The 72,089-nt window shown below is 36.8% G+C and overlaps 2 protein-coding genes across 4 annotated transcripts in view; one reads left to right on the forward strand and one right to left on the reverse strand.

Annotated features, from left to right (window-relative positions):
- Positions 1–6,841, reverse strand: part of LOC148941352 (zinc finger MYND domain-containing protein 19-like) — an 84,831-nt gene extending 77,990 nt beyond the window's left edge. Inside the window, exon 1 of the mRNA XM_089103853.1 lies at positions 6,749–6,841. Within this exon, the coding sequence (XP_088959979.1) occupies positions 6,749–6,835 (87 nt within the window). The 5' untranslated portion in view covers positions 6,836–6,841. The remainder of the gene's footprint in view (positions 1–6,748) is intronic.
- Positions 6,842–12,703: 5,862 nt separating this feature from the next.
- LOC148941353 (uncharacterized) lies at positions 12,704–47,560 on the forward strand. 3 transcript variants are annotated; one of them, XM_089103821.1, is made up of 4 exons: positions 12,704–12,922; positions 37,031–37,160; positions 44,769–45,050; positions 47,348–47,560. In XM_089103821.1, the coding sequence occupies exons 2-4, from the start codon at positions 37,085–37,087 to the stop codon at positions 47,542–47,544; spliced, it is 555 nt and encodes a 184-aa protein (XP_088959947.1). In that variant the 5' UTR covers positions 12,704–12,922; positions 37,031–37,084; the 3' UTR covers positions 47,545–47,560. The 3 variants fall into 3 exon arrangements, with proteins under 3 accessions (XP_088959947.1, XP_088959948.1, XP_088959949.1); XM_089103822.1 differs by having other exon boundaries at positions 12,711–12,862; XM_089103823.1 differs by lacking the exon at positions 12,704–12,922 and adding an exon at positions 30,582–30,630.
- Positions 47,561–72,089: the final 24,529 nt, after the last annotated feature.

Genomic DNA, 72,089 nt, shown 5'->3' on the forward strand with positions numbered 1-72,089 from the left:
GTCTTCAATATGTTTCACTAATGCACTTAAAGCACATTGAAGTCTATTCACATGTGTTATATCAACTTTAGCAGTGAAACATAATTGATCCTCCATTTTAAATTTTCTCAAGGATATCACATATCTTGCATATACTGCACCTCATTCCAGACAAAGCCGTGATCCTTTCGTGATTTCCACCGCAATGCTTGGTGCTCTTGTATTATTATCATCAACTCCACTATCAACTTCTAATAGGGTAAACATTCCACTCATCAACACACACAAATATATATCCAAATGAGTAAAGTCAAAACTGTTCTTCTCACTCCTTTGAATTCTATTCACAGACTAATAAAACTCTAGCAAAAATCCTTTTCTTTATATTCCCTCCGCCGCTAATATGTAACAAGCCCTCTGATTGGCTGAGAAGGAAACACGTGATCTAACTGTTTCCGGGAAACTCATAACATTGAACAATTTTATCCACAACAACAAATACTATTTCTGGACACCATGACATTTGACTCGAACAACAATAAGAAGGAAGTGTCATTGACCTGCCCCCATTAGACTCAATAATCCATGAACAGGACAAAGTTTCTGTTTTTCCATTCTCACTGACAAAAACCATAAAAACATCAAATAAATCGATCAAGACACATAACCATCCAAGAAAACAGACATAAATGTGAGAAAATTCCTGTTTTTACAAGTGATAAAATTACTGTTTTTTAATTCTCAGTGAGAAAACCATAAACCAGACATTAATTGCTGTTGACATCCATAAGTGTGACATAGTTACTGTTTTATCATTCACACTGACAAAAACCATTAAATATACATGAAAATCATCAAATAGATCAACCAACACACATAACCATCCAATAAAATAAACATAAATATGAGAAAAATCCTGTTTTTTCATTCACATTGACAAAAACCATAAACCACGTGGTTCTCGTGCTCATATATGGTGTTAAAAAAAGTTGTAGGTGGCAGCAGGGGTGGGCAATTGGACCTCCTGATAGGGTTCTACTGTCATTTTCAATCCCCCCCCTCACCCTCGTAAAGGCACATTTTTTGACTTTTCGTTTATTATGAGTAAAATTGCTATCTGAAAACTTCGATCCGATACCATAGATAAAAACTGGAGTGTCAGGATAAACAAAGGCACGGAAGGAAAGCTGGTTACCCTCCAATTACTTTCATCCTCAAATAGTATACTAGAACCATCAATTTCCAGTCGATAGAGCCCCCTCAGAAGTTCCTTTGACCAGAATTTCTATAAAAAAGCTTTCATACAGTCTCTGTTGAAAGGGAAGACTGGTCCCAATAATATTAATTGATGTTCAAAAAAAATGATTTTAATGCTATTCAATTGACACTTCATATCAAAATATTTTAAGTCTAGTCTTTTCTTTCGACGTAATACCTTAAATTAGGTATTTTCTTCAAGATCACACTGCCTTTCTATGACCAACAAGTAAACGTTCAAACGGGGAAAAGTCCATTTATGAGCTGATGACGATCGCTGTAGCTATATGTGGTCGAAATATCCAGACTTTTGTATGTTTCACTGTCTCATAAAGGGACTTATCCCCAATTGAACGTTTATTTGTATTTTTTCTTTTCTTCACGCTTCCACAAAACATAGCCTATGTGTAGGCTAAAGAAGAAGAAAAAGGCAGAAGTACCAATTATGAAATTCGGAAGTTAGTAAACCGGTCTTATTTTGAGTCCTAGACATCTGTCGCGCGATTGCAAAAAGTTACTACGGCTCGGTGAATTCAATATCTAGCATCTGTTAAAATTTAATTTTCAAGTAGTTGATGCATTTCATACATTTATCATTTCATAAAACTAATTTTCATAATATAAGTATGTCGCATTTTCTGAAGTGGAAGTACCGTTTTGATTTTCATTCAAGAATTACTTAAATAAATACCGAAAAAACAGTTAGTTTTATCGGTACTTTCCAGTTATATGGGCCTTTCTAAAAAGTCAAGTCTGGTTAATGCTAATGAAATAAAATAAAACAGGATGAATATATAACAGATTATAAACAAATTTGGGCTATATATTTGCACATTAGGGGGGGGGGGTTAAAGCATAGCATATATTAAAAACGTAACCTAACCTAGGTACCTTTTCCCCCACGAAACCCCAAAAAACAACAGTTTAAATATCGTATACCCAATGAAAACCACGCTATGCATAGCATTACTCTATAGAGGTGTCGTGAATTAACCCGTCAAAAAAGAGTTTTTCGTTACTGGTTTCCTTGCAAAGGCCCATATAATGGAAAGTACCGTTTTATCTTAATGAGGGCATTCTCTAATTATTATTTGAAAAGCATTATCCAGGAATTCAAGATTTTACCTTGAGGATGGGGGGGTCACTAAAATTCCAGTAACACAGTAAAAATACGAAATTCATAAAATCCTGGGGATGGGAGCTAGGTCCCTGTAGCATTCCTGTCTAATGGTCGGGATAGTGTCATTAGAAATTAGCCCCAAGGCCGTACCCAAGATTTTTTTTTCGGAGAGGGTTTTACTCCAAAAAAAATTTCGTGGGGGGGGGGGGTCAAACCGTCCATTTTTGTTACGTTTTTACGAGTCAGACAAGAATTTCGGGGGGGGGTGAAACCGGGTAACCCCCTCCCCCCTAGATACGGCCCTGATTAGCCCCATAAAAATACAATTAACATGCATGTCTGCTTTATTGGCCTTTCCTGGTAGTTGCCCTCAGAAAGCAGCAGCGGTGCCCATTGGGGGCGGGGGTGCCTCCTAGACCCCCCACCCGAGATTTCAAAAAATACCTACAGGCACATAATTTCATACAGTTTGTCACCCTAAATTTTCGTAAATTGACGCCAAATCAGCCCATAACATACAAATCTTGAACTAAGATAATTTAGTAGTTGTTCTTAAAGCGTTGCAAAAAAAAAGTCAAACTCCGAGCGTAAAGAACGGGGGGTTGAGGAGGGGCAGCCTCCCTCGTATACGGAAAAATATGTTCCTTTTAAGTTTCAATGTCGCCTTTTACTTTATTACGAAAAACCTATTTTTTTCTATTTAATACTTCCCAAAGAGCGTGTCAAACGACAGGCTTAGAAAAAGAAAACCACAGCGTATACTCTTTCGTGAGGAGCTCTCCCCTCAACCGTGACTTGGTTCCTCCTTCGCCTAGAGGTACAGTTTGGTACTTTTGTCTTATAACCACCACACTCAAGATTTTATATCGCGAACATAGACACAATAACCGGTTTTCATGGTCTTTATACCAGATAATATTAGCTTCGGCTCAGTGGGAAACTACATTATAGCTATATTTTAATTAAATATTCAGTTGGCATTTTGGTTAGGTTAGGTTAGTTTAGGGTACGTATTTAATATAATGCAGTCAGGGCGGCCCCCCTTCCATAATTCTTTGTTGTAGTTTTCATAATTTTGCTCATAAAGTATTATATTTTCATCATATTTTGTTTTATTTTATTAGCATTAACCAAACTTCACTTCTCGACAGAACTTGAGTGTGGTGGCTATAAGACACAAGTACCCGTTTAAAACAGAATGTGTAGTCTTCTGCCCCCCTTCAAAAAGTTAAAAAACTTTTAATGAAAGTTTGAACTCAGTCCCTTAGCCAAAACATTATATGTTATATTATATTAAACTATTAACTATATTATATTATATCAAACATTGTAGGTACTTGTGCATTATAACTTAACCAGCGCAATACACGAAAGAAGTCAGGTTTGGTTAATGCAAATGAAATAAAATAGGTTGGGAATATAATAGTTTAGAAATAAATTTGGGCTATATATTTGCAAATTAGGGGGCGGGGGGTAAAGCATAGCATATATTAAATACCTAACCTAGGTACCTCCCCCCTAAACCCCCGAAAACAGTCGTTTAAATATTGTAAACTCAATGAGAAACCACGCTTTGCAATTCATTTATCTCTTGCAAAAAGCCGTTTGAGGGGTTCGTGTCTGGTTTCCTTGTACAGTCTATAGCGCTGGTTTAGTTATAACACACAAGTACCACATTATATTCTTCACCACTTTTATGAAAGCTGTCGGCTGTATTATGAGAAATACTCGCTTGGCTTCAGATGCCCTTTGTATAACGTTACAAGATTGTCTTCGGACCTAAAAATTGACGATCGGTTGGTGATTAGACATAACCGGTAGTCTAATAGCAAAATTGGTATCAGGTTTTTGCAACAACAAAAAATTACAGCACTGAGCTGTTAAATAAGGATAAGTAAAAAGTAGTAAAATAGTACTCAAAATAGCATAATGACTTAAATTCGAACTGAACTGTCATTAATTTTATAGTTGTTGAGAATTAACTGTGCAGCAATTGACTTATTATCTTTACTGTAGTTTATATACTACTGTCGTCCATGGTTTTAATTATGAAAATTTTAGTACAACGAACTTTTGATGACTAATTGTTTTATTCTAAGAAAAAAGGTCTTATTTTCTACGCCAAAATATCTTGATTAGAGCATATAACTTATATTATTATATTTCAGCGAAAAAAAAAACAACAGCGCACAAACTAGTAATCTTTTATATTCATCACAAGCGAACATGGAGGGGAAGGGTCTCATTTGTTAACCCGATTACACCATTACAATCTTAGTTTACTTTGGCGTTTAGAGGCAAAAGAACAATCGAAACAATTGAGGCAAGTTTCGTCTCGTAGAAAGCATCCTAATATACCATCTTGGAAATACTAATCTTCTGAGTTCTGAAAAGCTCCAAGACGACCCAGCACAAGAGAAAAATAACTTATTTACAAGAAGCTCGACAACCGGGGCGTAATTTACAAGGGGGCTGGGGGGGGGCCAACCGCCCCCCCAGATCCAAATTTTTCTCCCAGCTGGAATTTAGTTTCTACAAAAAAAAATCTTGTCAAAACTAAGATAAGCCTGCATAATCCAAGTATCCAGAGAAACAGGTCAGTTTTCTTTAGCAAATCTTTAGTTTTCACTGTCATTTTCACTTGATGTGGGAAAATTGGCCCAACTCCCCTCCCCGTAGGATTTTCACGAAATTACGCCACTGCTCGACAAGGGATAAACACTTTCACAGAGAGTGCGATATTCTCCGCTAGTGAATAAGGGTAAAATTCTACTGTATCTGCTTCTCAGTTTTCATGCATTTCATATATGTACTAGCCTGTATTCTCTTTTTTTGTTACATTCCACAAGTGTTATTTTTGCATATAATGTGGGTTAAAAATAAATCATCATTACTATACTAGTGAATAGCCTATGACAGCAAGTGGATTTAGTAAAAAAAAATCAGGGAAAGAAAAAAACGTAAACAAAACCAGCAGATTGCGTTAAAAACAACTAAGATATTTTGAAAATATCTGAAAATCCGGAGATTTTTGCAGAGGCCAACCTAAGACTGCCACCCCCCCCCACCCCATTTTTATGGATTATACACTGCATGGTAATAAGACTGTACTACGAGTACTACCAATCCTATCTCTGCTTTATGTTTTCACTTTCATCGTAGCTAAATTATACGGCCCATTGCAAATCTACCATGAACTTTACCCCCCCCCCCACCCCCTAATGCGCAAATACATACCCTGAATTGTCGACGGCAAAGTTTCGAATCGCAAATTCAGCGCTATTTTTGTCGACGGCATTTGAAAAACTTGAAACGGTAGGAAAACGGTTTGAATTGAAAATCAATATTTTGTAGGTTAGGTTATAGCTTCTTTGTGTGGTTACAAAAATGAAAAACCTTTGGGGTCCCTTTAGGGGCTCAAGATGCATTGGTAAAGTTCTACAAAATCATATTATTGAGTTAGGACTAAAGTGAATACACCGTTCGATGCCTTTTTTATGCTGATTACGAATATAATAAGCATTTCTATCGGAAATGAATTTCAGCCCCCCCCTCCCTATATAGGCTATACCTAACCTAACCCTCCCTGACCTAACCTAACCCTGAATTGGCATATATAAGGGGGGGGGCATTCGATGCCATAAAAAAAGGCATCGAATGGTTTATTCACTTTAGTCCTAACTCAATAATATGATTTCGTAGAACTTTATCAATGCCTTTTCTTATGCTTTTTATAAATTTAATACGCATGTACCTCAGAAATGGTTCTCAGCCCCCCTACCTCTATCGGCGATCACTAACCTAACCCTGAAGGGCACTATATAGGGGGGGGGCTGAATCACATTTCCGACATGAAAGCTTATTATATTTATTATCAGCATAAAAAAAAGGCGGCAAAAGGGGAATTAAGTTTTTTACTAAAACAGTAATATGATTTCGTATAACTTTACCGATGCATTTAGCTCCAGAAGCGATTATTGAATTATGAAAGAGCATAAAAAAGGCATTAAATGATGTTCTCACTTTCATCCTAGCCAGATTATTGCGCCACCTTGAAATTTACCCAATTACTCCCTGTCTCATTGCAAATTACGCCCCTGTTGTTTCCTTCTCAACACCGCCAATTCTGGGCTTACGCCTATACCCATTTTTAGCCAATAACTTCACGAAATGAATAGGATTTTTTTTTTCTTTGCAAAAACATAACCGGGACCCCATTCCGGTTAATTCAGACTAGTTGTTTAGGACATTAAAAGTTTGCATTCATGACAGGTCTCTATACCTATCTAAAACATCTGACAAAGAAACTTTACCCGTATTTTTAGTTTTCAATTCGCTGGTTTTAAGTAGATCAATATCCCCATAAGCTAGAAATTTACCGTAAACCCTTACCTTCCCAGCGGCTCTCCCGAGTCTTACAATTCCAAGTTTCACTGAGCTACTACTTCTCTCTTTTTTACTTTCCTCGACGATTTTCATGTTTGTCCTAACAGAGACAAATCAATACTGCAGAATTATTTTGATAATTTAGTTCATTAGATTCAGTAAACGCGCTCACAGACATTTGCTTCAGCACGCTGCGCAGCTGTACGCAACAGACAGGTGTTGCTAACTTTTTTTTTAATCTTTTGTCTCTGGTTGAAGGGTACAATCACGTATAAATAATAATTAGATTGATAATTTTCAATTAGCTGGTACCCACGCGAGAAGTCAAGTTTGGTTAATACTAATGAAACAAAACAAAATATGATGAAAATATAATAGTTTAGAAACAAATTTGGGCTGTATATTTGCACATTAGGGGGGGGGGGGTAAAGCATAGCTTATATTAAATGCGTAACGTAACCTGACCTAGGTACCTTTTCCCCCCTAAACCCCAAAAAACAATACTTAAAATATTGTAAACGCAATGACGAACCACGGCTTGCGATCCAATTCTCTATTGACAGATACCCGTTTGACTAGCTTCCTTCAGCATCTTCCCTATACAATATATCTCGTGGGTACCAGCTAATTTAAAAGTATCATTACATGATAAGTAATCAAATAAATAAGTACACGTGGAGACTATATATTAGAAAACCTGGAGGTGCTTAACAAGGATTTTCTTTAGTAAGCCTAAAATGATATTTTTCAAGTGTTGAGGATCATAGGCAGTGCAGTGGCGTTGCCTAAGTAGATAAACTTAAGCCTAAAGCAAGGGGTGACAACTTTTTGCCACCTGGACTACACCACAGAACGCCAATGTAGAGTAGAAGTTCCACCACGCTTGGCACGGGCCACCACTAAGCTGTCGATAAATTAAAATTTTAATATGAGCTTACGGTTAAAACGTCATTTATAGAATATACATAGACAGGAGACAAAAACTAGTTAGTTTATCCCCCACTCCTAAAAAGCTAAATTATACTTTCCCTTTCTCAACCCTCCCTTCTTTTTTTCTCAACCGGGCCTGAAAGTTTCAATTCCATCCCCCAAGCACAAGCTGTTCCCGATATATATTAATTAAAAAAAACAAGTTTTTTTAACTGAAAGTAAGGAGCGACGTTAAAACTTAAAACGAACAGAAATTACTCCGTATATGAAAGGGGCTGTCCCCTCCTCAATGCCTCGCTCTTTCCGCTAAAGTTTTTTATTGTTTTAAAAAATAAAGTTGTGAGACAGAGTCAAACTTTGGCGCAAAGAGCGAGGCGTTGAGGAGGGGACAATCCCTCTCATATACGGAATAATTTCTGTTCGTTTTAAGTTTTAATGTCGTTCCTTACTTTCAGTTTAAAAAAAAACTAGTATTTTTATTTAATTTCTGAACGTTTTTGAATTAATGCAGCTTTGATTTTGGCTCACCGTACATGAATAATTAAAACGAAATTTGCATATTAATTTTACTTTTTTTTTCGGCTAAATGGCTTTCTCGAAATTTTGATCTGACATAACTTACGAATTAACTTACGTAGCGAACTTCTATATTCGTAAATTTTTATTACGTATATTAGGGGATTCGCCACCTAGTCAATACCTCTCTCTTTACGCTAAAGTTCAAATTTTGTTCCAGTTCTTTAAAAATGACCCATTAATCAAAAAGGCCGTTAATTAGAATAAATAGCTCTGATAAAAGTACAAAAAAAACTTTAGCCTAAAGAGCAAGATAATGACTAGGGGGCGAACCCAATCATTTCTGAACGTTTTAATGTCGCTCCTTAATTTCAGTTAAAAAAAACTTGTCTTTTTTAGTTAATTTCTGAACGTTTTTGAATTAATGCAGCTTTGATTTTGGCTTACCGTACATGAATAATTAAAACGAAATTCGCATTTTCCTTTTTTTTGGCTAATTGGCTGTCTCGAAATTTTGTTCTGACGTAACTTACGAATTCACTTACGTGACAAATTTCTATATTAGTATTTTTTTATTGGGTACATTAGGGAGTTCGCTCCCTAGTCAATACCTCGCTCTTTACGCTAAAGTTCAAATTTTGGTTCGAATCACAAACCCCTGAATCACAAAGGCCGGTTAATTAGAATAGATAGCTCTTTTGAAAGTACTAAAAAAAAATTGCGTAAAGAGCGAGGTATTAACTAGGGGGCGGACCCCCTCATATACGTAATAATTTTTGTTCGTTTTAAGTTTTAATGCTGCTTCTTACTTTCAGTTGAAAAAAAAACTTGCTTTTTTATTTAGTTTCTAATCGTTTTTTAAATAATGCTGGGAAATATGGCACCCCCTTCATAGAAATGTCCCTTCCTCCAAGGAAATATCCTCCATGGAAAGATCCTCCCCCGCAACCCCTACTCTGACCCCGACCCCCCACTAGAAAAAAAATTCCTCCTGAAAACGCCTGTATACTTCCCAATAACCAATACTATATGTAAACAATGGGCAAAGTTTATAACTTGCAGCCCTTCCCCGAAAACAGTGTTGGATTGAGTCATCCTCAAAGACATATTAATTACAATTTCGACTATGCTGAATATAATGGTTATCTCAAAATTTTGATTGGGTGACTTCGGGAAAAAAAATGAGCGTGGGAGGGGGCCAAGTTGCCCAATTTTTTGGTCACTTAAGAAAGGCACTAGATATTTTAATTTCCGTTCGAATGAGCCCTCTCACGATATTCTAGGACTACCGGATCGATACGATCACCCCTGGGAAAATAAAAAAAAAACAAAAAAACAACACGAACAAATAAACACGCATCCGTGATCTTTCTTCTGGCAAAAAATACAAAATTCCACATTTTTGCAGATAGGAGCTTGAAACCTCTATAGTAGGGTTCTCTGATACGCTGAATATGATGGTGTCATTTTCATTAAAGTTATGTATTTGAAATCAGCATTCTATATTTGAAATCAGTATAAAAATCTGATTCTTTTGATGTATCTATTGATATTAGAATTCCGTTTTTTAGAGTTTCGGTTACTATTGAGCTGGGTCGCTCCTTACTTACAGTTCGTTACCACCAACTGTTTGATTACAGACATGCTACATTTATTCAAGTACGCTTGTGCCTTCCAGAGTACAGTTTTTTATCTAGCGAACGATCCGTAAGAGCTCACTCGAGATGCAACTGATGACGAACAAACATTTTTTTTTTGCTTTGAGATCATTCAAAGACAGGGTTGCCAACTGGACGCATTTTATGTCCTATGGACACATTCCCATATGCCGGGACACAATGATATAATGGGGCGAAAAAGTGACACATTTTAGAAAGGGAATTTCAGTGACGTAGATTTATTTTCTTGCCCAACTGACCGCTTATAAACTTTGATTTATAGATGAGCTAAATTTTGACATGTGTTTGAAGGAAACAGGTATGGCTGAAAAGTAAATACTTAGCCCAGCTCTAAACTTTTTCAGCAGATTGACAGATGGAACAGAATTAGATCTGATGATGAAAACTGCTGTGCTATACCCAACAAGACACGATTGTATAAGCCAAAAAGATCCTGTAAAGTGAGCTTATTATACAATTTTTATCTTTTTGAGGTTTTTTTTTATTACTGCCCCCTATTGCTGTGTTAGGTCTGTTGTTCTTTGTGCTGATGTTCTTTTGTTTGTGTAGTAGAAGGTTTATTTTGTTTGTGTGTGTGTTTCGCTTCTTTTTTTTGTTCGCTTTAACGCTCCGTCCTTTCTATGGTGTTCTGTATGGATTTTCAAGTAAATAAATCTACTGGGATTTTCACTAATACTTATATATAAGCTTTTCCAGGGGTATCCTCCCCCTGGAAATATATATGTTGGAATTTTCTGTGGAGAAATGATCAGGAGATTCTCTTGAAGGGGGATTTTTCTGGGGGGGGGGGGATTTCCAGGGGGAATCAGCCTAGAATATTTTCAGATGTCCCCACACAGTGTCATGATATAAACGCTAAAGTTTCAACTTAACACCCCTAATTCCTTCCTAAGATACTCTAGATACCCATTTTAGTGACTTGGACGCATATAGTTTCTTTTCATTTAACTCATCTTCCCTAGAAGTTTCAATTGCTCTCGGATGTTCCTAAGATATTGCAGATACTCTAGTTTGACATCCTGGATGCACATACTGTGTTTTGATTTAGCTCAATAACCCCTCAATATTCCCTGCAAGTTTCATTTATAACCCTTAGCCGTTGTTGGGATATTGGAGGTACGCCACTTTGATAATCTGGTTGCATATAATGTCTTTGGATTTAGTTCAACATCCCACCCCCTTTTCTATTTGAACCTATATATGAAAAATCACAATTTGCATAATCTAAAGCCTCGAAATTCTGGATGCACATACTGTGTCTAAATTTAGTTTAATATCTTTTCAACATTCTCTGCAAGTTTCAAATTAAGACCCTTAGCCTTTACTGAGATAATGCAGACATGCCATTCCGACAATCTGGTTGTACATAGTGTTTTTAGATTTAGTTCAATATTCCCTGAAAGTTTCAATTTAATACCATCAGCGTTCGTGAGATATCGTAGGTGCTCATCTTTTGTATTTTGATGCATATAGTTTCTTTTGATACAGTTCAACATCACGCCCCCTTTTCTATTTTGAAACCCATATTTACAAATCTGCAACTTGTAAAATTTAAAGCCCTTGTCCCATATGCTTCGGGGGATCAAATTATCCCCAGAGACAAACTTATTGGAAATTCTGACTAATTTGAGAAAAATGGATATCTCATAATTTTTATCAGATGAATTTGGGAGTTAATACTTGTAGCTAAAAAGGTGGGGAATGGGACTGGTTAATTTCAATTACTTTTCAATTGCTAGTAGAATGGGTCCACTTTGAAGTTTCTAAGATTAAGCCTTCCGTACGAAGAGGACCTCGTTAAAAGAAAAAAGATATTCATGAAAGCCGTATCGCTCTTAATTTAGGCAGCGCTAGTGCACAGCCTTTGACAAAGAAACCTTGAAGACAATAAGAACATTGCCCAAAGACCGTGATCAGGACTTATGCAGAATTGCGTTCTGTCCCCATTTAAATGGATCATTTTGATTGACTTCGTCCTAAGAAGCACAGCAAATGCAATGGAAAAACACGCCCGCAGAATAATCACCCCCGACGGATAATTCCCCACACGAGAACTTGAGCAGCCTAAAAGAAAGTAAAAAATAGGTACCTCAAAATATCGATCAGATGTCCTAAGGGGCAACAAAAGGACCAGCTATCAAAAAAAGTTTTAGGACAGTGGCTGGTTTGTCTCCAATCGCTTTTGACTTATGTATATAAAAAAAAAAAAAAAAAAAAAAAAAAATAGAACTCTCAATTTCTGATCGATCAAATGTCCATGGCGAAAAGCAATAGAATGGAGAACTTTGATTAGAAGGACGTTGGAGGTTCACTTTGCAATCAGCCTGGATAAAATTCAGACGATAAAATGGAAAAACATGAACTAGAAGTTTCACGCTATGAAAATGGCTACTTTCAAATAAAACCTGAAAGTTTGAAGATACTTTTCAGCATGAAAAGTATTAGGTACAAGACAAAAAAGGGATTGGACCTTGACTTGTAGGGAAAGTTAAGGGTATCTGGTTGATTAGCCAATAGACTAATTTTAAATTAATCTCTTGTATAAAATGACTTAGAATAAACGCCAATAATCAGTTTTGAGAGCAGTTTCACAAAATCTTATAGGACTCATCCGCTAAAAGAATTAAGGAGGTTTCGGGTCACGAAAAGTTAAGTTGAAAAAGTAAAGAATAGATTCTTTTTTTTCAGGTTATAGAGTTGCTAGAACCTTGGGTAGCTTTATTTGGGCCTCATTCTAAAATCGTTGCTAGCTGTCAGCGAAACCTACTTTTTAGATTTGTCTCGAAATTTGGCATCCCTGATTTTAAAGGCGTTTGTTTTTAAAAGTACGGCGAAGTGTTATAATAGTTGTGGCACAATTTTTGTAAATATAGCATAACCCAGGCATACAGGCTACTCACAATCTTTTTTGCACTCAAATTCCAAATCCTTCCTAATGAACGGATTTTAGCTGTACAAATTTTGGGAATCTGATTGTCTGGGGAGCTCTATAAAAGCAAGTTCAACTTCAGTATCCCTAAGTCATAACTAGCCTAGTTATGAAGCTGCCAATATGGTAAATTTTTAGAATAGTAGCTCTTTAGGAGGAGACATGCTAGAGTTAAATTAGCGTAGAGACACTTTTGGATTAGCCTAGTAAAAATAAGGGTTACCTACACATGACAATATAGAAATTTTTTTCTTTATATCTGAGCAATAGGATATTTTCATTTACTCTTATATAGAATGAAGTATAAAGTCAAACAGAAGACAATATCATGCTTTCTCCTATTATGTAGAATAATATAAAGTCATACAGATGACTTTATGCCTCATTCTTTTATAGGCTAGAGCAAACATAACTAAAGTCATGCAGATGTATGTATATATATATATATATATATATATATATATATATATATATATATATATATATATATATAAATATACAGAAGACATTATACTACACAACTTATATATGAAAAAAACAAGAAGAAGTCATACAGATGACTTTATGCCTCATTCTTTTATTGAGCAAACATAAATAAAGTCATACCAATGACTTTTTATACCTCCTGTTATTATGGAGCTAACATAAATAAAGTATTACAGATGACTTTTTATACCTCACTCCAATATTAATGTATGACCAAGCCAAGTCATAAGGAGTCATGTTAAGAAAACAATTCTTACCTCATAATATGCAAAACTATCCTAGTTAACATAATTTCCAGGGGTGGGCACCTTTATCTTTGCTATTGTTGCTATTTTTGCTATTGTACAACTTTTTTGATCAGAATTGTGAAAAACAAACATATTTCACTGCATTTATCTGTTTTCAAATAGTTTATATGAAAGTTAAACACCATTACTGGCATCTACCCATATATATATATATATATATATATATATATATATATATATATATATATATATATATATATATATATATATATATATATATATATATATATATATATATATATATATATATATATATATATATATATATATATATATATATATACATATATATACATATATATAGCCCCATATAAAATGGGGCTGGGGATATTTTGTTGTAAATGTGAACAAAACCATAAAGATGAAATTATTTTTAGGGTGAGCAACATTTGACTATTAAAGTCATTGGTTCTTTATGCTCTAAGCAACAAATATTGTCATTTACTCTTATATAGAAAGCACTATAAAGTCAAACAAAACTCATTGTTGTGTTTCCTTTGAATATGGAGATTGATATAAAGTCTTCTGTATGACTTTAAACATTAAATTATTATAGAGGACTATGAATAAAGTTATACAGAAGACTTTTTAGTCTTCTGTATAAAGATGAAATTATTTTTAGGGTGATTAACATTTGACTATTAAAGTCATTGGTTCTTTATACTCTAAGCAGCAAATATTGTCATTTACTCTTATATAGAAAGCACTATAAAGTCAAACAAAACACATTATTGTGTTTCCTTTGAATATGGAGATTGATATAAAGTCTTCTGTATGACTTTTTAAACATTAAATTATTATAGAGAACTATGAATAAAGTTATTCAGAAGACTTTTTAGTTGTCTTATTTAATATTAATATAAATTTCATTTTTCACTATTTTCAATGCATAGTGACGTCCTCATATAAGGTCTCTATAATATTATGAGGTATAATAGTCATCTGTAAGACTTTATTTATGTTTGTTCTATAGTAGTAGGCCAATGAGGTATAAAAAGTCATCTGTAAGACTATTTAAGTTTACTCTATATTAGTATGAGGTATAAAAAGTCATATGCATGACTTTATTTATGTTTGTTCTATAATAGTAGGCCTATGAGGTATAAAAAGTCATCTGTGAGACTATTTAAGTTTGCTCGATAATAGTATGAGGTATAAAAAGTCATCTGGATGACTTTATTCATAATGCTTTATAGTACAGTGATATATTAAAAAGTCATCTGAATGACTTTATTTATGCTGCTCTAAGTAAAAAATATGTAAACCCAAAAAGTCATATGTAAGACTTTATCCATGTTTGCTCAATAATATTATGAGGTATAAAAGTCATCTGTAAGACTTTATTTATGTTTGGTCTTTAATAGTATGAGGTATAAAAAGTCATCTGTATGAGTTTATTCATAATGCTTTATAGTAGAATGATATATTAAATTGTCATATGTATGACTTTTGGATGTTGTCTCTACTCGGCTATGTTTATGTCAGGTAATATAATTTCTTCTGTATGACATTCTAGTGGATCATATATTAAATAAGACAACTAAAAAGTCTTCTGTTTAACTTTATTCATACTTCTCTATAATAATTTAATGTTTAAAAAGTCATACAGAAGACTTTATATCAATCTCCATGTTTAAAGGAAACACAATAATGTCTTTTGTTTGACTTTATAGTGCTTTCTATATAAGAGGAAATGACAATATTTGTTGCTTAGAGCATAAAGAACCAATGACTTTAATAGTCAAATGTTGCTCACCCTAAAAATAATTTCATCTTTATGGTTTTGTTCACATTTACAACAACTTATCCCCAGCCCCATTTTAATAGTCTCATATAGCCCAAGGCTATGTAAGAAACTAACCATAAAAATGAGAAATTTCATACTTCTTATTATGTATCAAGTAGGACTATCAATGAATCATAGGCTATATCCTTGGTTTTTCCCATTTTTATCTATTTGGAACCACTTTCAATCAATCTGCCCAGGACTGTAGCATTCTGCTTAATTCCTGCTTAATGCTTAATTCCCTGCTTGTGCCTATACCATGATTGCACTTACTTAATGCTTGTGCTGTGCTTAGATGTTGCTTTTATTTTGTAGGTAGCCTGGGTCAATAAACCTTTACACTAGAGAAGTATTACATGGTGTCAGAAGTGGGATCTCATGGATATACCTCAGCCATCAATCAACTGGGAAGCCAGCTCCCTAGCAGAAGAATGGGCCTGTTTCCAAGAGCATGCCCACTGGCAGGCAAAACAGAGAAAGCTCTCTTTGCCTTTATCTGGGCTGGAGCAAAAGGACAAGAAATATTCAACACCTTCACCATTGCAGACAAGGAACAGAACAAAATCAAATGGTACCTTGTGAAATTTAAGGCGTATGCATCACCACACAAGAACACAGTTTTTGCATGGTATCTGTTCCAAAAAAAAGACCAAACCAAGGCAGAAAGTGTAGAGAAATATATTAAAGAGCTCAAGACATTAGTGAAACCAAGTTCTTACTCAGACCCAAATGAAATGGTCTGCGATTGCATAGTTTGCAGAACACTAAACCAAAACATACATGAGAAGCTCCTGGCTGAAGGTGATGAACTTACGCTTGAAAAAGCAACTATTATGTGCAGAACCCACAAAGTGACCCAGGCACAGCTTAAAACATTCCATGGAACTAAGTCTATTCCCATAAAGCAAGAGATTGATGCCATCTCATGCTACCAAAACCAGAACAGCAGCAGAAAAAAACAGGAAGCAAACAGCTCAAAGAGCAAACCATGCTAGTTCTGTGGTGGAACATACTCCCCCTCCCATGTCTGCCCAGCAAAGGGCAAGTCATGCTCCATCTGCAAAAAGCTCAACCATTTTGCACAAGTTTGTCAAAGTAAGACAGTGAATGCAGTGGAAGAAGACACTGTCAAAGCAGACTCTGGTGATGAAACCGTATTCCTGTACTCCATCAAACAAAGCAAAACAAAGATGAAGCAGTGATACCTTTGATCATCAATCAACATCAGTTCAAAATCAACACAGGGGCCCAGGCCAATTTCATTCCAAAGAAGTACTTTGACCTCATCACCCCAAAGCCCACAGTGAAACCCACAAGCCAGCACCTCACCAGCTACTGTGGAGCAAGGATCCCTGTAATGGGAGTCTGCAAATTATCATGCAGCTACAAAGATAACCTCAGTAGCAGGCAACAATTCTTTGTAGTAGAAACTTCAGCTGCCCCCATCATAGGCTACTGTTCAAGCCTTGATTTGGATCTGATTAAGCTGGTACTGAACATAAACTTAACATCTTCAAGAGTACCATTCCTGAAGGAAAAGCATAAAGAAGTGTTTAAAGGAATCGGGAAACTTGAAGGAGAATGCAACATATACCTGAAAGACAATACCACCCCAACTGTCTACCCTGCAAGACGAGTACCCGCGGCGATGCAGGATAAACTCAAGCAAGAACTCAGCTGCCTAGAAGACCTAGGGATTATCAAAAAGGTCATTACCCCAACAGAGTGGGTCAATTCAATGGTTATGGTTGAGAAGAAGGACTGGTCCATAAGACTGTGCATTGATCCCATGGACCTAAACAAGTCCATCAAACGGCCCCACTATCCCATTCCCACTCTAGACAACATCACCTCCAAGCCATACAGAGCAAAAAAATTCACAAAACTTGATGCCTGTTCTGGTTACTGGTCAATTCTGCTCTTCAAAGATTTGTCTTACCTCATGACATTCAGCACAATATATGGAAGATATCGTTTCAAGCAAATGCCCTTCAGAATCATCTCAGTGCAAGATGAGTTTCAGAGGAGGATGGAAGATGCCTTCGAAGGCCTAGAGGGTTTCTTCATCATTATTGATGACATGATTGTGTATGGTGCAGTGCAAGAAGAGCACGATGAACGCCTAGCAGCAATTCTTAAACGTGCACTAGCTAAGGGTATCCCTTTCATCAAAGATAAGTGCGAGTTTTTGGCCTCCAGTGTCAGCTACTTCCAACACATAATCAGCTCCATGAGGATGCAGCCATATCCCGAAAAGATTTGCGCCATTAACCACATGCCAAACCCATCATGCTGAGAAGAACTGCTAACTCTCCTTGGGATGATCAACTATCTCGCCAAATACATACCCAGCCTATCCACAAAAAACAAACCACTCCGTGACCTGACCAAAGCAAACCCATTCATCTGGTCAGAGGAACACACCCAAACACTCGAGGACCTGAAAAGCTCTATAGTGTCAAACACCCCGTTCTTCAACCATCAGAGCAAGAACGTTGAACTCATTGTCAATGCCTACAGCCACGGGCTCGGCGCCCACCTTGTTTTGGAAGGGCAGGTCACAGCATGTGCATCAAGATTGCTCAGCAAGACAGAGCAGAAGTATTTGCAACTCAAAAAAGAGTTATACGCCATCGTGTATGGCTGTAAAAACTTCCACCATTATCTGTACTGTTGCCACATTGACATCACAACTAACCACCGCCCCCTCGAAACCGTTGTAGCAAATCCTGTTCACAAAGCCCCACCACGAGTGCAACAGTTAATGCTTCAGCTCTGTTGAACTCATTGTCAACGCCTCCAGCCACGGGCTCGGCGCCCACCTTGTTTTGGAAGGGCAGGTCACAGCATATGCATCCAGATTGCTCAGCAAGACAGAGCAGAAGTATTCGCAGCTCGAAAAAGAGTTATACACCATCCTGTATGGCTGTAAACACTTCCACCATTATCTGTATGGTCGCCACATTGACGTCACAACTGACCACCGCCCCCTCGAATCTGTTTTAGCAAATCCTATTCACAAAACCCCACCATGAGTGCAACAATTAATGCTTCAGCTCCAGCCTTATGACCTAAGTCTGAGGTTCTGACCAGGATCCAAAATCCCAGTCGCTGACGCTCTGTCATGCCTCCATCTTAGCAATACAGATCCAAAACTGGAAGAAGATCTGGATATCTATGTACACCACATAGTACGGAACCTTCCAACCAGCAACCAGAAGCTTGAGCAGATATGGACGGAAACAATGCAGGATTAAACCTTGAGCACCCTAGTCAAAACAATTCAAGAGGGCTGGCCAAGTACTAGAAAAGAGTGCCCAACCAACATTGCCTTACAACCTGAGTCTGAGGTTCTGACCAGGATCCGAAATCCCAGTCGCTGACGCTCTGTCACGCCTCCATCTTAGCAATATAGATCCAAAACTGGAAGAAGATCTGGATATCTATGTACACCACGTAGTACGGCACCTTCCAGCCAGTGACCAGAAGCTTGAGCAGATACGGACAGAAACGACGCAGGATGAAACCTTGAGCACCCTAGTCAAAACAATTCAAGAGGGCTGGCCGAGTACTAGAAAAGAGTGCCCAACCAACATCCTAACCTACTGGAACGTCCAACACGAGCTGTCTTTCACAAAAGGCATTCTTTTCAAGGGAGAATGATTGATAATTCCCAAGAAATTGCAGTTAGCCACACTCCAGCAGCTACATGCAGCCCACCTTGGAACCAAGAAAACCAAACAGCAAGCAAGGATGTTAGTGTACTGGCCAGGCCTCAGTGCAGACATCAAACAGTACATAGCAAAATGCCAAACATGCGCCAAGCCCATGTCAAACAGCTCGAAGGAGCTGATGATCAACCACAGCATAGAAACGCTCCCTTGGCAAAAGATCGCCACAGATCTGTTCGAATGGAATGGCTCCAGTTTCCTAGGAACTGTCAATTATCGCAGCCGTTTCTTCAAAGTCGACAAACTTACGACGACATCGTCCAACGCGGTCATAACGCGACTTAAGGCCCACTTTGCCTGGCATGGCATACCATAGCAGCTAATGTCTGATAATGGCCCTCAGTTCACTTCCAGGGAATTCATCAATTTTGTCAAAGCCTGGGGTATTTCACTGAGCATATCTAGCCCCGGGTATCCCAAATTCAATGGACTCGCCGAGAAAGCTGTGCAGATTATAAAAAACATCATGACCAAGGCTTTCTTGTTCTACTAGAATACCGGAATACACCAGTCAATGAGTTTGCATCTCCTGCTCAGCTCCTTATGTCTCGCCAACTAAGATCCATCCTACCATGCACCACACATCGCCTAAAGAAGAAGGTTGTCCCGACCAAACAGTTCACTCAGCAAAGAACTGAAATGCAGAAACGCCAGAAAATTTACCACAACAAATAAGCCAAGGCTTTAAATCAGCTCAACCCTGGCGATGTGATCCACATTCAGAAAATGCCCAACGGACCCTGGAAACAGGCCGTTGTGGTTTTTCATGCAAAACAGCCGCGATCGTACCGGGTGCAGACAAATGAAGGTACGATTCTGTAGAGGAACCGCAAGCACCTATCAGCCCGCCCACATCAAAGTCCGAAAGGAACGAGTTTGGTTCGCGAAGGACTTGACGATACCAGTTCGTGTCTCCGTTGCCGATCCAGGATCGGAATCAAATTCCTAGCCCCTGCCAGAGCGCTACATCGACGCCGCCCCAAGAATCAAGCGTGACACCAACGACAGTATGCACGAGATACGGCCGACTTGTAAGATAACCCCTGAAACTGAACCTGTAAAGAGTGATTTTAAAAGTAGACCTGTAAATAGAGACAGTATGAGAGGAAAAAGAAGTGAACTAGTTAGTGAATATGTAAGAAGCAAGCCTAGCGCCTTCTTACACATACCTTTCTGAAGGTACTTATTACAGTGTGTGATTTCAAAAGTAAACCTGTAAATAGAGACAGTATGAGAGGAAGAAGAAGTGAACTAGTTAGTGAATATGTAAGAAGATCATGGCTTCTGATACTCAGCAACAGAAACACTTAAGAAATTTAAAAAATAAGTTTCTTGTGAATTATTGTCTCGATTAATCAGTAGCTGTACTGAACCCCTCGTGCTCAAAATCCTCCTCAGGGCCATACTGTGGTGTTTCTTTTGTGGAAATTTTTCCCACTGTAGAGTGCAGACGGTCTGGTATCATACTATTATCCGTTCCTACTTAGCTTAAAGCTTATTCAAAAAGGCAATGCAAAGAACTCCCCCTAAAAAAAGGTCCCTCCGGATCCCACCCCAAATACTAATGAAATTGATCCATTTTTGCCCCATCCTGGCTGGTCAAGCTCCCTATCACAAAGCTCACATGAAAGCTCAAATTCTGAGAATAGGACAATGATCAGTGTTGGAGCAAATGTCACTATAGATGATAATGGCTTTCAAGAGGTCCTTTCTAGGAGCTCCAAAAAAGGAAAAAAACATCCCCAATCAAAAGTATTTCTCCTCCTCCTTTCCAAGATTATCCTTCCCAAAACTTAGGAATTTACCTCAAAATTTCTCCAAATACCCCCTTTGAAATAACAAAGATTTCTTCAATAAGGGTTGCAATTTTCAAAATGTTAAACTCAATATTTTCTCTTAACATTCACCGTGATGGATCTTTGCTAATAGCTTTCCAAGATCATAAATCAGCTGATATAATACTTAATCTAAAATCTCTTCTTAATACCCCAATTAACACATCTAGATGGAACCCCAAAAAAAAAAAAAAAAAAAATAGTAGTATATAATTTTCCCCTAGAAAAACCAATTCAGGAGTTAAAAGAAGGGCTCTCAGATAGGGCTGGTAACACAATCCCTGTTGAAGATGTCACTCAACTGGGTAAACCCAACTCTAATGGATTAAAAACAAGTAGATTATAATGGATTATACAAGTATATATATATATATATTCCAAGATTATCCTTCCCAAAACTTAGGAATTTACCTCAAAATTTCTCCAAATACCCCCTTTGAAATAACAAAGATTACTACAATAAGGGTTGCAATTTTCAAAATGTTAAAATCAATATTTTCTCTTAACATTCACCATGATGGATCTTTGCTAATAGCTGTCCAAGATCAGAAATCAGCTGATATAATACTTAATCTAAAATCTCCTCTGAATACCCCAATTAACTCATCTAAATGGAACCCAAAACACTCCCCAATAAAAATAGTAGTATATAATGTTCCCCTAGAAATACCAATTCAGGAGTTAAAAGAAGGGCTCTCAGATAGGGCTGGTAACACAATTCCTGTAGAAGATGTCACTCAACTGGGTAAACCCAACTCTAATGGATTAAAAACAAGTAGATCTTTCCTATTTACACTGAAGGAAAAAATTAATATCCCAGAAAAGTTATTCCTATTTGGGCAAATCCAACCGCACAAGGAATACAAGCCAAAGCCAATCCAGTGTCAGAAGTGTCTGAAACTGGGACATACAAGAAATAAATGCAATGAAATTCTCCTAGCTTGTAGTAATTGTAAAGGCTCCCATCCTAAAGAGTTGACAACTTTCAACAACACTCAGCCTACCTGTATCAATTTTAAAGGCTCACAAGTATCCACCTACAAATCAAAATGTCCTGCATGTATGAAAAGAGCACTAACACTTCAAATGGTAACAGAGAAGGCCATTCCATACCCTTTTGCACCTATGGAAGCAAATGCTGCCAAATCACACCAAATAAAACCCATATTGAAATGAAATAAAACTCCAAAGTCAAACACTCCCAATGCATCAAGTAATCCTTACAAAACACCATCCTTTAAGCCCCCCAGCTCACATCTCTATCAGAAAGAATCACCAAGGCAACAAGCCTCCTTGCCTAGTGAGATGAGGTTGGCCTGGCACCCCCTCCCAACAAGAAACAAACCAGAAACACTACCAGGAATTAATCCCTTAATTGACAAACTGGATGCACAGCCAAACATGCAAACCCCAAATATATGCTTATTTATTCTAAACTGCAATGCAGTTCAGGCCATGAATATACAACAACAACAGAAAACAAAAATCATTGCTGAATTTGCAAAAATCTACATCCCTAATCGCATGCTCATTCAAGCAGAAAAAGATCTTGCTCTACTATTACATTGATACACAGTCATATGAAAAATAAAACAACAACACAACACATATCAATACTCCAGTGGAACATATGATCACTTACAGAAAATAAGTTATATGAACTAATATCTTTTATGAATAATAATTCCATCAATATTGCTTGGCTCCAGGAAACTCATTTAACCCAAAATAAACAAATTAAGTCTCTGGGATACACTATCGTGAGAAAGGATAGATCATCAGAGACAAAAGGAGGTGGAGTAGCTTTAATAGTTAATAATAATATAAAATTCTGTGGCATCAACTTTCCAGATTTTGTAAATGATGTTGATGCAATTGGTATCAGTGTTTGGCTGAATAATACATAAACTTAGATAATAAGCTTTTATAACCCTAATGGCCAAACTACAGATGCCATGGATTTCTTCAGCTATATAAATAATTCTAATATGTTGAAAAATATTATTATTTGTGGAGACTTGAATGCCCACAGCCTTTTGTGGGGGAATAAACCAGCAAATAAAGCTAGTAAGTTCATTGAGCATATGACTTCAAATAATAATGAATTAGCTGTTGCTACCCCTCCGAGCCTGAATACATATTTCAACCCCAAAAGTGGCAGTTTCTCAACAATTGACCTACAGATTGTGTCTTTAAATATTTTGAATAAAATTTATATAAATAAAATTGATAGTCTATGTACTGACCACTTTGCCATAGTTTGCTCCCTAAACGAACCCGCTGAAACCTTATCACATACCTCCAAATATATCAACACTAAAGCAAATTGGCCTATGTTCCAAAATAAGCTAAATGATGAAATAACAAGTTTCACCCAAATTGTTATAACTTCTAAATTGTTATAATCATGCTTGAGCTTCATCTATGTTCCCCAATATCTGGAAATGTTCGTCCCTCCTACCAGTCCTAAAGAAAAATAAACCCAAAATAACCCTGAGTCTTATAGGCCCATATTTATTACTCGTCTGACATGGAAAATAACGGAGACAATAAACTCTTATCGACTCATCTGGTTTCTTGAAAAAAAATAATATGGTACCTCACAATCAAACTGGCTTCAGGAAACACCTCACTTCAACATATGCTTTCATGTTGTTAACAAATGCAATAAATGAATCATTCTCAAAAATAATGTCCTACTTGCAGCTTTCCTAGATTTTGAAGGGGCATATGACAATGTGAACCACCAAATCCTTTTAACTAAACTTGCAAACCTTGGACTATCCCCCAAGCTAGTATCTTTTATAAAATCTTTCATAGAATTGCGAAGTTTCATTGTTTGTGTAGGTTCAGCCTTTTCACCCCAAAAGACAATAACTAAAGGCCTTCCTCAGGGAGCAGTCCTCAGCTGCCTCCTTTTTGCCCTGTATCTCTGGGACATGAATCTCCCCCACACGAATCTACAATATGCTGATGATCTGGTACTATGGTCATCTGGCAACACCTTTGAGATTGCACAGTCAAAGCTGCAAAAGTCACTTTTCCAATTTGAAAAATTCTCTCAACATTGAGATTTACCCATTGCACCTACCAAGTCAAAAATAATCCAATTTCACCGAAAGCGAAATCCTTTTAATGCAAGACTAACTCTAAATGGAACAACTATTCCAGAAGATAATCATATTAATTACCTAGGTTTCATGCTTGACCAAAAACTTAATTTCCACCTCCACATTTCAAACACAATAAAAAAATGCTATAGAAAAACAATTATACTAAAAAGACTTCTTTCTACACCCTGGGGAGGTAAGGAGAAAACCTTACTCCAGTTTTATAAATCACATATAAGACCCCATATTGACTATGGCGTCATTGTCTATGGTATATTTACTTATAACCAAGTGCAAAAATTGAAGCAATGCAAAACGACACAATATTTACCAAGTTTGGTCTCAAAATACCGAAAATGCCCAATTACCTGCTCTTAGAGAGTTGATTGTCGAAAGGGATAGTATTGCACAGTGTTCTTCTGACAAAACTATTTACAAAACTTGAATCAAATAGCTCACACACTCTACATAATTGGTTAAGAAATCCAGCCATGTATAGAGGCATTGCTGATGAGCATGCCAATATTCAGAAGAAGTTTCCTGTACCCGCAAAGTCTATTGCACCTACTTTCCCCCAATCCCCTCCATGGAATTGGTCAATCCCCATAATAGATACTGATTTCTCAAAGTGGACTAAAGATTTAACCCCCATTGCTTTTGTCCAGAAAAAATTTGCTTAACTTTTTACAATTACTTATAAAAACCATTTCCAAATATTTGTTCATGGGTCCAAAATGAATGAGAAGGTAGCAAGTGGTGCCTTCCTTCCTCACCTGAAAATTGTTATGGTTGAGAGATTATATAATAATTCATCTATAATGTGTGCAAAGTTAAATGCAGAGACCATAATCATGGCATTAGAACAACTTATAGAAAATAAACCCTTGGTTGCTAATTCAAATCATATTGTAGTTTATTCTGACTCTTTATTAAGGCTTGAGTTGTTGTCTTCAGCTCCTCAGTATAAGCTGGATATTGACGCTTATCATTGTCTTAGTATTATAGATAATCTTGTTTCAAGTGGCATAAGAACTTATCTTCAGTATATTCCTAGCTACTCTGGTATAAGTGGTAATCATCAGGTTGATGAAATAGCAAAAAAAGCTATAAATATTGACCACCCAAGTGGGAGACCAATCCCCATTAGAGATATTTACCGATGGAGACTATCTGATATTATGTTTAATAAGAAAAATCCTACTCTTTCCCCCTTTCCCAATAAGTACTTTTCTAAAATTTATCATAGAATTCGTTCTGGAACAAATGGACTAAACTTGCTTGCATTCTCGTATCAGTTTCCTAATTCAAGTGGTTCAGTTCCCCTGACCCCTCTTTGCAGTTATTGTATTATGAATAATGAAACAATTGACCGCTGCCTATTTGAATGTAATGTGCTGACGTCTGCACAGCATACCTTACATTGTGAACTGTTAAAGTGCTTCAATCACCACAAAATCTCACTATCAGCCAAGAGCCTAGCCGACTATTCCTGCACACAGAGCACAGAAATCGATATCTATCATCTTATATTTGAACTCCTTCAGTCGAAAGATCTACTGAAAGATATTTGAGAATATCTAATAAATAAGAGACAACCAAGCCAGTAGCTCTGTAGCCCACAGAGTGAAGCAAACGGAAAAGGGCTAAATAGTATCAACTGAAAAGCCCACCTGCTGTGAAATAGAAGAAGAAGAAGAAGAAGCGAGCCTAGCGCCTTCTTACACATACCTTTCCGAAGGTACTTATTACAGAGTGTAAGCTTGCTCACAGTGGATGGGTGGGAGCGAGTGTGGAGTGTTGGTGTAAGAGGAAATGCAGGCAGCTTAAATGACAAAAGAAGGAAGATGTAGCTTTCTGCTTAAGTCCCGCTTAATGCTTGTGCTTAATTCCCTGCTTGTGTCTATACCATGCTTGCGCTTACTTAATGCTTGTGCTGTGCTTAGATGTTGCTTTTATTTTGTAGGTAGCCTGGGTCAATAACCCTTTACACTAGAGAAGTATTACAAGGACTCTGTGAAACCATTAGAGGATAGGGTAGATATCACTAGGGATTGTCAAAATACTAACAAAACCATAAAAATAAACATAAAATTAGCAATCTAAAATTGTCTCTACCATATCCCCTAAAGAGCTGCTATTCTAGACCTTTACTGCCAATACTGATCTTAGCTATACCATCACAGCAAATAAAATTTCAGCCCTTAAAACATCAACAATGACATTTCTAGGATACTTAAAACACCAACATAATGTAAATCTAGGAGAGTTTTACTTCCTCATTTTATTCCGTGTTTTCCCATAGCCTTTGCTCCATCAAAATACTCCATATAGACAGGGATGGAACACAACTCTGCTCAACACCTGATTCAATACAAAACCAAATACTTAGCTCATTTCCTACCTTAACTGCAGCAATATCATATTTGAAAATTATTCTTAAGAAGACTAAGTTGTTTAGACTAGGAGTAAATGAAGGTGAAGAAATGATGTCAGGTAACAACATTGATCAAGTGGATAGCTTCACTTACCTGGGTAAGTGAAGACTTACCTGGGTAAGTGAAGGAAAAGTATAAAGAGTACAATAGCCAAGGCCCAGTATTTTTCAACAGCTCAAAGAAAGTTTGGAAGAATAAAGAGATAAGTGTGCAAACCAAAATTAGAATATTAGAAACTTTGGTAAGTCAAGTATGATTCTGAAACTGGATGTACTGAAATACAGAGGAAGATTTACCTTAAATTGCAGCTAGGAGCAATCTAAGGATTACTCCTTGTAGAGCTCTGGAATGATGACTAGTTGTATGCAAGAATCACTCGTGACCAGGTGCTGCTCCATCTTTGATAGCATCCCAATTGAATTTACACTCTTTGGAGGACCACTCAGCATCTAGTCTTTGTTTAAAAACAGCAATGGATTCAGCAGTAACTTTTTCATTAGATAATTTGTTACAATTGTTTACAATACGTGTTGAGAAGATTTGAGTACAGACTCTAGATGTTGTAGACTGCTTGACAAGTTTCAGTTGATGACCTCTAGTTCTTGAATTGGTACTTACTGTAGGAAATAATGCTGGGAGAATGTTAGCCGTCAATAATTTAAAGGCTAAAATGGCATCCCCTCTATTTCTCCTGTATACAAGTGTAGGGAGATTCAACTTTGATAGTCTTACAGGATAGGAAAGCTCTTGCATGCCAGATATCACTGTAGTGGCACGCCTCTGCAGAACGTCTCTGCAGAATCTTCAAGAACTTTTATATCTTTTTTAATATATGGAGAGGCAAGTGACATTCCAACTTCAAGCTTAGGATGCACAAGTCTCTTATAAAGAAGACTGATGACTTTAGAAGAACAATTGCGACAAGCTTGTTAAAGCTTAGTGTATTTTGGTATTATTAAATAAATTAGAAATGGTATGCTTAATCAAACCCAAGGTTGAACTAGCCGCAGCAGCAGGCCTCTCGGCATGAGTGCTGAATTTTAAATCATTGTCAATAGTGACACCAAGATCTTGCTCATTATTTACAGAGGAGAGTGGGTGGCCTAAGAAAAAATAAGAGCGGCAAGGATTCTGTTTGCCAAAGTGAATGATATGGCAGTTGACAATATTGAATTCAAGAAACCTGGCCTCAGCCCATTGACCCAGCAGTTGAAGATTATTTTGTAGCAGGGCGTGATCTTCACAGGACAAAGCTGGTCAAAGAAGCTTCAGGTCATCTGCATAAAGAGTTGAATTACTGCTGATAAAGGATGGGGCATCATTGATGAAAATATTAAATAGTGTAGGACCCAAGACACTTCCCTGAGGAACTCCACTCAGAACACACATTGAGGAAGAAAGAATACAATCTCCAGAGTCATCATCAACTGAACACATTGGTTTCGCAAATAAAGAAAATCAACGATCCAGAGCAGGGATTTCTCTTCAAGCTTAACTGCGCACAATTTTATTGCAAGTCAATTGTGACACACTTTGTCAAAAGCTTTAGAAAAGTCTAGCAGAATCATGTGAGCAGGTACCCCAATATCAAGCAACTTGGTGATGTAATGATATGATTCAAGGAGATTGGTGTCAACTGATCTTCCAGAATGAAAGCCACGTTGTGAACTGTGTAAAATATTGTTTGCTTCATGGTGCTTAACAACTGCAGAGTTGATTATTCTTTCACGAACCTTAACAACTGCTGATGGGTCAATAATTTTTAGCAAGGTCCTTTCTACCTTTTTAAAAAATAGGAATGATATGTGCAGTTTTACAATCCTGAGGTAGTCTAGAAAGATTTAATGATAATTTGAACAGCAGGGAAAGAGGATGACACAAAATATGATATTTGTGTAGGATACGTGGGTGAATGCCATCTGGTCCAGCAGATTTATTCAGTTTGAGGGATGTCAGTTCCTTTAAAACCAAAGTATCTGTATCAGAATTGGTTCCATATTATGTGATACATCATATAATGGAGGTGTAGGATATACAATACTGAGGTTGGACAAAAAAAACAAAAGAGAAATATTGATTGAAAATTTCAACTTTCAGTTCAGGATAAGCAACTGATTTACTATCATGCAGGATATCTGGGATTGTGCGTCTGCTACTACATTTTTGAGTAGCTTAATGCCAGAATGATTTTGGGTTAACCTTAACTTCCTCTGCCAGTTTTTCCTCAAACCTTCTCTTCAACATCTTTATTTGGTTTGTTGTTTGATTATGACAGGACTTGAAGACTAGATACTTTTCTGTGGTCTTATTTTTTCAATAGCGGTTCCATGCTCTGTGTTTTCTATTGATTAGATTACTAACTTTAGTATTTAGAAAAGGTAAACTTTTTGCCTGATTTACATCCACTCCTACAGATTTCATACAAAAGGAAAGTTAAGAAAGCTTATTAGGGAGGCTATCAACATTGGAGCTAAGGAACATCATTCCCTGAGAGGTAGGAATCTGAGAGGATGCAGGAACTAAAGGACTGGTAAGGTTGTTGGATACAGCACTATGAAACAACAAAGAAGAAACATCAGTTAAGCAAGTTGTTGTTGAAGAAACAAAAGAAGTGTCAGCATCAGAAAGGGAACTATTGTTATTGTCTTCACTACTAGACTATTGAGAGACAGAATTAGGTGATGCAAGTCCATAAACATTTAAACAATTATTAGAGGTAGAAGGAGGCACATACATTAGTGGGACATTGGAGCGGTTGGGGGGATTGCTCCAACTGGCAAGTTTTTGAATGATGGCACCATTACAAATTACCAAATCTGCTTTTCCCTTAGCTTTTCTGCATTTCAGCTCATCAACTAGAGCTTTGTGCTTTATGCAATCTTCCTTAGTACTATCTCCATAAAAACTGATTGGTCCTTTTGTTTCAAAGGATTTCCATACAATTTGCTTTCTAAATTCAGTTGATGGTACAGAGAAGAGAATAGGAGGGGGACGGCTACCAGATGGTTGATGACCATTAGAAAGTCTTTTTACTTGTGCTGGGGGTGGGGCACCAATGTCAACTCCGTAATTGCATAACAGATAATTGTACAGGAAAACTGCATCATCTTTCTAGGGGGGATACCATAAGCAACAATATTGAGACTCTTTCAAAACACTGGCGCTCTGAACGTGCTATCTGACGAACATCAGATTCAGATAATTGGGCTGATGGACGTTGAGACAACTTAGAAGACACTGTAGATACCACTAGGTCCTGAACTGTTGAAGTAGAGCAAACTGATTGTAATGAATTTTCAATATCTGATACCCTGTTTGCAATATCACTAACTTGGGCAGAAATGTCACTTTTTATGTCAGTTCTCAGTTGGGAAAGTGTCTGTGTTAACTGACTAGTGGTGGCAAACTCCTGCTTAAGATCTTCCCTGAAAGATTTCAAGGAATTACCCATAACTGATGCTAGCATATTTATCATAGCTTGCTCACTGTAGGGGGAGGGGGAGGGTTAACTTTGCAGGCTGAACATGACCAGGAACATGTAAGGGATCGCAGGAACATGTAATTATCTTAGTTAATAATTTATATTCTCCAAGGGACAGGTCCAGACATTCACCACAGATCCACGTCTCACAAATATCACACTCAATAGCAGAGGATCCCTCATCCAGTTCTGTAGAACAGGCAGCACATTTGTCTTTGCCTTTAATTGGGCTTATGTTTTCTTTTAGCTTTGCTGGACATTATATATCAACTAAATCAGGGAATAAACCCAAACAGGTTCAGGCTATATACTAGGCTACTACCTGAAAGAAGATCTCTTAAATCTACTAAATCCAACAAAAAAGAAAAATACTTCTCTGCAGCAACTCTCATGCTGTCAAAATTGAAATATTGGAATGAATTCAACTGTAAAGTCAGTCAATTTGAAAAACAGATTGTATCTGGATAAATACATCAACAGAGAGTCATCTATTAGAGAAAAGCCATCTATCACTTAAGTGTTTTCAGAATCGTTTTCAAAATCAATAGAGTGTTATCACTTTCATCATTGATAGGCTAAGAAAACCAAAGATTAACTATTATAGCAAACTTGACAGATACCAAACTCCAATTAGATAGGTTGCAGGGAAAAACCTCTATTAAGTAATATAACTTTATATATAAATAGAACACTTGGTCACACCAAAAATCAGTGATTTTCTATTATTAAAAATTTAGCCTCTGGGACAATACTTCATCACAATCATCACTCGATTTGTTAAATGTTTTCCAGAAGAAATGTCTCTGAATAGTTTTAGGTAGTGTTTGACTGACTGTATGTCAAACAACAAGCTGTACAAAAAATATGGTTCTATCCTACTTTTAGGGTATAATAAAAGAAAAGTTGAGATGACTAGGACATATTAAAAGGATGAAGGATGAGAGATTCCCAAACGTTATTTTCTAAAATTTAATGTCTAAGCCCTATAGAATAATTTACTAAGGGAGATTCCTTGTTGCATAGATAATTAACCAAAAAATAATTGATTAAATTGGTTCCAGGTTCCCAAGTGATAAGAAGTCTAGCTCCTGCTCAAGGGTGCTGGGAGAATATTTTCCAGGGGGGGGGGATGCTAAAATAGCAGTGGTGGTTGGGTGATAGTTTAGGTGGTTTAGGGCATCAAACTCTGACTCTACCCCAAAGAGGACAAATTGGCAATCAATTTAAAATCATGAGAAGCTAATTGATTTAAAAGTATCAATAACTATATTCTAGGCTTCCCAGTTTCAAAAGAAGTAATGCCACCTGGTGGCTGTACTGGATTAAACCAAGTTAATTCATTTTATTTTTGATGAAATTAGGCTCTGTTGGGTGATCTGTAATTGTGTGTCAGTTATAACGAGGGGGAGGGGCTTCAGATAAATGTTGAAAGAGGTAGGGGGAGTAGGAATTAATTAAAATGTTTCTCTATACAACTAAAATGTTACAGTCCCATATCTACCAACATAGAGGTATAAAAGGCTAGGCAGGTCATCATCAGCCCCTCTAGCAAATTTCTTTGGGGTGGCAAATACTGCTAGGAACTTAGTTTTCAGCAATTTTAAATGGTAATATTTTTCTATTTATATGAAATGCTTTAATGTATTTAAACAAATGTGTGGAATGTATTTATCAATAAGAAAATCCTATTGTAGAGGTTGCGATGGCTTCAGTTATGTAGAAGATAAAAAGTTTCACAGAAGTTCTACACAAAAAATAATACTCCTTTTCATCCAACCAAAATTCTTTAGTAGTAATATTATAACAAAGACTTTTCACCAAAATTACTATTCATCACCGAAGTATATTCAAATTTTATCCAAAATTGAAATTGCAAATTTAAATGTAGGATGGTACTAATCAATGTACAGTTATTGATTTATACATTTTGAAAGCAATTAACCAGGGATTTAAGTGACTGGTACCTCAAATTGTATTTTAGGTAGGCTTGGGTGTGACTTGGAATAAGAAATTATATAAAAAATAGCTTTTCAACTGAAAGCAAGGAACAGATTTGAAACCTATTTGAACAAATTATTCTTTGTATGAGGGGGGCTGTCTCCTCCTTAGCTCCTTACTCTTTACTGTGAACTTTGGCTTTTTTCCAAATTTTTAAAGAAAATTTGCAATTGGAAAAAAAGATTTTTCATAGCACTAAAAAACTTTTGTTTAATGAGTAAGGTGTTGTGAAGAGGGCAGTCCCCCTTATAAACTGAGTAATTTATATTTGTTGTAAGTTTTAAACTTGCTCCTTACTTCAGTTGAAAAACCTTTTCTATTTGTTTAATTACATATCACGAAACTGCAAAGTTTTATGAACACAATACTTTTGGTAACACAGAAAAAATGATCAATCTTTCAATGATCTCTGTTTCAATTTTGATGGGTTATCAAACAGTTCATTGTAACAAACTGTAAGTAAGGAGCAACCCAGCTCTATAGTAACAAAACTCTAAAAAATGGAATTTTCATGCCAATAAATATATAAAAAGAATTGGCATAAAATGCTAATTCTAAATATATAAATTTCACTAAGTTTAGTCTTACCCATCAAAAGCTACAAGCCTGAGAAAATTTGTCTGATTTTCGAAAAAAGGGAGGGACCCACTTGAAGCCACGGAATTTTAATGAAAATCACATCTTCAGATTCAGAGTATCAAAGAACCCTACTGTTGAGATTTCAAGCTCATATCTGCACAAAAGTGGAATTTTGTAATTTTGCCAGAAGAAAAATCACAGATGCGTGTTTATATGTTTTTTTCCCAGGGGTGATTGTATTGACCCAGTGGGCCTAGAACGTCTGGAGAGGGCTCTTTCTAATGGAAATCAATAGTTCTAATACCTTTTTAAGTGACTGAAAAAATTTGAGGGCAACTGGGCCCCCTCCCATGCAAATTTTTTCCCAAAATCGTCCATCAATATTTTGAGATAAATTTTTTGTTCAGTATAGTTGAAAGGCCCAATAGCTGTCTTTGGAGATAAACTGACCCCCTACAGCTCCTGGGGGAAGGTTTTTAAGTTATAAATTTGCCCATAGTCACGCTAGGTGAATTGGCCAGAATTCCTATACAAAATGTCTTTATATGTCTTGCTTTCTCTTTACTGATTCAATTTTCCATGTGGAGATGTTAAGGGTAATTGTTCAGGGAAAATTTTCGCCAGGATTAAATTGTCCAGAGAATATTTCTATGGGGATGGGGATTTTTCCATGGAGGTGGAGCAAGGTATCCTGACGTTATTTAAAAAACGATCAGAAATAAAAAAACAGGTTTTTTCAACTGAGAGTTAGGAGCAACATTAGAACTTATTACAAACGGACAGAAATTATTAGGTATATGAAGGAGGATTGTCCTTTCCTCAAAACCCCACTCTTTACAGTAAAGTTTACATTTTGTCCCAATTCTTTGAAAATAACTCCTGAACAATAATTAGAACAGTAAGGAACTTTTTTAAAGTGCCAAAAAACTAGCGTGAAGAGCAAGGTGTTGAGGAGGGGGGGGGCAACCCCCTCATATACGTAATAATTTCTGTTCGTTTTAAGTTTTAATATTGCTCCTCACTTTCAGAAGAAAAAACGAGTTTTTTCTTTATTTGATGAAGCTTAGAAACAAACATTTTTCTAAAGGCAATGGAAAAAGCATGTCAATTAAAGTAAAAATATATAAAAATGAAGAAAAGTAAGTAATTACAAAAAAATTTACAAAACAATAGCCTACTTACAAAAACTAATATATAAACTCCCAGCATTCAATTCTGTTGAGCAATGCTGAAGGGTTGGACAGATATTTTTTAACAATATTATCAGTTTTGAACTTGGTTATCAAACACCTAAATATTTAATGCCTTTAGACTCAGTGTTTATAAAAAATAATGCATTATCAAAGTAGTTTGTTCAAATTAAAACATTAAAACTAAGATTAAGAAAATCAAATAAATTTTTTTAATTCAATATTTAATTTTGAATACCAAAAGTCAGTAGGCCTATATTTGACACCTTTATAGATGGGCGCCCATAAGCTGATTTCCAGGGGGGGGGGCAAACCTCGTCTAATTGGCACTTTTAATGCTTTATAATAAAAATCTCAGAAAAAAATATAAAAATAAGGCAGCATCATTCAGCCAGGGGGGGGGAGGGTGCCCCCCTTATGGGCAACCATTTCTTTATACTTCATAACTGAAAAAAAAAAAAAAATTCAAAGTGACAACTAGATAAATATAATCACTCCTGGAAAAAAAAATGATAATGAAACATAAAAACATGTCAATTCAGGGGGAAATACAGAAATTCGCAGTATTCCGTCCAGGGGAAACATTTCTGATTATAGTGGCTTCATATATCAGCTCATCCCTTCATGTATCAGCAAGGGTACCCGCTGGGTACCCTTGCAATGCAAGCAAAAGTTGACGGCATATTTTTTACCGAAATTGCCCCTTATTAAGCTGTTTTTTCATGTTTTCTATAATTATATGAACTTTCTTGTGTACTAATAACTGCGCTAATTACTAATAAACAATACATATTTTAGTTAGGCTCTTATACTTTCATTATTGACAAGGATCATCATTTACTTACCATTCATTACTATGAAGAATTTGTTTGTTTTTTTTTGTTCGAGCCAAATCATAAAGAAAAAATGTTTGTGGAAAACTGGAAAGGGCGTCACTCAGTCACAAATTAGAACTTATCGTTTTCCTTATTAAGGGTCAAAATCTATTGGCAGGCAGCCAACAATTGGGCAACGCGCATTTTTTCATTGGTTTTTCCCTATTCTGCTCTCTTTCCTTTAATTTCCTTATAATTATTTTATAGTCCCAAATTTCTAGGGGGCCACTGCTATCATTTAAATAAGACAATGGTACTTAGCCTATTTGTCAGTATGTATTTTCGTTTTTGATTTTACTTTAAAAAGTAAATCTATTGGGTATACTTGACTACTTCCCATTATTACCAGTATACTTGGTAACCCTATTAAAAACTCAATGCAGCACAGAGTAACTTTATATCCATCTTCTAATCTTCTCTTACCAATTTCAGGCTACCCTTCATTTGAATCATACCAGCTATTTCCAAATAACATATTTTGCGGCAATCAATTATTTTTGATTTATTTATTACTGTACCTCGTTACTTTGCATTTTGAGATTGCATGTAAGCTACACTTATTTGCAAATAACCAAATGAAATCCTCCGTCTTATCATCATCATTATTAAAAAAGTGCTCCAAAAAAGTTTTTTGAAGAAAAGTAAAGAGCAATATAAAACCTAAAATAAGAAGAAATAAATTTGTGTAATATGAATAAACTTAAAACAGTCAAAATGAATCTGTGCATGGTTGCATAGTTGAAAACCTGCTTTTGGAGGAGAAAAGGGGTCCAGTAGATCGATCTGTAGGAGGCGGAGTTGCATGAAGCCTCAAAAAGTGTAATTTTATGCCAATTCTGCTAATGTTTTGTGTGATTTCCTTCAGATTGATATGGAGGGGGGTTTATCCCCTATTCAGAAGAATATATTTCGATTAAGCACGCAGAATTTATGCTAGCAGGACAAAAGCCCCCCGCTCTTATTGCAAAAATATTTAAGTTTGATTCAAAAGATCATTCTCATTTGCTTAAAAAGGTTTGCCGTTCCAAGGAGCAATGTTTTTTACCTTCTAAGCAAAAGCAAAATTTTGTACCTCCTAAAACGAATATCTAAAGGACAAATTGTTCCATAAATGATATATATATTTTTTTTTGTATTTTTACACGAAACTGAAAGACTTTGGGGCTTAGGTGGCGTTGGGGAGGGGGCCTGCTTTCGGCAATTTTATGATTCAACTTTATAAAATTATCGCATGCATGATGTTACTTAATTTTCCTGTTTTTTTTTATCTCTTTGTTTTGCAATGTTCTTTTGTATGACATTAGTGTTGTTTTTTCTTTGTGTAATGTTTTTAAATATCACTTAATAGGTCTTCAATGTAAATATGGTTATTATAATTTAAAGACATGAATTGAATAAAAAATACAAGTTTTTTTTTCAAATGTAAGGTGACAGTAGTGACAATAGTGCTTGAAACGGACAAAAACTTTTTTCTATTTCAGGTGGGGTGTTGCCCCCTAAGCTCCCATTCTTTTGGACTAAGTTGTGGCTTATGATTTATTTTCAATACAACTAGTATCCATAATACGTTGAAACGTTAGAATCAATCCTTTAAGCCCCCCTCATACATTAGATAAAGAGCAATCATCTAAATAAAAAGTGAAAACTTAAAGTACGATTTTTGATAACAATAAATCCATTAAAAAACTTACTTTTTACATTGCTTCAAAATATGCAAAATGAATTGATTTTGAATTTACCTGTAAAAAGTAATTATACTTAACAAACTTTGTATGCTTTTCTAAAAAAGGGAAAAGGACTCCCCCCCCCCTAAAGAAGTGCAATCTAGATGGTACTTAAATTAAGAAATTGCACATGGCCAGTAACTCAGGAATGGAGATCTCCAGCTCTTACATATATAAATGAGAAATTTTGTACATTTCCTGACAAAGATGATGAAGAACCCATGTCTGTTTGAGATGTTTTTCCGAGGATCAATATATCAGGAGCAGGTTATTCCTAAAGGAATTTTACTGTTCCAGTGCACTTTTTAAGCAGGGGGCGGGGGAGGTGGATGTTTTAATCCCAATCTCCTTAATCTCGAAATATTTATTGTATATCCTATGATTTCTTTTATTTTTCGTACAATTTTCCATTTTTTATGTTTTTCAGATTCCTCTATCCGTGACCACTGCTGCTGATTCTTTTCATCGTTTTATTCTCTTTTAACTCCACAATTTTAAAAATGTAAACTGTTTAGATGTTCCAAAGTTTATTGAGAAAAAAAGAAGGCTGCTTAAATGCACAGAATTATGAGCTTAAATACATGCATTCCTTCATCAATTTTTTTTAGCCACTCAGTTTTAACTGTGTACATGGATCCTATGGTTTTTAAAGCTTATGATTTGTTTTATCATTTTATGGAGTCTTTATTTTTGCAGGAACCAGTATAAAGAGTGGTAGAACACGCAAGAGGTGCAAAACAGTACAAGGCTATGGATATTACAGATTTCCAGACACATATTCTTAACGCCTGGAGCAATGGACATTGTGTATCTGCAGTAGGCAATTGTATTATTCCTAACGATATATTTATAGTTTTGTGGAAAGTGCATTTAATGAGAAGGTGGCTATTAAAATAGGCCTATATGAAAGGAATTTACATTGTTATTTTGCAGTAAAGTCTCATTAAGTTATGTAATGTTTTTAGTTTATCTTCTCATTTGATGCCATCAAGGTTGTCATTGGCTTTGGGCAGGTGCCAGTGATGGTGCTAGATCTTTTTGGCTCCTGTGAATAAGTTGCAGGGCCTCAATGGATATTGCTATAAACCGGGAAATCACATTTATGTCATTCATTTAACTAAATCTTGTTGTTTAATTGTTTTGTGATCTCAAATGTGATTTAAAGGTAGGTTTTTGCCATGCAGCATGAAGGATTGTTCGATGCGGTATTTCCATGCTGCACAGAGATGGAAGAGTATTCTCGTGGCCTTGCATTCTTGGGTTATGCCCACACTGAGGTGTTGGGTCCTTGGCAGGTGCCAAGGGACTGCCACTGGAAAGTGCCAACAACAAGCAACATTTTTACTTCATGTTTTATCAGTTATTATATTGTTTTAATAGCACAGAAAAACAAGTCATATATTTGCGTTTAAAAAAGATAAAAATAAGAGTAAAAAATAAGGGAAATAGAGATAAAGAAATTTAGTTAAGCTTCAAGTCTTTGCAGTTTTTCAACTTCCCTCTGTTACAAGAAAATTGAGGTCGATTTTTTTAAAACAAGCTTTTTTCTGACGTCTTGAGCATGAGGGGGTCAAGTTGATCGTCTCCCATAGTTGTGTCTTCATCAGTTCTCAGTATTTCTGTCTTACTAAATATGTGTTGACTTTCAGTCACTGGTAATTAAGTAGTTTTTACAAGAGCAAATTTTGTTTGAACTGACGCGAACCCACATCTAATCTTGTTTGTTTGAGAGAACAAGTGACAAATTTGATGATGTTTCTAGTATTCTTATAAATCTTTTAAAAGCCGCATTTTAGGTTTGAATGCTTGAACAGTTATCTCTGTTATAGGAAGATCAGCACAGAAGAGGTGTGTTGCTGTGAAGGATTAAGGTTTACCAGGCAGTCAAATATAGGATTGATCAGCTCTTTTGTTTCTTTTAGCGCTTGCTGGTATTCTATGAATCCTAAGACTTTTTTAGTTGTATAATTTAAAATGTAGAAAGGGCCATTGGTAGCACTTTGCTAGTCCTTTTTCTTCGACAAATCTTCTAGGAGGTCAGCTCTGACAATGAATTCGTCTTTGCTCACCCTCTAGCCATAAGTATGAATATTTGACAGTGAGCCTTTAGTAGCACCGTCTCAATCAACGGACCGCAAACCCACAGACAAATGTTCTTCATGACTGACAGCGGTTGTTTCATCTGCAAAGATGCCAAACAAGCAGCTTCTTTTCTGAATTTTTTGACCAGCTTTGCTTTAACTATTCTAATTAGACGACTTTGGGTACGAGCTGACATACGAGCTGGTGACGTTAACAACGTTCTGCCTCTTCTTCGATGGCCTATTTCAGTGTTGTTCTTTGAAAGAAAATAAACTAGGACAACGCTCCCGCTTGGTTCTGTCCATTATATATCAACTCCTGTTTACTTAGAGTAGTGGTATCGTCTAGATTATCTTTCTTAAGTTTCTCCTTGAACAGTTGGTTTAGAGAACGATTCTTCTGTGGCTACAAAATAAATAAGGTGGCATACAGAAGTCTCGTGACTACTTAATTCAGCAAGAGGGAGGATCGTTCCAGTCTTGACACCTTTGCCATGCGTTTTATGCTAATTTACAGGTCCCGCTGTAAATGACAAACTTTTTTTCACGTTCAGTTGGGAACTCAGAAAAGACCTAGCAGTCAGTTAAATCTTTCTGGATCCTATGCTGTTAGTACGAGTACTCGTTTTACCGGTTTCTAGCAAAGGACAATTGATGTTTGAAACTTAAAGCCTGGATTTCCTCATTTATTTGGGAATCGATTTTGAGCTAAAAGGGTCCAAGTTTGATAAATTTCAGCTTTTGGAGCCTGGAAGCTTTTCTTTCGTGAGCCCATTATGACGCTCGACTCTCACAATAATAATAATAATAATAATTTATTACAAACCCGCTATAAAAAAGAAGCATGAAGAAGCGGAGCAAAACAAAAGAAAAGAGAAAATAAAGACGAAAACAAATCAACCGAACATAATAATCTACTAAATACAAACAAGTCACACTTCAACTATCAAGCAAGAAAGTCGCTGGGAAATCAAATAATAGTGCCCTGTGTTTCACGAGAGCTTGTTTTTCAAAATTCGGCATGAACTCAACAGGATCAGGTATATGATACTTTTCTAGCAGACCAGTGTTACGGAGGTAAAGTGGCAGACCAAGCAGAAACTTTAAATATTTGCAAAGGCCTGAACGGATTCGCAACATATCCGAATTCGATAGCCAATGCCAAACGGGTGAGATGTAGTGAGCAAAGGGAAGAGCGACGGCACGATACAGCCTAGCAAGGATATGCTTATTAAATTTAAACTTCAGGGCTGCAAGTTTAGCATACCCAGACCGAAAACCCGACAGAACCTGGTCAACAAAAAGAGCACGCGAGCTTCTGAGGTCGCTTCCATATGTGATACCTAGGTACTTCAACTTGCGGCTTGGAAGTACTACTTGCCCTGCAACGGTAACACGGGTAGCCTCGCGACGGGCAACTTCAGACGGCGCACGCGGGGGTTCAAATACAAGAAATTCTGTTTTAGCAGGGTTAATAACCAGACCAATATTAGTATAACCTCGACTTAGGAGATCGATATTAGCTTGAAGGTTACAAAGCGATGTGCTCACCAGTAATATGTCGTCTGCATAGCACAGTAGGCTCACATCCATACATTCAGTGTTAAAACCACCGTTAATCTTTTTTGTTACCGACGAGGTTAGTGAATTGAAGAGTACAGGGCTTAAAACCGACCCTTGACGCAGTCCCCGGTGAAGCTTAATCGGTTTCGACAGGAGTTCACTACTCAACTTAACACGGATAAGGCTACTCGAATACCAGTGCCATAGGACGGCCGCTACATGTGGGTTCACACTTTGGTGCAGCAGGTTCAAAATTAACTTTGAATGAATTACCGAATCGAACGCCGCGGACACATCTACTGCACAAATTAAAAGAGTCCGTGATTGATTCTGAGCTTTCGATACTATACGCGTAAGAAGGCGATGTGCAAATGCACAACCGAGGTGGCGACGGAACCCGAATTGTCGATTGTCAATTTTACACTTTCGTAACAGCTCAGGTAACAGAAGTCTCTCTAACACTTTGCTTAATGTACTAGAAACTGTTATAGGCCTATAGCTAGAGCAGAGGTTACGATTTTTTCCCTTCTTCAAGACGTTAGACACAATACCTAGGGCAAACGACCTAGGGACTGCACCAGAATCAAGGCACATTTGATAAAGCAGCGTCAAGTGCTCAATGAGCAGAGGTGAGCCACAGCGGAGGTGTTCAGTCACAATTCCGTCGTGCCCGGGAGCCTTGCCCTTTCTCAGCTGCTTAATAACCTGGAACACTTCGCCTATTGAGACGGTAAAATAGTTCCGTTGGCTCAAGAGGGACGCAAAAGCTCGTGAGAGCTCACTATCACTTTCGGTTGTTAGTTGGGCATGTTTAATCCCAAAAACTTCACTATAATGTTTTACCCACTGCTCCTCAGGTATGTTACTAGCAGGGTTTGTCACTGGTTTAGACTGTCTAAAAGACTTCCACATAGATACAGGATTATTTGCTGCTTCTTGGGAAGCAAGTTCGGCTTCGGCAGCTTTAAGATCACTTACAGACTTATTATACGTTTTTTTCGTTTTACGGAACTGCTCAAACAATACCCCTGACCTCGGCCTCTCGAAATCGCGCAATAAACACACCCAAAAATTAGCCCGTGCTTTGGCTTGCCTTAATTGAGGAGAGCGACTCCAGCCAGGCTTGCTGATTCCAGGTTTAAAACGGCGAGTGGGTACAGAAGCCTGCTCAGCCGTTTTCATTGCATGTATAATCTCAGTACAATAAATGTCTAGTGCTACCAAATCACTCGAGCCATGCATCAAGAGCTGAAAGGGAACTTTTATCTTTCCGAGAATCTCATCACATGTCTGTTTATACTGGTCGGCGTTTATTTTATTCCACTCAGTCTTGGTAGCATAAATTTGGGGCTTATTCGGCCTACACGGGAAGAAGTAAGCCTTAAAGCACAAGCCAAGGTGATCACTTACTGTGTGCTCAGAGTCCACGGTGACTGGAGCACCTAGAGAGAAGTTACATAGCACATGGTCAATGTTTGTCGTTGAACCGGAATTATGGATGTACGTATATGTGTCAGTCTTTTCACAGAGATCATACCCAGCTGGGATTACTGAGAAGAAGATTTAGGAGAGCTTATTTGATGGGTTCGTTAAGTCGCACTGAAAGTCACCGCAGACTAGCACTCTTCGATTGCCCAGCCTAATAAGTAAGCGCGAGAGGCGGCCAAAAGCTTCCGAGAACCGTTTTTCGGAAGAGAGGGTGTTTAGGTTTGTTGGTAGATAAACCGTGATCAGAACAAAACCCCCGGGGCCAGGAAAATCTACAGCGAGGAAGAACTCACACGATTCCAGCTTTTGACATTCAAGCGAACTGTCCGTTATGATAGCAGTGCCCCCACTAGGTCGACCACGGACTGAGGACCTTTTTGCTTCATGCATGAACACAGATTTTTGATTCAACTGTTCGAAAAGACCAAAATTTTCGGAGGTGAGTAAATGTTCTTGTAAGCACACAACATTAAATTGACGGCATAGTTCTTTAACGTAGTCTAGTTTGACTGAATTGTGCCCATAGATATTTCGGCAGACGATGGAGAGAGAAGTCATTTCGTTGTAGTGGGCTTTTTCATAGAATTTCTAACTAGTGGGCATCTCATGCTGTATGAGGGGTGGGTGTTGTGGCCTTCTGGGCATAGAGCACATTTAACTGTGGTGGACGTGCATGGGGACGTCCGTGATGCGACGTGGGCACCGGCGCACTTAGAGCATTTCGGAGCGTTGCTGCAGGCACTAGAGAGGTGCTCGAAAGATTGACAGTTAAAACATCTCTTGGGGAGCTCTTTATAGGCCTCAACCCGGAAGTGGGTGTAGTCTACAAATATTCCGCGTTTAATTGTCTGATCTCGCGCGAACGAGTCTTTAAATACAAGTTTCACTGTGCCAGAGGTGCCGAACCGGTGGACTTCCGTAACTTCGGAGTTCGCAGCAATAATTTCTTCCTCTGTGGTTGCCGGAGGAACGAATCTTGCCACCGCTAAAAACTTTGGTTTCCGGTAAGAAACCTTGACATCACGGACATTTTCTTTCAACATGTCTGCGAGGATTTGAGCTGAATCCGCCGTATCGAGAAAGGCAACTAACCCACCTTTTCGTTGAGTGATCTGGCGAATATGTCCTTTTCCACCGTTCTTTTCGATAAAATCCTTCTGTTTAGCACATGATTCAAGGCTTTCCGCCGGCACATTCGCTATCACTACAGGATTCTCAAGTCTTTCTGGTTTCGGTAGCGGGGGCCAGACAGTAGGGCCTGACGGAAGGTAGATCTTACACTGATCGATTAGTCCCTCTATTTTCTCTGTGCACTCGTTAACTCTAATTGAAAGAGAAGTCAGCACATCTTGCGGTATTCTAGGCACTTCGCCAATTTTCCAGATAGTAAATCTATAGGTGAAATTGGCTGAGTTTTCTGCATTCTTGATAGCATCGTATAAATCACCCATGAAAACATCACTCTGCAAACCAGCTCGGCGGTCCTTCATTACATATACATCTCCAAGTTGCCGCAAAATATCGTTCAGTTTGCAATGCGCAGCGTACAGAATGACTTTTCCGTAAAATTTACTTCCCGTAGCAACCACCGCGTCACGGAAAATATCGGCATATCGCAAACTTGTCTGTGCGAAATTCAGGACAGGCGCGTATATATATTCGTAAATAGTCTCCTGTGTCATACCAACGAACTTCACTGCTCGAGAGCTGAAAGTAGTCCAGAATCTTGAACGTTTTATTTTCTTTCGCACACAATACACCTTCACGCGTCGAGCGCTGAATGAACGCCTACTGAAATCACCCAGGAACAAGGGAAGCGTAAGTACCCCCTCACCTTTTCCCCGCAATTTTCGGGTAACTGAATACCAGCGGGTACAGTACGGCGTATTCAAGTTCGCTGTTACCTTAGCACTTTAAGTTGTACTACTTTTCTTCCTTCTATGAGGTGAATCTCTCAGGCTGTCTAATAAGCCTCTTTCTATACTCGCTAGTTCATTGTCATCTCTGACGCACATGTATTGCAGTGTCTACCTTGCTAGTAAGAGAAAATGACTTGAATTCAAATGCTAGTGATTTTGTTCCTCGATTGCTTCAATATTCGACAGAAGAAGATCTTGTTGATTCCCACCGCTTCTTTGTGTTCAGTTTTCTGAACAGCGAACTTCTTCTGGTGCTTTTTCTGTTTTATCATAATCTCCCATGTCAGACCTCAAGGAATAATCTATTTCAATTATTTTGGCTCTATTTGCTTCTACTGAAACTGAATATTTGTCGTGGATTGACTAGGAGAACTTTCTTAAGCGACCACAATACTGAAATATTCCCTGTATGAAACTGCACGTGTTTTGACTGGCTTTATAATTTGAACGAGGTGTTTAATTTTTTCATGCAAATACACAAAAATAAGCTCTTTCTTTCTCGGTGCAGTTTGATAATTTTTCAGGATCCTTCGGATTTGATTAATGCATCAAAAAGAGAATTGCGCTAATAAAGTATTTGAAAACAGTCGAAATTATACTGCAAGCTTAATTTTAGTCTGTTCATATCGAAACTAAAATTTCCTTAGTTTTGGCCAGGATTATTCCTGTAAAGAGCCCTACCCTTCGAAGTCACTAAAGAGTTCCCTATCATTAGATAAAAAATATGTGCTTTTATTTACTGAACTCGACTTCACCTTGAAAAATTCCCTCTCACGACTTTTAGGGAGGGGGAGATTTATACCCTCCCCCTATTAGTGACTCCTGGATGCCATATTCTCCCATAGACTTTGCTGTGTTCAAAATAGTCCATATAAATGGGATTGAGTAAGCTATATCAGACCTTCAGGCTTGAGGGAAGTTCTAAGTAGCTTATGTAATAAGTTTATGCATGCGAGTGTTATGATTATGATAGACCAGTGAAGAATATAACATGGTCCAATATAAATGCAGTTTGAACGTAACCAGTGAAGCTAGGGAGAAATAAATCGTGTAAGAAATTGTCTTGTTTTGTTGTTGTCGAGAAAAGGTAACATTTATTGTTGCAGGTGGTGCCCTCAGTTATTGCATACAAGAGATGAATATACTTAAAACCAGTCTAAGAGAGGACTGGAGCACAATGAAAAGTTTAACATCTTAAGCACTCAAAAAATTGTGTGCTTTCAAACTGTTCAGCAAACCATTTGCAAAAGTGACGTTTTATTGGTGACAGTCCCGTCTTTATTTCGGCCAAATCTTAAACTTTCCTTCACCTTGCTTCTAGTTTCAAGGCTTCTATTAAATTTATAGTTTTAACGATGAAGATATTTTTTAATTTTTTTAAAGCAAATCATCTGTCAGAAGTTGCTGCAATTGGGTCGATAGCGAATGCGGAAGCCTTTAGAGAACACCAAACAGTCATCATCATTCCAGACGCGGAAAAGGCCCATTGTTTTTTCAAAGATGTTTTTTGTCCAATCGCAAAAGCAAAAGACGTAACTGGAATTCTTTGTACTGGAGCGATACCGATTTCAGATCAAGTATCTGTGATGGGAAACAAAGCTTTGATTAAACATGTAATCATTGGAACTCCAGAAAGAGTCTATTATTTACTTCCTCGCTTCATTAGTAAGTAGTCTTCTTCCCTGCCTTTTTTTTATTATTAACTCAACATGTTTAATTTTACTTATTTCTAAAGCTCATCAGTAAAAATTATGGGTATATGCACTTAAAGTTTTTGCTTGTGATTAGTGTAGAGTCTAACTATGAAACCACTGACAAGGCTCTGGGGTACCTTACCCTAAACTATCACCGTGTAAAAAAGCGTCTTTTTTAGACGCATTTTTAGTTTAAGAACATTTAATGTTTTAATGTTATAACGAAAGAAAAAAAAAGTCTAAAAACAGATTTTGCTTTCAACAAAGCGAAAATGACATTAGCCTTTTACTATAGACCCGCTATACTTTGCCCCCCCCCCCCTAATGTGACAATGTGTAGCCCAAATTCATTTCTAAAGTATTATATTTTCATCATATTTTGTGATATTTCATTAGGATTGAGCGTCAATGAAACAGGTTTTAATTAAATGAAGCACTTGATTGGCGTATAATACACGAATACCATATTAGGTTAGGCCTCATTGCTAATTTTTATTTGTTTAATATTAATTTTAGCGTATTGGCCAACAAATTTTTAATGTTTTAGTATTAATAAACGCGAGGTAGTAGTCGGAAAACGATTTAAGACTTTATATTATAATATTAGCCAAATCGACAAGTTTGTAATTGACAACTTCAGAAATCCCTAGATACCACCCTTGATGAGAAACATGACTTAAGAATGATTTTCATTCTAATTTTCTGTTTTCGCCGTTTTTTCAACAGCCCGAAGGGCTTGTGATAATGATTTAAAAAAAGTAAATATCTTACCCCTTATCTTATCTCACATGAAAAAATTTGGACTTCTGTGTTGTAATATTAACATCAGATTTGTAATCAACCAGCTTTGAAATCTTTAGTAATATTTTTTTGCGTAGAAATCAAACAAAATTTATGAAATACGTAGTTATTGTGCATTTATTCAAGACAGTTACTCTCGAAATAATCTATGAACGGTCGTTCTTGGGGAAAATCGTAACATTTTCATGTAAGTGAAGCTGGGGATGAGAGCGCTGAAGAGGACATGGGCCCAAATGTAGTTTGGTCTCTCCACTCACACATATGGAAATTTTTTCCATGATTCACTCTCAACAAGGCTTACATATCCGCTGTTTGTGATTTGTGCACTTATTTTTATTTGAGCTTACAATTTTACATGGAAAATTGGCCTTAGATTTATAATCAGCTAGCTCGAAATTCGTAGATACCACGCTCAATGAAAACTTATGTAGATGGCATAACCAAGACAATTTCGATATAAAAATGTTAATTTTGAAACTTATTTATGAAGCTTCATTTAATATCAAATGTCAAGTGGCAAAGGTTCGATTCTGAAGGTTCGTTTTCAAATAACGTTTGATTTCTAATAGTAGACAATTATGGTTTCATTTTTTCTTTTAACGAAAAAAGTAGAATTAACGCATTTTGCAAAAATAAGAAAGCTCTAAACATCTTAAAACACGATAAAAAGAGAGAAAAAAGAAAATAAATTGTTGCACAAGGCTGCTGGAAGCAAACACAGCAGCGCAAAGCTGTGTCCATTTTTTGCTACCTTTACTTCGATTTTCACACTCCTTGGGCACCTTTAAACAGGCGGGTTGAAACCGTAGCTCCTAGAGTCTGTAGGATAGGCTTTATCCACTGCACTGTGAGTAGCACGCATCGACTGAAGAATGTCGAAAACATAGTGCAGGAATACCTCAAAATATCAAGATTTTCCTATAACATCCTATAGGTATTTTTATATAGAAATTTAATACTGTAAATTCACCAGGGCCATGACTACAAAAAATAACAAAAAAAAATAAAAAAATCATACACATTCAACATTATTTTCAGCACTAGCCCCCCCCCCCCCCTTACAAAAATCTCTCTCTATGTGGCATTCCCAATTTTATGTATTTTGCTATATTTCTTAATTGTCCCATAATCTTTTGATCCATTATTGAAGCCAACGACTCACTTATTCCCACATTACCAAAAAATAATTAATTCCTATTATTATCATTCTGTATTATCATCTTCCTATATTATCTTTTTATATTGTTTCCTATATTTATCTAATTTTCTTTAAGCTCCTAGAGTCTCTAAGCTAGGTTTTAACATCTGCACTGCCAGTAGCACACATGGACATAAAAATATTGGAAAACATAGCAGGGGGATATCAACAAATAAGATTTTTCCATAACGTCCTATTTTTGTCTGTGTTTATTTTTTTCTGAGCAAGTTTTAAAAATGCATTATTTTCACATTTACTATATTTTTCAGATAAAAATAAGGTTCAGACCCTGGTATTACTTGGAGCTTCTGTTCTCCTGGAAGATGAACAAGCATTGTCTCTTGTGAAAATTATTCAGTTTTTCCCCCCTTATGTTCAAATAGTTAGTCTAACAGAAGAATTGACTGAGTATGCAGCTCAATTTGGAGTATCTTGTCTCAATGCAGCAGTGCTATTAAAAGAATAAAAGTGTTATTCCTGCGTTTAAAGTCTTTTTCTTTAGCGAATAGTTTCATTTAGCGATTGCTGTTTCGCCATATAATTAGAAAACGTCCGAACATTACAAAATACGGCATTTTATTATGCTAAATGCTTGGCTTTTGGAGAAGGGGCGGAAAGAACGTCACATTCAGACCCCCCTCTCCAACTTCTAAGGGCATCAATATTACAGATTTGTTGATCTTATGCATTGTGAATGATTGTTGACGCTTTCTGTATTATTGTGTTGCAAATAAAATGTTTCTAACGTTAAATCACTTCAATTGTATTTTGGTCAATATACAGTAAATGCTTATTTGTTAACATCTGCTAATTTGGGCTTTTAAAATATAATAGCAAGGTCAGTGCTAGAGATTTTGAGGTATGTGGAATTTCTATTCTATGTTTGCACGTTTTTGAAACCTTCCTTTGAAATTTATGACAATGAAAAAGATTCCAGATTTAATCTAGACTGTCTAAATTCAATAAAGAAGAACTCGCCCGAGTAAGTTTAGCCTTATTCTGTAAAATAAATCTAGCGCATAAAATCATGCGAATGACTTAAAACCGATCTTTACAACATAAAAAGCGCGTAGTTCAAAGCATAGTATAGGACCAATATAGTGTAGATCGACATCAACTTTCTAATACAGATACACTGTATGGATACTTTCAAATACAACGTGCGTCAAAAAAGTAATGAGATTGAGTCTATAAGCACGAATTTATTCATGTGTCCTTAACAACACATCAAAATTCTTCAATAGTTCCATTAGGGTCGATGCACCACTGCCAAAGTTGACTACGGCCTTCTGGCTGGCGGCAACGTCATCAAAACGACGACCTTTCATATCAATTTTCAATTTAGGGAATAAGGAAAAGTCTCCCAGGGTTACACACCAGGGCTATAGTTTATGGGTCTATGGCAAAGACTAGGCCTGATTGGGTGTCCTATTGAAGGCGGTGTGGTGTTGTGCTGGATATTGTGCCGATAGGCAATCTTTGGTCAGCTCCTCTTTAGGTTTCGGTGCAATCTGGTCTTCGCCTTGGACTTTGCCTTTCTTGCCCTCTTGATGCGCAAAAACTCCTGTGTGTGCCACTTAAAACTCTGGTGTTTGGTCTGAGGGTCGGATGGGAAGATTCAAGTCTCGTCCCATTCTATTTCAGCTTTAAAAAGTACGCTACACATCCCACAACCTCCACCATTCACAGCACAGGTCAATTCGTTATTATTTTCGTGCATTGCTCAACACTTGGCACCTATCTTGCAGAAGCTTCTCTCGGTTACAATGTCGTGTGCCGCTGACTTGCATGTGCTAAGTTCTTCCGCTATTACTTGCAAACTGAATCCATGGTTCGACTTCAAGAGGTCTTTAAGTTTTGACACGTTTCTGTCTGAACATGTCATTAAAGGGCGTTCAGATCTATCTTTGTCGTCAACTGTTTGCCGGATGTCTTTGAAGTCTTCGGTCTAGTGGAAAACCTGGGCTTTTAACATGGCATTTTCTTCGTAATCCTGTCCAATGATGGCAAGAGTCTCTGAAGCAGTTTTGTCCTAGAGAACGCAAAATTTGATGGTGTATCGATGCTTTATTGTCCGTCCCATTTTTCGCATTTTATCCCGTGACCAAAATGAAAAAAAAACCACACTTTGCACAATAATTGACCTAACCCTGTCACTGCTCAGAAGCAACTGCCTTGCAGGGCAATGCTTAGACGAAACTCCACGATTTATACCACCCATTACGAGTAATCTAGTAGCGACTGGAACGTCATGCGGCGGCCAGTCTCATTACTTTTTGGACGATTTCTTTGAATTTTCCGGCAATCGAAAAATCTCGGTCATATTTATTCTTAGATGACGCAGTGATCTTTAATCAAATTTTTACGAAAAAGCAGTAACATAAGGGTCTAACCTCTGCGTTTATTATGGAGCATGTGGACCTTGTGCTAGGTTGTTAGATATGACAAGATTATTTGAAAGCTGCGCAGAATCCCTGCCCTCAAGCCTTTTCGATTGAATAATCTAGGGTCTAACATAGGGGTCTAACCTCTGCGTTTTTTTATGGAGCATGTGGACCTTGTGCTAGTTGTTAGATATGACAAGATTACTTGAAAGCTGCGCAGAATCCCTGCCCTGAAGCCTTTTCGATTGAATAATCCAGGGTCTAAAGTACATGATAGTCTCTGTCTTTAATCGAGAGGCCTATATCTTCAAGGGGATGACATATATTAATAATAATAATAGTAATCTATTTATAGCCCACTAGTACAAAATAAGCGGAATAAAGTACACTAAAAAGGAAGAAAAATCAAATAGACAGAAACAAAGATAAACTTAAACCTTAATCACTGACAAAAACACACGGATAAAATTATGGTTTGGGCTTAGGGACACAGTTGGTTTGAGAGATGTTTCTAGGTTGATCGATAGTGTCGATACTGTTGATTCAGAATATTGGGTTGTATCGGCTCGCAACTATGTAAAACAGGTCAATTTTCGCCTATAAGTTCAAGATTGGCCTATAAGTCTATTTTCTGAGGATCTGAAATTGACAGCAAATTGCAATAATTTGTGCGCATGTTGTAGGGGCTGTTTAACTATCAAAAATTCATTATGTCTATGCTACTACTGCTACTTCTAATGATGCTATTATTACCATTGCTACTCTACTACTAAAGCTAAGGATATTATGGTGAAAATTTCAGGGAGCGCTGAGGGGATGTTGAACTAAATCAAAACACACGGTGAGCATGCAGGTTGTCAAAAGGACGTAGCATCCATGTCCTGGGAACTCCTCAGGGCATTAGGTGAAACTTTCACTTTAAGTAAAGGGGGATTTTGAAGAAAGCAAAAGCTATTTTTACTATTATTAAGGCTATGACTACTACTAAGGCTAAGGATTTTAAGGTGAAAACTTTCAGGGAATATTGAACTAAATTGAAACATATTATGGGCATGTCGGTTGGAAAACGGGTGCATTAGCAATATCTCTGGAGCGGCCTAGAGTATTAAGTCGAAACTTTCAGGGTCCGTTGGGGGGGGGGACGCTGAACTAACCAAAAGACACTGTGCATACTACTGCTATAGTATATTACTGCTGCTAATGAGGCTAACATGGGCGTCGTTTGGGGGGGGGGCTGAGATATTTTTTTATTACATATCCCATGCCCCTTGACTATTCGGATATGGACCCCTCTTGCCCCCTCTCCCAATAAAAATGCTGGATATTTGCCCCTTGAGGCTAATGGTATTAAGGAGAAACTTTCAGGGAATATTAAGAGGGAGTTTGAACTAGTCAGAGCACACTTTGTGCATGAAGGTTGTCAAAAGGGGGTATCGGCAATATATCAGGGACGGCTTAAAGTATTAAGTTGAAACTTTCAGGGCACGTTAAGGGGAGAGAGTGTGTTTAAGTAACCAAAAGACACTAAGTCATGCTAATGTTACTGCTTTTACTGGTAGTCTACTGCTTCTACTAAGGGTATGGTTATTAAGGTGAAATTTTCAGAAATGTTGAGAAGAGTCATGGCCTAAATCAAAACAGACTACATGTATGCAGGTTGTGAAAAGAAAGTATCGGCATTGTCTCAAAAACAGCTTAAAGTATTAAGCTGACACTATCAGGGAATGTTGAGGGGGATGCTGAACAAGCCAAGAAACCTAGAGTTTTAAATTGAAACTTTGAGGCCGTGTTGAGGGATGTTGAACTAGCGAAAAGGCAGTATCCTATGGGTATTCTACCACTACTAATACTACTGTTTTTACTGAAGCTAGCGGGATTAAGGTGAAGCGTTCAGGGAATATATAAAGGGATGTTGAACTAAATCAAAACACACTAAGCGCATGCAGGTTGTCAAAAAGACGTATCGAAAATATCTTGGAATGGCTTAGAGCATTAAGTTGAAAGTTTCAGATCATCTTGAGGGAAATGTTGAAGTAACCAAAAGGTGCTATGTGCATTCTATTACCACTGCTTTAACTAGCACTTACTTCGGGATTAAGGTGAAGCGTTCAGGGAATATATAAAGGGATGTTGAACTAAATCAAAACACACTAAGCACATGCAGGTTGTCAAAAAGACGTATCGAAAATATCTTGGAATGGCTTAGAGCATTAAGTTGAAAGTTTCAGATCATCTTGAGGGAAATGTTGAAGTAACCAAAAGGTGCTATGTGCATTCTATTACCACTGCTGCAACTAGCACTTACTTCTGAGGCTAAAGATATTAAGGCAAAACTTCCAAGGAATGTTTAAGGGGATGTAGAATTAAGTAAAAACACCACGTTGTGCATATGGGTTGTCAAAAGAAAGCATCAATTATTTCTCAGGAACAGCTTAGAACATTAATTTGAGACTTTCAGTGTATATTGGAGGCAATGTTGAGATAACCAAAAGGCACTATGTGCATACTGCTACTACGACTACTGATGCTAAGGGTATTAAGGTGAAATTTCCAGGGAATGTTGAACTGAATTAAAACACACTATGTGCATGCAGTTTGTCAAAAAGGCGTATCAGCAATATTCCAGGAACGGCTTAGGGTATTAAGTTGAAACTTTCAGGGCATGCTAAAGGGGATGTCGAACCAACCAAAAGATACAATGTGCAAGATACTACTATTATTACTGCAATATTATTACCACTATTGTAGCTAATACTACTACAGCTGCTACTATTACTGCTACTGCTGAAGCTAAGTGTATTAAAGTGAAACTTCCTAAGAATGTTTAGATGGATCTTGAATTAAATTTAAAAAACACTTTGTTGATGCGTTACCAAAAGGGCGCGCCAGCTATATCCCAGAAACAGCTTACAGTATTAAGTTGAAACTTTCAGTGGATGTTGAACCACCCAAAAGGTGCTATATGCATACTACTACTAATACTATCTCTGCTGCTATTACTACTAAGGCGTGTAAGGTGGAACTTGTAGGAAATTTTATTAGGGATGTTGAATCAAATCAATACACGCTATGTGTATCCAGACTGTCAAAATAGCGTGTCAGCAGTGTCCCAGGAACAGCTTACAGTATTAACTTGAAACTTACAGTGCTTGTTCAGGTGGATGTTGAACCAACCAAAAGGTACTATATGCATACTACTACTATTACCACTACTGCTAATACTACTAAGGCTAAGGGAAGTAAGGCGGAATGTTTATGAAATAGTGATGAGGATGTTGAATAAAATCAAAACACGCTATTTGTTTCCAAGCTGTCAAAATGACGTATCAGCAGTATCTCATGAATGGCTTAGAGTATTAAGTTGAAACTTTCGGGGCATGTTGAGGGGGATATTGAACCAATAAAACGCACTATATGCATACTGATATTGCTGCTAATAGTAGCACCGCTACTGATACTAGTACAACTATTACTAAGGCTTATCGTATTTAGGTGCAATTTTCTGGGATTTTTGAGGGGTATGTTGGACTAAATCAAAACACAACAAATGTATACAAGTTATCAAAAGAGCGTATCAGCAATAAATCAGAAAAGGCTTAGAGTATTAAGTTGAAACTACTAGGGTGTGTTTAGGGGATGCTGAACTAACCAAAAAGGCATTATGTGAATACTACTAATCCCACTACTCTCACTACTACTACTGTTACTATGACTACTACTATCGCTAATGCTAAGGGTATTAAGGTTAAAATCAAAACACACTATATACATGTAGGTTGCCAAAAGGGCGTATTAGCAATATCTCAGGAGTGGCTTAGAACATTAAGTTGAATCCTTCAGGCGTTTAGAGGGGGATGTTGAATTAAATCAATTTACACTATGTGCATGCGCTTTACCAAAGAGTTATATCAGCAATATATTAGGGAAAGATTAGGGTATTAAATTGAACCCTTCAGGGCTACAACTACTGCTACTGCGGCTATTTGCAGCTGTGGCTGCCTACGTTTGTAACTACCTGCCGTTGCGAATACTTGTGACTATGACTAATTGCGATTGGGACTACTTACGATTGCGATTCCAACAACTTCTGCCTGCAACTGTGACTACTTGGAACTACGGTTGCGACTACATCCGACTTTGACTGCAACATTTACTTACATCTGCAGCCAGTGCCAGTGCAACGCCTTATGAACTTATGACTGCCAGTGCAATTACTTACGACTGTGACTGCGAATAATTTACATAGTGACTGGGATTATTTGTGACTGGTACTGAAGCTTAATTCAATTCAATTTATTTATAACCTGTCAAAACAAAAAAGGGCGCAAGTCCCCTAAATGACAGAGTACATAAGAAAAACAAAAAAAAAGACAAGAAAACTTATACACTGAGCAAAAATAAGTAGTTTTTACAATCATAATAATCATAGACATAATCACAAGATAAGACATAATTAGGAAAACACAAAACAAACTCATAAAAATAAAGAGGGCTACTCCAGATGGAATTTAAAGGTTGATTATGTAAACTATTCCGCTCTTCTATTAATAACTGTTGAATGGACCATGAGATTAATCATTATGGACTAAAAAGATCCTCTAGTTAAAGGATGCACGTCTAAAAGGAACTCAAAAAGTTTAAAGTAGATCAGGTGAACAAGTTTTTTTTTTGAAACATAGCAAAGTTGCCAAATAGGAGACAAAGCAAGAAGATGAGGCACAGTTAGACTACTATAAAGTTTAGAAAGATGGAAACGACTAAGGTGTGTAACATTAGAGATAAGTGACGCATAAGCTAACCTTGTCTTTTTTTTCAAGATTTTGAACGGCAAGCTTAATAGTTTCCTTAGTTGAATTTCCAATGGACATTCCCAGGTAAATGAGGCTCTTAGAGAGGGGGATACACGTTCCAGTAAGTTGTAGGGATTTATCAGAGTATCGTTTGATGTTTAAACCGACATCTACAGTTTCATCCAAATTAAAACTTAAACCAATCTGCTGATATTCTAGTTTTAACTTCGAAAAAATGCTCTCACAACCAGAGAAAGTGCGACTCAGATTTAGGATATCATCAGCATATGTAAGTAAAGAGACGTCTAAACCCCCGTCAATACAGGTGGACTCAATAGAACTTTGAGCTGGAATGACTAAATTATTAAAAAGCGCGGGGGAAGTGAGACCTCCTTGTCTAACGCCTTTTAGCACATTAAAAAGCTCTGAACCGCGTTTCATTTTGGCACGAAGATGTTTTTACATGTATCGAAGACGCCTTATAACTGAGAAGTCAACCCCTCTCTTTAGAGCTTCTACCGAAATCTGGACAAAAATACACTAATCAAATACCCTGGCTATGTCCAGTGCACATAGAACAAGAAAATTCCTGGAACATTCCACATCTGCAAGAACTGTAAAAAGGGAAAAAAGAGCATGCTCACGACTAAGTTCTTTCTGAAAACCGAACTAATGCGCAGGCACAGAACACTTTTGAGAAATATCTCTAAGAATACAAGAATATCTCTAAGAATAGACTCAAATATTTTAAAAGTGGTGCTTGAGACAGTTATAGGCCAATACGATCGACAATCATCAAGATCGTTTTTCTCTTTTTTCGGTATAGGTGTAATCTGGCCAATACAAAACTGTTGAGGCACAATGCCAAAATAAATAGACATTGGAAAAAGTAACGAAAGATGCTGCAACATGCTCAAAATGTTTTGCAGATATAAAATCAGTACCGGCAGAAGACTTTTTCTTAGTTCCTTTTAGATTAAACTCAATATCGGACGGCGTCACAATAAAAGCAGAACGAATAGAATTAGCAAGCAAACGGTCAAGCTCTTTTTCACATTTACTTTCTGCAACAAGGTCAGGCGACGAAAACTCACTTTTATAATAATCAATCCAGCTTTTTTTCTGGAATACAACCGACAGAAGTCCGGTCACTGCGTTTAAAACTTTTCTACAAAACTGAAGGATCACTAGCTATCTTATCAACATTTTTTTTAAATCAACATTATTTTGTGGTCTTTGAGGGCTCTTGTGAACTTTCTTTTTGTCTTCAGACGCAATTCGTTTATTATACCGGAGCGCGGTTTATCGGATTCGTTCCAGATTCGGAGCCACAATTTAGCTGAATTACAAGCTGCAACAAGACTTTGATTTTTCAACCAGTCGGTGAATTCTGTCTTTATGCGAACACGTCTAGATGGGACTGCACACTTTTCTGCGCATCGAAGAGCGTGGTTGATTTTTGCAAGATAAATCGTAAGCTGTATTTCGATCTCGTACTCACTAATATAAGACCTGCATTCTGAACTAAGCAGGTGAAAAGGAACTTTAATTTTGTTGGGTAACATGTCAAACTCGGACATAAATAACTGACGATCAACGTGACTCCATTCTTGAACATATTAAATAAAAAAAACAAGTTTTTTTAACTGAAAGTAAGGAACGACGTTAAAACTTAAAACGAACAGAAATTATTCCGTATATGAAGGGGGCTGTCCCCTCCTCAACGCCTCGCTCTTTACGCTAAAGTTTTTTTATTGTTTAAAAAAATAGAGTTGTGAGAAAGTCAAACTTTAGCGTAAAGAGCGAGGCGTTGAGGAGGGACAGCCCCTTCATATACGGAATAATTTCTGTTCGTTTTAAGTTTTAACGTCGTTCCTTACTTTCAGTTAAAAAACTTGTTTTTTTTATTTAATTTTTGAACGTTTTTGAATTAATGCAGGTTTTGATTTTGGCTCACCGTACATGAATAATTAAAACAAAATTTGCATATTATATTTGGTTAAATGGCTTTCTCAAAACTTGTTTAATTTTATTTACGAACGTTATTATTAGTAATAAATATATGTAACTTAGAATTAATTTACGTAACGAACTTCTATATTCATAATTTTTTAACACGTATGTTAGGGGGTTCGCCCCCTAGTCAGTACCCTGCTCTTTAAACTATAGTTCGAATTTTTTTTCCAGTTCTTTAAAAATGACCTCTTAATCACAATCAGTTGATCAGTTGAAAAACTTGTTTTTTTTTATTTAATTCCTGATCTTTTTCTTTAATAATGCTGGGAAATCCGGCGCCCCCTTCATAGCAATGTCCCTTCCCCCAGGACCACTTCCTTCCTGGAACGCTCCTTCCATATAGCCGCCGCCACTCTCCGTCCCCCCCCTACCCGAAAAAATCTCCTCTGAAAAAGTCTGTATACTTCCCAATAACCAATACTATATGTTAACATTGAGTAAAGTTCATAACTTTCAGCCCTCCCCCTGGGGACTTTGGGGGATCAAGTCATCCTAAAAGACATTTTTATCATATTTTCGACCATGCTGAACAAAATGGCTATCTCAAAATTTTGATCGGGTGACTTTGGGAAAAATATGAGCGGGGGAGGGGGCCTAGTTGCCCTCCATTTTTTTGGGTCACTTAAAAAGGGCACTAGAAATTTTAATTTCCGTTCCACTGATTCCTCCCACGATATTATAGGACCACTGGGTGTATAAGATCACCCCTGGGGGAAAAAAAAAAAACAAAAAAAACAAACAAACAAACAAATAAACATGCACCCGTGATCTTTTTTCTGGCACAAATAGCAAAATTCCACATTTTTGTAGATAGGAGCTTGAAACCTCTACGGTAGGATTTTCTGATACGCTGAATATGATGGTGTGGTTTTCAGTAAGGTTCTATAGGTTTTAGGGGGTCTTCCCCCCTTCTTTCGAAAATCAGCCAAATTTTCTCAGGCACGTAATTTTTGATGGGTAAGATTAAACTTAATGAAACTTATATATTTGAAATCAGAATTAAAATCTGATTCTTTTGATGTATCTATTGGTATCAAAATCCCGTTTTTTAGAGTTTCGGTTACCATTGAGCCGGGTCGCTCCTTACTTACAGTTCGTTACCACGAACTGTTTGAAAACCACTTTCCCTCTTGCGGAGTGTTGCTTTCGACATTGCACTCAATTGTTGCACAAATAGGTAAGTGGTCAGAGTAGTAGCCTTCACGAAGTACAGTGGCTTGTTTGATCGAAAAGGAAGAAACAACATGATCGAGGTTCGAAGTTGAAGAGCCGGGGCCAACATAGGTATATGATTCATTTTTGTCACCTAATCAATACGAAGGAGGAATGGAGCTCCAAAGGAGCTGACTTCTGGGGAGCGTTTTATCAGTCAAATCACAGTTAAAGTCATCTATTAATATCGAGCGAGGGAATGCGAATTTTGCGTTTTTCTTGATCAGCTTACACAGTTTCTTGCAAGCCCCATAAACTTCGCCTCGGATTTCTCGTTACGATAGTTTGTTGGTAGGTAAACATTCATTATGGACGTGTTCAGATATGAAACTGCGAGAATATGATATCCTGCTTCGATCAATTTACAGGGTAAGCGAGTCAAAATCGTAAGCGGGTAAAAACAGGGTAAGCGGCGTCCATAAGCTGCTGTTATTTTTGCCGGAGAGAAAAACACTGTGCAATCCGACGAGATTTTAATCAATTCCCTTTTGTCTGCTGACAAAAAATGTTCTTGTAGGCAAATAATATCATATTCCTTAAGTAGCTGGGTCAAAATAGGGATTCTATCATCAAGGTTCCTGTTTATTTTCTATGATTGAATCAAAGCTGAACGCTGTACTATTTAGAAATCTGTTTTAGCAAAGATTCAGCTACGGGACATTTGTGGCTAAAGCAGGGATGATTAGTAGATTTGCATGGTGCATATTATTTCGGTCTAGAACAGGGATCATTTTTAGAACTAGAGTGTCCTTTTTCGCCGCAAACTGAACAAATAGAAGAGTTCTTGCACGTGCCAGAAATATGCCCATAGGCTTGACATTTGTAGCACCTTGGAGGAAGAAATAAAAAATTCTGAAACCCGAATTTTCTCGAAACCAATCGCTGGCGGATTTGCTATCGCATTCATTAGATCAGTTTTTGACTCGAACTGCAACCTGAACGAGCGGGAGTGACCAATTTGCTTGGCAATAATGCATTTAGGAATTAGGGTTCGTATATCAACTTCTGGAAAATCAACCGGGATGCCTCTAATGGTCCCGAAGTAGGCACTACTTTTAATCTTGGCCTCGATGTTTGGGCTACCGCTCGCAAGAGCCTGTAGCACAGCTTCTGCATCTGCTTTTGAGGCAGTGATGCCACGCCAGTTTACTTTATTCGGCTTTAGCTCGACAATTTTATCACAAGTATTCCCACAAACCTTTTCAAGAAATTCCTTTCTGAGACCAGGCTTGTCTAGGTCACGATAAGGATTTTTCACTATAATTGCATAAGATGGCTTTTCAGGATCATTTATAGTTGGGGCCAGGGAGGGTATACCTGAATTCTCACGATTCATAAAGGCATCTAACTTGTTTGAGATGTGGGTCATTTGTCTAGTAAGAACGGCGGACACTTCGCCATGAACATAGGGGAACCTCAGCAGGTTCTACAATGAAAAACGTCGGAAGATCAATATTTTTTTTATCGCAGTCCTCAAAGACTCGAATCATTTCAATCACGTTGTCATGCGGTTTTACTTTAATAGACACTCTTGTTTTGATTTCAGCTGCTTCCCATAGGATCGTTTTTGCATCATTAATATCGTCTTTTTTGAAAAATTCAATTGTCTTTTTAACAATTTCAGTACTCCGATTTCCTGCCTTTATTGCTCTTTTCATAAAGTTCAAGATCGCATTCGAAAGTAGCTTTTCAGAAATTTCAAAAATATGCCCCGAGGGCAATGATATTATTTTAATTCTCCAATATAGGTCACTGATCATAACAATATTAATATGAAAATCCAAAGTATCCACAGTTCCCAAGGGAATTATCACTCAGCGAAATAATCCGTTTATACAAATTATAATCCTTATGTCAAAATCCAAAAAGAGGTCTTCACACTACTACTACTACTACTACTAGTTGTACTGCTATAGAACTAAATAAAAATAATTTAAGTACATCCAGGCTGTAAAAATCGCACAATACAATATCTTAGGATTGGAATGGGATATTAAGCTGGAATTTCGAGGCAAATTTGGGGGGGGGGCATGTAAAACTAAATCAAAATAAGATATGTGCATCCAGATCGTCGAAAGAGTGCCTGTCCAATATCTCACGGGAAATTCAGGGTATTACGTTGGAACTTCAGAGTTTGTTCTTAGAAATGTTAAACTAAATCAAAAGACACTATTTGCATCCAGTTTTATCCAAACGGCATATCTACGATACCCCAGGAACAGCTAAGGGTATTAGTTCAAAATTGTCAGGGTATGTTGAGTGAGAATTTGAACTAAATTATAACACATTATGTGCATCCAACTTTGTCAAAAGGTAGTACCTGCGATACTTATGGAAAGATTAAGGGAATTAGTTTGAAAGTTTCAGGGCATGTGGATGGTATAGTTGATTAGTATTTGTCTATAGTCAATATTGTAACATGTTAATGGTTAGAAATCCGTCATTTCCATAGAGACCCCAAGATTATGCAGATTTTCAGCTTATATATTTGAATCCGCCTGTTCTTTGCATATAATATTTGTTATTAGAAAAGGGGGCATATTTGGCTCTTGGTGTCCAAAAAGGCTAAGGGTATTCAGGTAAAGTTTTCAGGGAATTTTAGGGGAGTGTTGATCTAAATCAAAACACACTATGTGCATACAGGTTGTCAAAGGAGCGCATCAGCAATAGCTTAGGAACAACTTAGAGTATTAAGTTGAACATTTCAAGGTATAGTGAGGAGCATATTCAACTTAAGAACAGACAATATGTGCATACTACTGCTGCTACTACTGTTACTACTACTACTACTACCGCTACTATGACTACGGTGAAAATTTCTGGGAATGTGAGGAGGAAGTTCAAATAAACCAAAACACACAAAGTCCATGCAGGTTGTCAAAAGGATTTATCTCAGGAACGGCTTAGGATATTAATTTAAAACTTTCAGAGAATTATACGGGAAGTGATCCATGGTCCAAAAAGGAGTATGGGCACGCTGCTGCAACTGCTCCTGCTACCACTACTACTACTATTTCCACAACTGCTACTATTACTACTACTACTTCTACTGCGACTACTGCTAAGGGTGTTAAAATGAAATTTTAGCGAGGATTGAAGGGGAAGTTGAGTTAAATCAAACCAAATTATGCGTATACAGGTTATCTAAAGGGCGTATCAGCAATAGTTTATGAACGGCTTAAAACATTGTGTTGAAACTACTACTGCTACTACTGTTACTGTTGCGACTACTACCACTACTACTAAGACTAAAGGTTTTAAGGTGAAAATTTCAGGGAATATTGAGGGTGATGCTTACCCTAATTGAAATTGATGTGTTTTATATTTAAAAATAAATAAGAATAGCTCCGATCTAAACAGGAAAATAGAAGTTTCTTTTCGGTGTGAAGCTGGCTTGAAGAGTAGCTCATATGAACATCGTAAGAATACACAAGAAAAGCATCCGGCAGCTTTAATTTTTGGTAATTTTTTATTGTACTAGTAATAACGTGTTTAAATCACTGTCAGGGTACAAACCCTCTTTGGCAGCGAAAAAGATACTATTATGTCCACGAGTTTTAGATTCAAAGAAAACATAAGAAACTTAATTTCTGCAGGCATGCGCTAAAAAAAGAGGCTATTCTATAGCAATTTGATTTTCTGTTTGTTCACTCACCCAAAGACATAAACTACTAAAGAAACCATAAAAAGAAATCACTCAGGACACAGCGCATCCATGAAGCAATGACACGTGTTATCCGTTTTTTTTTTTCTCTGATAGAAGTTTATATTTTGTGGAAAAGGAAAATATATTCTGATTCACAAAAAAGCGATCTTTCGTTTTACGATAGAAAATTTTCGTATTAACTGGGGGCTCTCCCAAGAAATATGGCACTTGGGAACACTTCAAGATTTGTTGTCCAAATTTCTGCCCTCGGCACTGAGATAGAGGAATAATACTGCTAGCGTCTCATAAACTAAAAGAGCCTTCTCATTGCTTAAGAAGTTGGAGCTTACCAATGGTTCTTTTTTAATAATTAATTAAAAAAACCTCCAAAAAAGAAATTTTCCAAAAAAGTATAGAGCCATAATAAACTTGAAAAAATCAGAAAAAAGGTCCTATGCCGATTTTAACTTGAAACGACGAGAAATTAACATTAAAGAATAAATGAAACCCAAAAGGAACAGAAATTGAAATAAATAATCAAATCCAACATAAAGATGGCAATAATTAATAAACAGCCAATAGTTACCGAAAACAGGATATTGTTTGTTCCCCCTTCCCAGACTAAATGTAAAAGTTCTTAAGCATGGACGTCCATAAGCTGAATTCCAGAGGGGGGTTTTACCTGGTCTAATTGGCACTTTTTTTGCTATATAACAGAAATAAAAAAATATATAAAAATAAAGCAACATCATTCAGCCAGGAGGGGGCTGCCGCCCCTCCCCCCTTATGGGCGCCCATGTTCTTAAGTCTGTTGCTTCATTTGTATTTTATTAGAAATTATGTGTATTTTGAACAGTTTGGTTGATTTTTCAAAATATCGACGGAAAATGAAAAATAAATCTATATAGTAATCAAAGTGACTAGAAAGAACTAATGAAAACAAACTGAATACTTAATATACAATCATATTAATTTCTGGAAATCTCAACACTTCAACATTTTATTTAGCAGTAACTTGTTATTTTTAGTGTTTTAAATATAAAACAAATGTTTATGATAATAATATTTATAAACCACTTACATCAAAAGATATATAGTGAAGTGGACACTTTGTAAAACAAACAATAAAAAAGTGATAGAAAAATAAAAATCAACAATAACACTAAATTATAAAATTAATGAAACAAACGGATAAACTGTGGTGAGGTGATAAACGCCGATACTTTGTTTCTGAAAACTTTTCGCGTATACCAATCAGCTTCTCATCAGTATTGACTATCTTGCGATCATTTACCAAAGAGGAAGATAAAGAAGAAATTTACAGAAGTAGAAATAAGACGCTCAAGTATACCCAAATTCTTTTTTCATAACCCTCAATTGGCCACAATTTTAGAGTAACCAATCCGGATTTTCGTTCTAGCATCCCGGACGGCTCAAGAAAAGTTTTAAGATCTTTGGTAAGTGTAATACCCAACCATCGCGTCGAGTCTACACGAGGGATGGAATTTTTTTTAGAACTTACAGGTAAGAGGTCGAAGATGTCCTTCGTTGAATATAGCTTGATTCCATTTAAGTGCAAATGATGCAACAGGCTTAAGAACTTTTCCGGATAGAGGGGGGTGGCAGCAGCTAAAATAAAATCTCCTGTTTTTAGAAATGTTTTTCGTTTTAAGCTTCACATGAGTAATTGGTTTAATTTTTACTTGTTTTAGATTTTTTTTTTTCTATACCAGTGTCTGCTGCCTTTGTGTTTGATTTTATTATTTATTTTAATTTCTATCCGGTTGAGTTTTATTTATTCTTTGATATTAAGTTCTTATCATTTAATTTTGAATTATTACGGGACCTTATTTCCTCTTGTCTTAAGTTTTGCATGACTCTGTGCTTTTCTTTGAAAAATTTGTATCCTGGAAAGTTTTTTTTAAACTAATTTCTAGTCATTTTTGATTTTTAAGTTTTACTATTGGTTAACATAGTCAATATTTCTCCAGTTTTTCAGATTTTTGGTTTAGGAATGAAAACATTCAATTCTAAGTTAAATTCTTAAGTTGTATAAGGTGATCTGATTGTTGGCTTTGATTGAATTTAATTTAGTTATTGCTAGCAGTTTCTATGTGTGGCATCAAGAAAATATCATTATAATAACTTGGAAATGCATACTGTCTTTTGATTTAGTTCTACATCCCCTGGAATCTCAAATTTAATTTCCTAGTCGCTTACTGAGATATTTTAGAAACGTTATTTTGACGGATGCAAATATTGTCTTTTGAACTAGTTCAACGTCCCATTCAATATTCCCTGAAAGTTTCAACTAGATATCATTAGCCATTCCTGAGATATTACATGTATTCCCTTTGGACATTCAGAATGCAAATAGTGTCTTTTGATTAAGTTAAATGTCCCCTGAGTATTATCTGGAAGCTCAACGTAATATCCTTAACTGTATCTGAGATATTGCCCACACAGTTTTAACGGGCTGGTATTTATTGATTTAGCGCAACATCCTCTGAAATTTCAACTAAATACCGTCAGCCAATCATGAGATATTGCAGATAAGCCCGTTTGAGAATTACGATGAATATAGTTTTGCTTCGATTAAGGTCAATATCCCCCTCAACATTCTCTGAAAATTTCAACATAAATTGTTCTTGAAATAATGCAGGCACGCCATTTTGACAACCTGGATGCATACGGATGGTAAATTTTGATATAGTTCAGTATCCCAATTAGCATTCCTTGAGATTTTTATTTCCTATTACAGTACCATCAGAGCCAACGCTCTAGCGTTGCCTCTGATGGTAATAGGAAGTTGATTCGCTGCAAGAAAAACGACTTTTGAACCAAGACAGATGTTTTTTTTTTGTCAACGCTGATCAGCAGAACCTGATGAGATGCTGAAAGTATATGATATCAGACATTTTTTTCAGAGAAAATCGTCCAGAAGATACATCGTTTTGAATACTTTGAGGGATTGGGAACTGCGGTGTATATTATTATAAAAATTTGGATAAAACTTTCGGATTTATTTATTATTTTTCTGAGTAAATGCAGGATAAGTGAAATACGGTTCAAAGAGCTTCATAAAGAGTTACTTGCAAGTAGAAATATTTTTAGAGAAAAGATTCAGGGGCGAAGGAGCCTCTGCAATTTAGTCGACTTGGTTGCTTACTCGAGGGTAAGAAAGTTATCGTTTATAACTTACTATAAGCACAACATTTTTTTGCACATTTTTAATATAATTTTGCACATTTTGACAGAGTACAGAGTGCATATTCTAAAGTGTTTTAATTTCTGATAGTTACAGATAGCTTTATGATGCTAACCAGGCTGAATATTTCAGGTGTTCGTTCGTGACAATGGTTGCAATTAAAACGGCGCAGTTCAAATCTATGTTCACAGCCATCTTCCGGGATGATAGTTTGTACACTTCTCCTAAGTTTGTACCAATCTTTTGATGTAGTACCCCACGGAGTGGTGTAGTTTGTCTACAGTTGGAAGATTATGAAAATCAATCTGCGATGTTTGATAAGATAATTTTGTTTGTTCCAAAGTGCTAATAATAGTAAAGGATAAGAGTTCAAGTGGATGTAAAGTCTATATCTTTGTTTAACCATATTTTTAATGGTCTGTAATTGTATTGAATTTATCATTTTATTTCTGTGCCTGGGACTGGAAATGAAAAAAGTTCATCATGTATAAGCTACCCACTAAACTTTAAACATTCTGTCGCTGACAGATGCCGGATTCTTTCTCCTCTTATTTTTAGGAAGTTGTTCCTGGCAACTAAGAGACATTGGTTTTTGTTTCAATACTGAAAGAAAGACCTTTATAAACTGATGAAAGTATAGACATTATTTTTCTTTAATCCTTTATATCATTTTAGAATTTTTAGGTTTTAACAACTTCAGATTTAATGTGCACATTAGAAGTTAGAAGTTAAACTACGAGACAAGAGAAAGACTAGAAAATAATAATCGACTGTTAGAACATGGCCCTCTCTAGTGATGAGGCGCTTGCAACTCTAGTAGGTTTGTACAATTTGTATTGGTATCATATATGTATTTGGGGCTAAGACGAATTGTAATGCATTTGATTCTTAGAGAAATTTGCTTCCGCAACGCAATCGTTTGTATTATCTTAAAACTTAGAAATTGAAAGAAATTTTGTGATAAAGGAACAAAAGTAATCCTAGCAACTAGTGCGAAGGTCTGTTAATTTTTCTACAACAGAGCAAATACTTGGAGCAGATACCTGGCCCGTGCATCTCGAATCACTGGTAAACACACAGGATTGTTAACTACAGGAGTTATCAAGGAGTTCAAGCCAACATGCGTGCTACCCACTCAGAGAGGAGGATTCCGAACTTATCTGGTCAATTCAGCGCGAGGAGATTGGTAAAGAAGGGGGAAGGGACGGAGATGTCTATGAAGAGGGGATTTGCATCAGGGACAGATGGGATCCCGATGAAATTGTGGAAGTGGGGAAAAATATTTTGTTTCGATTTTGTAAGGTTATTTTCAACTTTGGTAAGTTCTTGTAAGTAGCCTGATGTGTGGTGTCAGTTATAATACCGTTATTTAAGAAGGGGGATAGGTTTCATCAAAATTATTATCGAGGAATTCTTTAGGAAACACTTTACTTGGGGTATTTTGTAAGGTGTTAGACTTTAGACTGAGGAGGTGGATTGAAAAGAGGGATGTTCCGGATGAGATATAAGATACAAGAGCTATGAGACATCAGAGCTTTTGTTAATGCTGATAGGCTTCTATTAATTGAAAGTTTGTAAGAGATAGGTCTTCCGGCCCAGTTTGTGTTTGTTTTAGTTCAAATATACAGGTTTACTAGGCTGTTTGAGAGTTGGTTGGCTTGTTTCAAGGATAGTTCGACAATGTAAAGGTGTTATAAAAGGAATCAATATAAAGGAATTATTCATTCAAAAGAATGAGATTTGGGGTGATGTAATGTTTTTTTTTAGGTGGGGTTAATATAAAGAGGAAATAAAGTTATTAATTGATATGACGGTGGTAGTTTGCCACTGGGCCAAAAGGAAAAAGTTTATTAGGAGGGAAAGTTCAAAGACAAGTTTGTATATGTGCTCTATGTGTGGATGTTTGAATGAGAGTGTATATCACTTGATGTGTGAATGTGGAAAACTGAATGATTGGAGAATTGAAGTGTTTGGTAAAGAGGATTTTAATTTGAGTTGTTGATTAGAGTAGAATGAATGTTTTATGAGTGTTAGAAATTTGTATGATTCCTCCGTCTTGCAGTGGATCATAGAGCTAGATTTCTTTGGGATTATTTTAGGATTTTTGTAATTTCTTTTTAATCGTTGTTTGTTTTATATATTTTTCTATGGCCTATGGCCTTTAAGTGAAAATAAATTCTATTCTATCAAATAAAAAAACTATGGTTTATACTTAGGGGCAAAGTAACACAGCCATTGCTTGTACGTGGTATATTTTTAAAATAAACAATAATATGGATTTGGTACCAGGAAATAGAGAATAAAGCTGGTTATAAGCCTTATCAACGGAATGGGAGCTCCTGATTTGCTCATCAGGTTCTTTTGTTTACGAAATATTGTTCGTGAAATATACCCTTGAAAATTTTCGAAGAGTTGCAGTGGATCATGTTCACAATAAAAAAGAGTAAAATAAAAAATAAAGTTTGAGATTTGAAAGTGATAATCGGTCGTTTGGCCATCTTTGGTAATAAAGAGCTTCTAAATTTTGTTAGTGATTGCAACCTCTATAATACCAGACAATGACGTAGCTTTGCAGTTATCAGTAAAGTGTATGTGTAGACTAACATAGATTCTGATTCTTCTTACCTTAAAATCAATTGCAAACAAGTAATGAGAGTTGTGTTTTGAGGGGAAATATTGTAGTCTCAATTTGTGCTTGCTGGGTTTTTAGAAATAACAATATTCAGTTGGTTAGGCTTTTTGTTTTGGGGCAAAGTAATTCAGCATTAGCTTATATACATTATGCATTCTGAAAGTAACAACATTGAACGGGTGTCAGACAATAGAGAAAATAGCTAATTCTGCTGCAGGGTATTTCCTTACTTGTGGTTTGATAGCGCGAAGGGTTTGGTTATACTGAGCCAATGGGACAAACCAATGTTTTAATGACCGTTCGAAAACAAAACTTCACGTTATATTAGCTTTTTTTTTTATAAATAATTTTACATTACCTGAAAGCTTCATAAAGTATACAAGGTCCAAGTTGTTATGACAGAACAAAGTTGTGCTTAATATGGTCTACGTTAGTTCTAGTTGATATAAGACCCACCTTAGACTTCAATTGGCAATTAGATCCAGGTTACTCTATTATGGTTATCAAATTATAATAACATAGTCATTAAGAATGAAAGTACAGAGCATTAAAAATTATACGATAGATCAGAAGTTACCCTATATATCAAGGAGCTGCCTCTCTCTCAACTCTGGCTCTTTCCACTAAAGTTTCATTCCTACTTTACTGAAAGCATTTTAGAGTGTAACAAACATACCAAGCTGGTAGCTGAAATCGTTTTATTAACCAATTGTCTTTGAAAACTATGGAACTGAAAATTTTATTCTTTGAAGCAATGTGATGCAAACTTTAATGCCATATTTTATAAATATTTTATTCAGAATAATCAAAATGTTGTTGGAGCTGTCACCCCTCAAACTCCTGCTCATTATGGTAAAGTTTAACTTTCTTATAACAATAGAAAAATCTTATTAATATAGTTAATGTCTGGTTTAAAGAAGGTTTATTCCCAATTGCATTTAAAATAGATAAAAGTTTACCATTAAAGATGGTGGCACAAAAAAAAAAAAAAAATTGTCGACCAATTTCGCTATTGTCGATTTTGTTTGTTCAAGAGTGATGGATAAATTATTAATAAGAGTGGATAACTTTTAAAATGAGAAGGAATTTTAAAACTTAGTTTAGTATTCGAAGGGGTTATTCTACGGAGGCTATTAGTTCTTTACAATAATACTAAATAATAGTCTTGATAATAAATTTAATGGTGTATCACTTTTTTTCAGATATTTGAAGGAATTTGATTCTTGTGGTGATCTGATCCTATTGAAGATGTTAGGAGGTGATGACATTCGAGTTAATATGTTTTTGCTCCCTATCTTAAAAGGCGAGTCCTTTTTTGGTGATTTTAGAGGGCATACGAAAGGTCCATCAGTGGACAATAGTATGAAATAGAAAGCCCCACGGGGTCACCTTTGGGAAAACTTCTTTTCCATAATATGTTATTTTATTATTGTTTTCTATATTAAGCACAGTTTTATCCCAAGTTCAAAAGGCTAGATGCAATTCATTGTTTAGCGCGGGATTGATTTTTCTTTTTCCTCGAAAAAGTTTCTGTTGGAAGAACAACGTACCAAAAACAGTAGCTATTGTGTAAACATTATACAAATATTATACATTTTTAACTTTTGTTTTTTTAATTTATCCTCCCTTTTTTCAATTAATACTGAGTCACATTAATACCAAATAGTTATAGTTTTTTAAGAAAAATTGTACACATTTTTATGTAACCACATGGGTGCATTGTTTCTGGACTGAGCGACCCCATGAGTGTTCGCAGAAGGATCTGGTCCCTGAATTTGCAAAGCTCGTAAAGTTTGCAAATATAGCTGAAGTATTTTTTATAATCTTGTCCCAGTATGATCCGACGCGTGGAATTTTCTCTTTGCCTCTTGTCCCTGAATTTGCAAAGCTCCTCAAGCTTGCACATATGGCTGAAGTATTTTTTTATAATCTTGTCCCAGTATGATCCGACGCGTGGAATTTTCTCTTTGCTTCTGGTCCCTGAATTTGCAAAGCTCCTCAAGTTTGCACATATGGCTGAATTATTTTTTATAATCTTGTCGCAGTATGATCCGACGCGTGGAATTTTCTCTTTGCCTCTTGCCTCTGGTCCCTGAGTTTTCAAAGCTCCTCAAGCTTGCATATATGGCTGAAGTATTTTTTATAATCTTGTCCCAGTATGATCCGACGCGTGGAGTTTTCTCTTTGCCTCTTGCCTCTGGTCACTGAATTTGCAAAGCTCCTCAAGCTTGCAAATACGGCTGAAGTATTTTTTATAATCTTGTCCCAGTATGATCCGACACGTGGAATTTTCTCTTTGCCTCTTTTTGTGTGACTGTTTAAGGCCTCCGAAATAGAATCTTGATGTTGCAGTAATCTCATTTTTAAATTCTGGTTTGTACGTCCCACATATGAGCCTCCTATTGAACTAATATTTTTACGTCATGGAAAGGCAGTGTGGTCTTCGAACATACCTAAGAACGTTTAACTAAGTGGTTGCACATTTTGCCATTATTAAAGCAACTTCACTCAAAAAAGTTACATGAAAACCTGGCTTTAAAGTACAAATTACTTATTCGTTTGCAATAACTGTTGTTACCATACTTTTCGGAGAAAAAGAATAGTGAGAGTGCTACAAAATTCACTCTAAGTTCTAAAATACAGGGATAGTGGGGTTGCAAAGTCGTATCCAGGTCAAGAAACAGTCCTGGGCGATTTATGTTTATGCATCCAAACGTTACGTTTTCCCCCGGAAAGTTACGTTTTTAAGCCCGTGGACATTACGAAAACTTTTTATTCGATGCCAACACTGTCCTCTAAGCTCTTTTTTTTACTATTACTGCTGCTTTATTTTATTCTGTAAATCAAAATAATGACCTTTCGATCGCTTATGATCGTTTGGAATTTCCATACAGGCTGAACCAAAGGCCTGTTCATAATCAGTTCAACTAATCACTAAACACTTCTATCATTCAACGTTTATCAATCACAGTGTTTAAGGTTGGGTTTAGTCACTGAAGACTAATTTGTTATGCTCCTATATTTTAAACATTTAATTGCTAGTTTAGTTTTGTTTCTGCTGCCTTCGGTGAAAATTTTCCCATTTCTTTGGGTTTTCACTATTTTGTTAGCTCTTAATGTTAGAAAACATTTGAATAATTCAATTATTAATTTTGTTTTGTTTCTGCTGTCTTCGGAAAAATTCCCTCATTTGTTTGATTTGTCTTTCTTTTGTTAGACTGTAATGTTGCAAAATATTTGAAGGATTTAGAAAAACATTTATTCTAAATCCGAAAAGGAAACAAAATTACGAACCACATTCTTAATCCAAATTGTAACTTGTTTGGTTACCTTTTTTATTGGTTATTAGCTTAAATTGTGCTGTTTTTACACGGAAAGTGAAATCGTAGAAATTACGGTTGAACTACCACAATTTCACATTTAATTTACTTTTGGGAATTACAAAGATTACTAGCAAAGGCGTATCCAGGATTTTCGTTTGGGGGAATATTTGTTCTGGGTGGGGGGGGGGGGGTAAAAAAAAACTGGCGAGTCATCCTCTGTTTCTAGTCCTAATTAATCTGCACCAATTTTATTACCCATTCAGAATAAGCGAATAATAAAAAAAAGATCTGGTCTTGAACCTTGGGCTCGCACAGTATTATTATTAACTTCATAAAAATAGTAAAACAAGAAACAAATGGAATATATAAACTATAAATGGAAATGTAACAAGTACTAAAGAATCACAGCATTCCGGGGAAGAAGGATTAGAATGTTCCTCTTTGCTCTCACGCCTGCTTGAATCACAAGTGGCATGCTACAATCAAAGGCAACGCTATAGCGTTGCCTATAGTAAAGGCCATACGGCTCCAATGTTTTATTGTTATTATTTTTTTCCCAGAGGCACTTCATATGGAAGGGGTCGTCGTAGAAACTTCAAAGGGGGCTCATTCGATTGGAAATCGAGAGTTCTAGTGCCCTTTTTAATAGTCGAAAGTGATACGAGGGCAACTAGCCCACCCACGCCCATCTTTCCCCCAAACACATCCAATCAAAATTTTGATATATCCATTTTGTTCAGCGTAGTTGATTTCCAGATAGAAAATATGTTTTTGAGGAGGACACTCCCCACAACCCTCAGGGCAAGGGTTTTAAGTTATGCCCTGGGGGCATATAAGGTTTTTATAGAAGGCGTCGTCGTAGAAACTTCAAAAAAAGCTCATTCGACTGGAAATTCAAAGGGCTAGTGCCCTTTTTAATAGTCGAAAGTGAAAGGAGGGCAACTAGCCACCCACGCCCATAATTCCCCCAAACACATCCAATCAAAATTTTGATATATCTATTTTGTTCAGCGTAGTTGATTTCCATATAGAAAATATGTTTTTGAGGAAGACACTCCCCACGACACTCAGGGCAAGGGTTTTAAGTTATGCCCTGGGGGCATATAAGGTTTTTATAGAAGTTGTTGTCGTAGAAACTTCAAAAAAGGTCCATTCAATTGGAAATTCAAGGGACTAGTGCCCTTTTTAATAGTCAAAAGTGATTGTAGGGCAACTAGCCCCCCTCCCCCACGTCCATCATTAACCCAAACACATCCAATCAAAATTGTGTGATAGCCATTTTGTTCAACGTAGTTGATTTTCAGATAAAAAATATGTTTTTTGAGGACACTCCCCCACAACCCTCAAGGCAAGGGTTTTAAGTTACACCCTGGCGGCATATAAGGTATTTATAGAAGGCTTTGTCGTAGAAACTTCAAAGAAGGCTCATTCGATTGGAAATTCAGCGGGCTAATGGCCTTTTTAATGGTCGAAAGTGATTTAAGGGCAACTAACCCTCCTCTCACGCCCACCTTTTCCCCAAACACATCGAATCAAAATTTTGATTCAGGCATTTTATTAAACGTAGTTTTAAGTTCTGGAAATTAGGTCTTTGAGGATGAAAACTCCCCCACAGCCCTCAGGGCAAGGGTTGTAAGTTATGCCCTGGGGGCATATAAGGTTTTGTATAGACAACGTTGTCGTAGAAACTTCAGAAATGGCTCATTCGATTGGAAATTTAAATGGCTAGTTCCCTTTTTAATAGTCGAAAGTGATTCTAAGGCAACTGACACCCCTTCCACACCCACCTTTTCCCCAAAC

This window comes from Artemia sp. Qi Xiang Cuo, chromosome 18 (genome assembly GCF_049724085.1).
Source record: "Artemia sp. Qi Xiang Cuo chromosome 18, ASM4972408v1, whole genome shotgun sequence".
NCBI lineage: Eukaryota > Metazoa > Arthropoda > Branchiopoda > Anostraca > Artemiidae > Artemia > Artemia sp. Qi Xiang Cuo.

What these genes read in the sequence shown, in the direction of transcription:
- LOC148941353 (XM_089103821.1), top strand. Translation starts at nt 37,085, where the DNA reads ATGGATATTACAGATTTCCAGACACATATTCTTAACGCCTGGAGCAAT. An exon ending in TGTATCTGCAGTAGGCAATT is followed by an intron (nt 37,161 to 44,768) that starts GTATTATTCCTA and finishes ATTTTTTTAAAG; the next exon opens with CAAATCATCTGTCAGAAGTT. An exon ending in TTTACTTCCTCGCTTCATTA is followed by an intron (nt 45,051 to 47,347) that starts GTAAGTAGTCTT and finishes TATATTTTTCAG; the next exon opens with ATAAAAATAAGGTTCAGACC.